This window comes from Sphaerodactylus townsendi, linkage group LG15, assembly GCF_021028975.2.
Source record: "Sphaerodactylus townsendi isolate TG3544 linkage group LG15, MPM_Stown_v2.3, whole genome shotgun sequence".
Lineage (NCBI taxonomy): Eukaryota > Metazoa > Chordata > Lepidosauria > Squamata > Sphaerodactylidae > Sphaerodactylus > Sphaerodactylus townsendi.
Genome location: NC_059439.1, coordinates 35,742,469 through 35,810,976, shown reverse-complemented (window position 1 = coordinate 35,810,976; position 68,508 = coordinate 35,742,469). Strand labels below are relative to the sequence as shown.

The 68,508-nt window shown below is 49.4% G+C and overlaps 5 protein-coding genes across 7 annotated transcripts in view; 2 read left to right on the top strand and 3 right to left on the bottom strand.

Moving 5' to 3' along the window:
* REM2 (RRAD and GEM like GTPase 2) overlaps nt 1–6,660 on the bottom strand; it is a 12,549-nt gene extending 5,889 nt beyond the window's left edge. Inside the window, exons 1-3 of one of the 2 annotated variants that reach the window (XM_048517525.1) lie at nt 6,548–6,660; nt 3,735–4,021; nt 1,564–1,637 (exon numbers count right to left, since the gene is read on the bottom strand). In XM_048517525.1, the coding sequence (XP_048373482.1) occupies nt 1,564–1,637; nt 3,735–4,008 (348 nt within the window). In that variant the 5' untranslated portion in view covers nt 4,009–4,021; nt 6,548–6,660. Of the gene's footprint in view, nt 1–1,563; nt 1,638–3,734; nt 4,022–6,313; nt 6,412–6,547 lie in introns of those variants that run through there. The other variant, XM_048517524.1, reaches the window with a different exon arrangement.
* A 4,439-nt stretch (nt 6,661–11,099) lies between these two features.
* On the bottom strand, nt 11,100–29,349 carry LRP10 (LDL receptor related protein 10). Of its 2 annotated transcripts, XM_048517501.1 has the most exons (9): nt 28,771–29,349; nt 28,323–28,517; nt 23,585–23,623; nt 20,512–20,644; nt 19,623–19,807; nt 18,405–18,626; nt 16,658–17,504; nt 15,617–15,746; nt 11,100–12,656 (listed from the first exon to the last, which is right to left on the bottom strand). In XM_048517501.1, exons 2-9 carry the CDS (start codon nt 28,423–28,425, stop codon nt 12,096–12,098), a joined length of 2,220 nt encoding a protein of 739 aa, XP_048373458.1. In that variant the 5' UTR covers nt 28,426–28,517; nt 28,771–29,349; the 3' UTR covers nt 11,100–12,095. The 2 variants fall into 2 exon arrangements, with proteins under 2 accessions (XP_048373458.1, XP_048373457.1); XM_048517500.1 differs by having other exon boundaries at nt 28,323–29,349.
* Nucleotides 29,350–36,896: 7,547 nt separating this feature from the next.
* Nucleotides 36,897–49,119, top strand: MMP14 (matrix metallopeptidase 14). The gene is made up of 5 exons (XM_048516823.1): nt 36,897–37,302; nt 41,013–41,161; nt 46,614–46,736; nt 48,170–48,530; nt 49,087–49,119. The coding sequence occupies exons 1-5, from the start codon at nt 37,204–37,206 to the stop codon at nt 49,117–49,119; spliced, it is 765 nt and encodes a 254-aa protein (XP_048372780.1). The 5' UTR covers nt 36,897–37,203.
* A 536-nt stretch (nt 49,120–49,655) lies between these two features.
* LOC125444818 (Y+L amino acid transporter 1-like) lies at nt 49,656–55,461 on the top strand. The gene is made up of 6 exons (XM_048517526.1): nt 49,656–49,775; nt 50,274–50,377; nt 51,488–51,584; nt 52,659–52,808; nt 53,835–54,018; nt 54,672–55,461. Exons 1-6 carry the CDS (start codon nt 49,680–49,682, stop codon nt 54,752–54,754), a joined length of 714 nt encoding a protein of 237 aa, XP_048373483.1. The 5' UTR covers nt 49,656–49,679; the 3' UTR covers nt 54,755–55,461.
* Nucleotides 55,462–55,588: 127 nt separating this feature from the next.
* On the bottom strand, nt 55,589–64,747 carry OXA1L (OXA1L mitochondrial inner membrane protein). Its single transcript, XM_048517518.1, has 10 exons — nt 64,625–64,747; nt 62,812–62,955; nt 61,550–61,739; nt 59,653–59,796; nt 58,722–58,807; nt 58,451–58,615; nt 57,994–58,098; nt 56,727–56,889; nt 56,550–56,630; nt 55,589–55,958 (listed from the first exon to the last, which is right to left on the bottom strand). The coding sequence occupies exons 1-10, from the start codon at nt 64,709–64,711 to the stop codon at nt 55,855–55,857; spliced, it is 1,269 nt and encodes a 422-aa protein (XP_048373475.1). The 5' UTR covers nt 64,712–64,747; the 3' UTR covers nt 55,589–55,854.
* Nucleotides 64,748–68,508: the final 3,761 nt, after the last annotated feature.

Genomic DNA, 68,508 nt, shown 5'->3' with positions numbered 1-68,508 from the left:
TGTGGGTTGCATCTGAAGGACCTGTCCTCCATATTATTTATTATTATTATTTATTTAATTAATTTAATATACCGCCCCATCCCCGGAGGGCTCTGGGCGGTGCACAACATAAAACCATATATATAAAATCATCATATACAACTTCCATAAATGCTATTAAAACAGCTATTGTTTCCCAAGATAGGCATCACACGAAAACCTCATTTAAACTTAAACTTAATCCTCCTAAAAAGGAGGGGGGGAGACAGTGGGTCTCGATGATATTAAGAGCCCATGGAACGGAGGAGGGGGGTGGTACACTCAGCGGCTGGTCTCTCCAAAGGCCCAGTGGAACAACTCAGTCTTACAGGCCCTGTGGAAATCACCAAGGTCCCGCAGGGCCTGGACAGCTGGAGGGAGAGTGTATGTACATCAGTGCCCACAAGTCACAACCACATAGCCCTCCGGGGATAGAGCGGTCTATTAAATCGAATAAATAATTATAATTATTATTATTATTCACAAGACATGATTTCTGGTGGATGTGTTGGTGGGGTAGAAGAGATACAATAGGAGTAGATCTTCTCTGTTGCTGATTGTGAAATAATAATAATAATAATAATTATTATTATTATTATTGTTGTTGTTGTTGTTGTTGTAGATTTCACAGCTGCCAGATCTTTAGAAGAAGAAGAAGAAGAAGAGTTTGGATTTATATCCCCCCCTTTCTCTCCTGCAGGAGACTCAAAGGGGCTGACAACCTCCTTGCCCTTCCCCCCTCACAACAAACACCCTGTGAGGTAGGTGAGGCTGAGAGAGCTCTGAGAAGCTGTGACTAGCCCAAGGTCACCCAGCTGGCATGTGTGGGAGTGTACAGGCTAATCTGAATTCCCCAGATAAGCCTCCACAGCTCAGGCAGCAGAGCTGGGAATCAAACCCGGTTCCTCCAGATTAGATACACGAGCTCTTAACCTCCTACGCCACTGCTGCTCCTAGCTGGTTGTTGGCCTTCATTACAATTCAAGCCTCACCCAGAGGCCTAGGAAGTTGTAATATATTATTGTTGTTGTTGTTGTTATTTTATTGATACAAAAACAGTTATACACAGCAAACAAGATCAATATGCTGGATTTTGTATTACATCACACGTCGGACACTTCCCAAGCATCTAGGACTGTGTGATGTATCGACGAATAATGCGTGCAGAGCCGAGTAGGGTGGCCTTTTGCAGCTGACATATGGTGAGCTGTCAGCACCAATTGTTTTTAAGTGCCGTCCAAGGTCTTTATTATTATTATTATTATTGTTATTATTGTTATTAATATCATTATCATTATTATTGTAACTCCAGCAAGGAGCTTTTAAGGCAAATGAGAAGTAGAGGCGGTTTGTCTTCGTCTGCAAGGTCTCCTACCCAAAGACCAGCCCAGCTGAGTTTCTGAGATCTCCCCTCCCACACGGCTGCCCAATTAAACAACAGACAACAACTTTAGTCAATTGTGTCTTTGGTCCCATTTGCCCTGTTCTTCGTAATCTTTTTCATTCACCCTTTCAGGAGGTGGGTAACGACCAACTCATGCCTACCTGGTCCCAAATGTCATACAATATCAGAGTGACCTCTTCGTCATCGACGTGGAACTTTCGCTCGTAAGAATCCTCTATGGGGACGAAAGAAAATTCGAAAGTGTTGGGAGGAGAATAGGCTGGAATTATTCACAAGGTGTGATTTCTGGCGGAGGCGTTGGTGGGGGAGAAGAGATACAACAGGAGTAGATCCTCCCTGTTGCTGATTGTGAAAGACCCCTAACTGCGTAGACAAGTCCCCTTCATTGACTTCTTACGGACAGCTCTAGGCTGCATCGGTTTATTCCAGTGGTGGCGAACCTATGGCACGGGTGCCAGAGGTGGCACTCAGAGCCCTCTCTGTGGGCACGCACAAACAGAGTGCCCCCCCCCCCCACATCTAGGCTGGCCTGGGCCGCTGGGCTCGATTATTAGCATTAAACCTAAGACCTAGTTTTGGGGAAGCAGTGTAGGTAACCCTGTTAAGCGCTGTTAAACCCCACTGATTTTCATGCAAAGAACTAAAACACGATCCTTTACCTGGGAGTAAGCTCGGTTGCTGGCAATGGGGCTTGCTTCTGAGTAAACCCTCTTAGGGCCGTGATTCACCCATTGGAAGAGATGCACGGTTACTTCAAAGCAAAGCCACCGACTACCACCAAGCTTACTCCTGAGTAATGCACGCTTTGGAGCCAACTGTTTTTTCTAAACTAAAACCTCAGTATTCAGGTTAAATTCCCGGGTTGGCACTTTGCAATAAATAAGTGGGTTTTGGGCTGCAGTTTGGGCACTCGGTCTCTAAAAGGTTCGCCATCACTGGCTTTATTCTGAAATAGCCCCAGTTTCGAAGCTATGAAAGTTACAGTTTCTTCAGAATGAGAAAAAAAAATGAAATTATCCTGCAACCTGTTTGCAGCAGCGGCAAGCTATGAAATGGCTGTGTGTTCCCTGAGAGATGCCTTTAGGTTTATGAGCATGTCTTGAATTGTGGGTTCTGCACATAGATATCTCCATTCCTTTCACTTCTAGAGACCTGAAACCCTGAAGAATGGCCACACCGAAAATTTACACTTACAACATTTTAGCAAGGCAAACCCCCCACCCACAATTGCAAAAATAGGGACAAGTCAGCCTCTGGGACAGTTGGTTGGTACTGGGGATTTTTAAAATTCTGCGCTTTTAGTAGTCTTGAATTGTTTAATTGCATTTTATTATTCAACATAAGCTGCCTTGGGGTTTTTTTTCTGGATAGCAGCTTGGGGTAGGGATGAAGTCAATAAATGAAAATGATTTTGACGGGAACGGCAGACAGCTCGACGTTCTAGCAAGACGTATCCCCTTTTTCATCCAGCCAGGATTCGAGGATATATCCTTCTCTTTATGGAGGAGACGGAACGGTGCTAAAATTTTAGACCCACAAAGAAACAGAGCCATTTCTCTGCCTTCGATCTGCTCTCATCTCCTGTTTGGTCTTGGATTTCGTAAGACAGTATTAAGGGCTCACTAGACTAAAGACGTGTAGAGTTGTGCGTCCTGGAGATCGCTCATAATAACAACTGATTTCTAGACTAGAGATATCAGTTCCCTTTGAGAAATGGCTGCTTCAGAGGGTGGATTCTGTGGCATTATAATCTACTGAAGTCTCTTTTCAGGGACCTCCAGAAATTTCGCAACCCAGAGTTGGCAATCTTAAATACCGTGTTTCCCCGAATATAAGACAGTGTATTATATAAATTTTTGCTCCCAAAGATGTGCTATGTCTTATTTTCAGGGGATGTCTTATTGTTCTGTTCGGCGGGCATGCTTCCAAACAAAAACTTTGCTACGTCTTACTTTCGGGGGATGCTTTCTTATTTAGCACTTCAACAAAACCTCTACTACATCTTATTTTCAGGGGATGTCTTATTTTGGGGGAAACAGGGTAGCCCCTGACCCTAACTACCCTTTGAAACTCTGGCCTAGCAACTTAAATGCACCATGACATGATGCACGATTAATCAATGGGAAAAGGCAGACAGGCAGAAATCCAACTGGTGATGCTTCCCTTTCTCCCCGTCCCTGTCTATATTTATACTAGGAAACCCCAACGGGGTTAAATGTCTGCACCCAGCGAAAACAATGTCCCCCGTCCACCCTGCGCCCATGCCACATGCGCCAGCCCTCCCGCTTCTTTTTAGGCCTGTGGTACTCACCCCCGTGCTCTTCTTCGTGATGAATTCCCCCCTTCATGCCTCCAAAGATGGCTGCCAGCGCACTCTTCCCCACTCCGGTCTCCCCGAGCAACATGACTTTGTAAGGGCCACGGCCTCCCGCTGGACTGGCGCCCCCTTTACTGCTCACCTCCGGGGAGCTAGGAGGGGAGTCCAGTTCCTCGACGGCGGACGCTCTCATCAGCTGGTGTTTAATGGGCAAGGGCATACTGCCCCGCCGGGGTCCGGCACCCCCTAGTGCCGGGGGCAGCGTCATGGTGGGTCACGCGCTGCAGGAACAAGGGAGAAGAAGAAGCAGTGGCGTAGGAGGTTAAGAGCTCGTGTATCTAATCTGGAGGAACCGGGTTTGATTCCCAGCTCTGCCGCCTGAGCTGTGGAGGCTTATCTGGGGTATTCAGATTAGCCTGTGCACTCCCACACACACCAGCTGGGTGACCTTGGGCTAGTCACAGCTTCTCGGAGCTCTCTCAGCCCCACCTATCTCACAGGGTGTTTGTTGTGAGTGGGGAAGGGCAAGGAGATTGTAAGCCCCTTTGAGTCTCCTGAAGGAGAGAAAGGGGGGGGATAGAAATCCAAACTCTTCTTCTTCTTCTTTTCATCCTGCCTTTCCTGTGAGGAGTCTCAAGGCATCTTACAGACTCCTTTCCCTTCCTCTCCCCACAACAGGCACCTTGTGAGACAGGTGCGGCTGGGAGAGTTCTGAGAGAACTGGGACCGGCCCACGGTCGCCCAGCAGGCTTCACGTGGAGGAGGGGGGAAACAAATCCAGCTCCCCAGATTAGAGTGGCGGAGTGGGGAATCGAACCCGGTTCTCCAGATTAGAATCCCTCTGCTCCTAACCACTACACCACTCTTGAGGGAGGAAAGCTCACGAGTGTTCTGGAAAGAAGGCCGCGTCCACACAGTGGGGGTTTTTTAATCCCTTCCCTATTGACACAAAACCCCCCAGAAATGCTGTTAAAGAGGGGTGCCAACCTTCGAGTCCATTTCCCGGAGATCAGTGCCTCTGGAAAAATGGCTGCTTTGAAGGGTAGACTCTTTGGCACTCTACGCCGTGCCGAGCCCCTCCCCACCCCAAACCCTGCCCTCCCCTTGCTTCACCCCCCAAAATCTCTCCAGGAATTTCCCTGCTATGGAGTTGGCAACCTTAGACTGCAAAGTACTTCAATCACTAACTGCACCACTGAACATAGCTTCCTTCTGGTACTTTGTAGCACAAATATGTGTGGGAAAAGGGTGTAGAAAATGTTTTTCTATTGCACACATAACCCTCTGTGGGTCTATTTTTATTATATAGCGGCCGAGATCTATATCTTTGGAGAATACACGGTATGCCATGTTTAATGCCTACTTCTTTCACTCGTGTGCCCTCCAATATCCAAGATGTGCAGCTGGGCTGGCACACCAATCCAGTAATTCGATGTGCGCACACACATGCCATTTCACCCGGCTTGTAAGACAACAATGCATGTGCCCGAAATCACAACTGTGCTCATCCCAACAGCTTTCTGGATATATAGGCACAGGGATCGAAGTCTGGGTAGACACAGCGTTATCCGCCAACGGCCCAAGAATGTGCACGCCACAACTCCTACATCTGTTGCACAGCTTAGTGACATGAAGCAGTGCATACAGACGGTCGTCGTCGGAGAGGCGCACAAATCCTTTTGTCTGATGTTCTCTCGCTGTCTCTCTCTCTCTCTCACGCACACACACAATAGACCTACACACAATGACAAGAATACACCACCCATCTACGCACCTTCCCCCATCTTCCAAACACTTATTCCCACACCATGCGGTACAAACAATGGCAAAATACACAAGCAGACCAAACTCAGACCGATGTCGGATGTCTGGACCATATTCTCGCTGGACCTTGGTGGTCTAAAGGTGTCCAGCCTGTGGCGGATTTGACACCCCTCTCTGTCCAGGTATGTCAAAAGATACCTTGCCCGAATTGTCCTGTCTGCTGAAAACTGGAACCTTTCAGAGAAATTCGCTTCCTCTGGACTGCCTTCCCAGCACTCTTGAGATTGGAAATATTATCGCATAACAGGAGGGGTGTAAAGTGCGGCGGCGATCACGACCCTTGGCCCTTGCCAAATCTTTCCAAAGCGGCCCCGCTGCTTGGCAGCAGCGTGAGGTCCTAGGAAACGCCAGCAAAGGTGCCCCCGGAAACCCATCGCCAGCTTGCGGCAGGGCTTTCGGGGTGCCAAAATGCAGGGTTGCCAAACGGGGGAGGCGAGTCCCATGCCCGTGCTTTCTCTCGCGGGCACCCCATCGCGTTGATCTCTGGCGCACAGTTTTGGAGACGGGCACCCATGCTTTGCCATGTTCTTGCCCGTGCCCACGCCGGCTGGCACGCTCGTTGCATGCGGCCCCGCTGACTTGGCACCTACCGTCTCTCACAAAGACATCTGCTGGAGAAGTCTGGAGGGAGACACAATAGCCTTGCTGGGGACCAGCTGCCCACCCCCTGGCACAGTGGAAACCCCCCTACCCTCTCCCGTGCCAGACCCCTTCAGTACCCACCCCCATCCACACACCCCTGGGCTCACCTCCCGTTTCCTAGGAGTAAAACAGGGAGTCTGCACCCCTTCCTTAGAAACCCTCTCTGCCTTCCAAACTGCCAGCCACTCCACTCCAAAAATGCCTGCCTCCCTCCCTCCCCAAATCTGGGGATGCCCCGCCCTAGCCAGGCCACACATGTTTGCAAACTGGGGGGGGCCCTCCTGCCCAGCCTCCACCCCCCCAGTCCCCACCCGCTTGCCAGACAGCGGAGTCCAACGCACCGGTGCCAAATTTGGAGGAGATCCCAGGAGATGCCCACGGCTCCCTTGCAGCCCAGATCTGGAGAGGAGGGGATGACAGCCAGGAGGGATGCGAGCGATGATGGACAGGTAGACCTAGGCAGGGGGTGTGTTCCTGCAAGGGCGGGGAGCCTGGGGGGAGATAGGGAAGTTGTCAGTGATTGGAGGAGGGCTGGGGAGAGAGGCAGCCGTGGGGAGGAGCGGATGGAGAGGTGGAGAGAGAAAGGGGGTTAGGGGACCAGTATGGGGGCTCAGCCGGGACTGATGCCCAGAGACAAAGGACAGATGGCCCTGAAGCGGAAGGGATCAATAGGCGTGGGGAACGAGACACCTGGACAGGTGGATCGGTTTTATGCGCTTCGCCTGCAGCCCAAAAGGCTAAGCGTGGCTTGCTCTAGATTTATTTCAGCTTACCAGCATCTACAAATACATAGCACCTGTTTGGTGTTAAAATACAGATATTGCGAAAAATCAGTGCTAGAAAAAAATAGTGCTCTATTGGTCTAAAATTCACAAATTGCAAGTTGCAGGTTAAATCGATGGTGTTGAAATACAAGCTAAATAGGATCTGTAAAAATTTAGCCCTTTTTGTAACTTTATTTTTCCCCCTTTTACAATACCTCCAAGCTACATTTGCCGTTATTAGTTTAAAATTCACAAATTGCAAGTTACAAGTTAAATCGATGGTGTTGAAATACAAACTAAATAGGATCTGTAAAAATTTAGCCCTTTTTGTAACTTTATTTTTTTCCCTTTTACAGTACCTCCAAGCTACATCTGCCGTTATTTCTTTGTCTGTTCCATTAACTTTGTCTGCTCCGTTTTCCTTTCTCTTCCAGGATATTTCATCAATGTTGCATTAATAAAATTATGCCTTCTTTCCGTATTAACAACTTGCCACCAAAAATAAGGCGTTCGATAGTTTCTAAGGAGCAGCAGTGGCATAGGAGGTTAAGAGCTCATGTATCTAATCTGGAGGAACCGGGTTTGATTCCCAGCTCTGCCGCCTGAGCTGTGGAGGCTTATCTGGGGAATTCAGATTAGCCTGCGCACTCCCACACACGGCAGCTGGGTGACCTTGGGCTAGTCACAGCTTCTCGGAGCTCTCTCAGCCCCACCTACATCACAGGGTGTTTGTTGTGAGGGGGGAAGGGCAAGGAGATTGTCAGCCCCTTTGAGTCTCCTGCAGGAGAGAAAGGGGGGATATAAATCCAAACTCCTCCTCCTCTTCCTCTTCCTCTTCCTCTTCCTCTTCTTCTTCTTCTTCTTCTTCTGAACCCTTATTGCAGAAGCATTTACAATCCTCCGTGGCTTTTTAAAGATATTTGCCAGTTAATACTAGCGTTGGTCAAGCTTTCTGTCTTATCCGCATAAACTGGGGGTTGTCGAGAAAATTAATATATGATGCCATTTTGGTTTGCTTGTCTCCTGCTAAGAGTGCACGGCGTACAATGGTCAAAGGGGATTTCAGAACTCCTGTTCGAAGCCTGCACTTTTAAGCCGACTCCAAACTCGAGGGCTGCAAAATGAGACACCACTCAACATTATTAAGAGGAAGCGTCAGCCCTGCTCTTGAGGGCCCTTCCTCGAAGGCTCTCCCACGGCCCTGTGCCTCCCTGGCAGGGCTGTTCTGCAGCGCGCTCCCTCGGGAGGCTCTCTTGGCAACCGCCAATTAGTTTCATTAACAGCCTCCCACTCGTGACTAATAGTATAATTCCCCCCCTCTCCCTAATTAGAGCGAGCAGCTAATTCAGCATCATTAGGAGGATGAGGGGAAGAGAGAGAGGATCTCTCCTCTGGGCCCACCCCCTTCCCAGACAAACTGCCCCCCAAGGGGAAACTCTCCACCGGCCTGCTTTCTGCCCCACTTCCTGGGGCAATTCAGTCCCCATATTTCGCCTGTGCCGCCTTCTGGGCTAGTGAGGCCAGTGGGACCTTGGGAACCGCTAGAATCGGGGGCCTAGCTGGTTCCAACAGTACCTGCGGCTCACCCTGGTTGCCCTGCCCTCTCCCCACAAATTCAGGGGAGGGTGCAGTTGAATACTGGCCAGTGGGACTCACCCTATCCCCAGACCTGGGGGAAGAGGAAGAAGTTTGTATATCCCCCTTTTCTCTTCTGCAAGGAGACTCAAAGGGGCTTACAATCTCCTCTCCCTTCTCCCCTCACAACAAACACCCTGTGAGGCAGGTGGGGCTGAGAGAGCTCCGAAGAACGGTGACTAGCCCAAGGTCACCCAGCTGGCATGTGTTGGAGTGCACAAGCTAACCTGGTTCACCAGATAAGCCTCCAAGTGGCAGAGCAGGGCATCAAGCCCGGTTCTCCAGATTAGAGCGCGTCTGCTCTTAACCACGACACCACGCTGACTCTCAGGATGGATCTGAATAAGTGAGTCGTGAGAATAGTTGAGGACACAGTTGCCAATCTCCAGGGAGAGCCTGCAGTTCTCCTAGGAGAACACAGAGCAGAGATCCCTTCCCCTGGAGTAAATAGCTGCTTTGGAGGGTAGACTTTATGGCATTATACCTAGTTGAGGCCCCTCCCCTCCCCCAAACCCACCTTTCCCTGGCTCCCCCCACCCCCCCGATCTCCTGGAAGTTCCCAAACAAACAAAGAACCCAAGTCCACCATCTGTCACCTGGTCCCCAAAGACAGGTTCAACCAGTGGTGGGATCCAAAAATTTTAATAACAGGTTCTGATGGTGGTGGGATTCAATCAGTGGCGCCGCTGTACACACGCGCCTCCAGTTCTATTGGGCAGGGAGGTTGCTTTAGTAACCCCTTCTCGGCACTCAGAAAAAATTAGTAACCACTTCCAGAGAAGTGGTGAGAACTGGTTGGATCCCACCTCTGGGTCCAACCAACCCTTCTGAAGCTCCCAGGATTGGCGCACCGTTGTGAAACAAGACTTACCTTGGGATAACTGATTGTTTTTGATACAACCTAAATCCAGGCCTGATTTTCCATCTCAGGTGTACAAGTGGCTGTTTGGGCAACCCCAATTGAGGAAGGCACGGGTCCCCAGACTAGCATTACTGGTTCAGAAGCTAAGAGGCACTACCGCCCATATCTGTACTACGGCACTGAGCAGAAGGCAGCAATGAATAAACCTTTCTGGGCACGACAAAATTATACTGCCCCTTCCCACAGCTAGCTTTCCCCAAGTCCACTCCAGGTGATCCTCCTAGCCAAGCTTACTGGAGAGAGTGTGTGTGTGTGGGGGGGGGGGGGTACATCTTCTTGAACTTTGTGGGATTCGTTTCCATGGAGAGAGAGACACACACAAATCTACTCATACCATTATTTTTCCTTTTATTTCTTAGCAAATCTTTTAAAAGGCAACAGAAAGTGACATAACGAACAGAACGGCATCAGTTAGAAACTCACTCCCCAAAGACCACAAACAGTGCAAATATTTGCTCATCTAACCCAATGCAATCGCTGCTATCCGTATTCGAACCTGTGGGGGAGAGCAGCACGGCCGGAAAACGTGAACGCGTGTCGGCAACAGTTTCCGAAGACGAATCTCAGCGAGAAATTACATCAGGAAGAGTCCCGTTTGGCGGACTAGGTCTCTTCCATTTCGTTTTGCAGGGGTAGGGAACCTGCGGCTCTCCAGATGTTCAGGAACTACAATTCCCATCAGCCTCTGTCAGCATGGCCAATTGGCCATGCTGGTAGGGGCTGATGGGAATTGTAGTTCCTGAACATCTGGAGAGCCGCAGGTTCCCTACCCCTGTACTAGGGGGAAGGGCTGCCCTTGAATCAGGCGTTAACATGCTTATTCTAAGGTTGTTTGGTTAATTTCGGTCAACTTTGAGGCACTGATGGAGCGGTTTGTTGAAGGAGGCTGTTTTGCCCATTTGGGTTGTGCCCAACATTTTGAGCGGTGTGCGTGGATTAGGAAAGCTAGTGTGAGTTTCTCAGCTGCCCGGTTAGAAAAGAATGTAGTGTCAAAACTTACTTGCAACGTTTTCCCACAAAAAGCTTTTAAGAATCTGCAAACAGAGTCTGCAAACAGAGTCTGCAAACAGAGTCATGTCGAGTTTCAACCGAAAAATCAGGTGGTTGGCATAAACAGCTTTCATCTGCAAACAAAATAAGCTATCCATATAATTTATGTGGGTCAGCCTGGCCATTATCTTTTACAAGAATGACTGGAGGATCAAAGTTGAAATCCGCCCATACCCTCAAAATGATCTAACGGTGGGTTCTTTTTTTAAAAAAAGAAGAAGTGTTTGGGCTGAGATTTAACAAAGATGTTATGTGTACCGTTTGTGAAACACCTAGCTAAGAAAATAAGCTTATATATTCATTTGTCAGTTTCAAATTGATCACAATGAAGATTTCAAAAGAACGTTTAGGAAAAAAAAAACATATTTTCACGTTTGTTACCTTGAATGAAGCAATAATTCACCCCATTTTAGGAACAACTGTGCAACATTTCTTTTAAAAGCAGAGATAGCTCTTGCCTTTGAAAATCAAATCAACGTTTTAAGCAGAATCAAGTTCACTGTGCATATTCATTTTCTTTCCTTTTGCCACTGAAATAATTTGCAACGATCGCTACTAAATCGCTTTTAATCCTTCATACAAAATTTTCCTCGTGTAGAGCTCATTAGATAGGTCTTTGTGCAAAACTCCCCTCGCTTATTCTATTTTTAAAAATAATTTACTTACAAAACATCAATAAAAGATCAAAATAGTTTCCATCTTTGCTCTTTGTCTTAAAACAGTATTTTCTGATCACCACACACACAAAAAATGCAAAGGGCGTCACCAACTTTAAATATCCTTTTTTGCTTTGCTACCTTCTTAGAAATCTTTCTGCAACTTCGGAAAAAATAGTTTTCTTGCCGAAGTACATTTTTGCTTTTTTTCTTTGTACTGCTTTGTTAAAAAATAACATTTATGGTTCAGCCCTATAGTCAATACCTTTAAGGGCCACCATTGATTGCTAACAAACCTCTCTGCTTCCTTCCCTCTTAGGCAGAGGAATATTGTCATGTCTCCCTGCAAGAACATATTTATTTTCTATACCCACCTCCTCACTTTCTAAGAACATTTTCTAAAATGTCAAGTGCATGCACTTCTACTGTTCTCCAGAAAAAGCCATATTTCGTTGCCAGCTGAACCGGCCTGTTGCTCACAGATCTGGAAAAAACAAAGAAAGAATATCAAGATGACTGGGTAGAGCCATCTTTCTTATGGCTTGTTACAAAGAACAGTAATCCCAGATGACCCAACAACGCCTCTAAGAAACGTTATTTAACTGGCTCGCGAATATAGCGTCCGTATTCAGCTGCGCGGACGTTTGCCTCTTCCGATAGGTCAGAAGAAAGAAGCTTTCTAGTGGCCTCAACCATCTACCCTGTTGGTCCCATGCCAAGAGCAGAAATAGAACCTTTAAGAACATTTATTTTTGATCTGCCAGCCAATTGTTTCATTCACTATTAATTGACTGCGAACGTCCAGTGTTAGACAAAGATAGAGAAGGTCACCGTGGCCGGGAGGGGGGAATCGGTGAGGTTGTCAGGTCAGAAGGGGCTCATCGTCCCAAGTTGCGTCTGTGTTCTGGAGCCGTGGCTCAGCGAGAGGGACCAGCAACACGTCGTCTTCGTCCTCAGGTGAGGGTGGCACACTGAAGGTATCACCTGCCTGGACAGAGGACAGAGGTGCAGGGGGAAAGAGCCGCACGCGGAGAATTTGCATCATTCCTGAAAGCCGTGGAGTGGGAGGAGGGGGAGGAGCCAGGGGCTCAGGTAGAGGTTCGGGAGTAGGCGGGACTTTCTGAGGAAGAGGCGGGGCCTGCTCCTCACGTTGGGCAGAAGTCGTATTTTCTTCCCCTGAAACTGGCGCGGGCTGGGTATCAAGAGCAGAAGGGGAAGACGAGGTGGTGGCGGCACTTGCGGGTGTCGTGGGGGAGGAAGATGGAGCGGGCCGAGGGAGGAGTCCCCAACGGCGCATACGCCTGACCAAGCGGCGCACGAAGCGACTGCGGTGTGGGTGGCGACCCCCGTTGGTGGCAGTGGTAGTGGCTGGGTCGCGGCGCAACAAATGCAGCAGGGACCGCAAATTCCCCAGCACTGAGTTCTGGAATGAGAAGGAAAGAAATTAGTTGAACAATAAGAACATAAGAACATAAGAACAAGCCAGCTGGGTCAGACCAGAGTCCATCTAGTCCAGCTCTCTGCTACTCGCAGTGGCCCACCAGGTGCCTTTGGGAGCTCACAGGCAGGAGGTGAAAGCAATGGCCTTAAGAACATAAGAACTAGCCTGCTGGATCAGACCAGAGTCCATCTAGTCCAGCTCTCTGCTACTCGCAGTGGCCCACCAGGTGCCTTTGGGAGCTCACGTGCAGGCTGTGAAAGCAATGGCCTTAAGAACATAAGAAAGAGCCAGCTGGGTCAGACCAGAGTCCATCTAGTCCAGCTCTCTGCTACTCGCAGTGGCCCACCAGGTGCCTTTGGGAGCTCACAGGCAGGAGGTGAAAGCAATGGCCTTAAGAACATAAGAACTAGCCTGCTGGATCAGACCAGAGTCCATCTAGTCCAGCTCTCTGCTACTCGCAGTGGCCCACCAGGTGCCTTTGGGAGCTCACGTGCAGGAGGTGAAAGCAATGGCCTTCTGCTGCTGCTGCTGCTCCCGAGCACCTGGTCTGCTAAGGCATTTGCAATCTGAGATCAAGGAGGATCAAGATTGGTAGCCATAGATCGACTTCTCCTCCATAAATCTGTCCAAGCCCTTTTTTAAAGATATCAAGCTCAGTGGCCATCACCACCTCCTGTGGCAGCATATTCCAAACACCAATCACACGTTGCGTGAAGAAGTGTTCCTTTTATTAGTCCTAATTCTTCCCCCCAGCATTTTCAATGAATGCCCCTGGTTCTAGTATTGTGAGAAAGAGAGAAAAATTTCTCTCTGTCAACATTTTCTACTGCGTGCATAATTTTATAGACTTCAATCATATCCCCCTTAGACGTCTCCTCTCCAAACTAAAGAGTCCCAAACGCTGCAGCCTCTCCTCATAAGGAAGGTGCTCCAGTCCCTCAATCATCCTCGTTGCCCTTCTCTGCACAAACAATGTTTGAATGCACTAGATAGCTGATCCTATGGATTGAGCTTCCTCTTACACTAGAGGTGCAAGATCTATGGTTTTCAGTGAGCCCTTGAACAAACAGAAGCCCTAGTGGCCCACTCGAGGGGAACTCATTCATAGGATCCAGGTCTGTGTCCCACAGTGATGGGGTAGCATGATGCTGGCAGGGGATGATGGGAATTGTAGTCCAATAAATCTGGAGGGCTGCGAGTTTGACACCTGTGGGGTAGGGCATCTAAACCAAGGTTGGTTTACAGCACTGAGAATTGTTTTAACTGGCTATCCAAAAGAATGAAATGAAACAGTGTTTTTTTTTTTAAATCGTGACCTCTATGAGCTTATCTCAGAACAGTGATATACAAATATTTTAAATAATACTGTTATTGGGAACGTGACCATAAAAGATTCTGGCAGGCCAATGAACTGCCCAGAAGGTAAGGATCCAGGTGATAATATGTGTATTATGTGTGCAGACTTTTGATCTACACATAGACATTTCTGAGACCATCTGGACAGAGCTTTAAGATTAGCCAGCCTGATAGGCCCTGAAACCCCATTGGCTAATATTTAGGGTGTCCTCAGAGAAGGTTCAAGCAGATGTTTCCATCATCTGTTGCTCCTCATAGCCCCCAACCTTTCTCTGAATAGAAAGGCCATTTCTCAGGTGCAGTTATAAAATATTCCAACCATATCTGTGGTTATTTGCTTAAGCAGGCAATGATACGGAGAGGGTTCTATGTGCCTAGGAATCTCTGTGCCAGCCATGTGGTGGGCATACTTGGCGAAGAAGAGGAGGAGGAGGAGTTTGGATTCATACGCCACCTTTCTGTCCTGTAAGTAGACTCAAGAAGAAGAAGAAGAAGAAGAGTTTGGATTTATATCCCCCCTTTCTCTCCTGCAGGAGACTCAAAGGGGCTTACAATCTCCTTGCCCTTCCCCCCTCACAACAAACACCCTGTGAGGTGGGTGAGACTGAGAGAGCTCCGAAAAGCTGTGACTAGCCCAAGGTCACCCAGCTGGCATGTGTGGGAGTGTACAGGCTAATCTGAATTCCCCAGATAAGCCTCCACAGCTCGGACAGCAGAGCTGGGAATCAAACCTGGTTACTCCAGACTAGATACATGAACTCTTAACCTCCTACGCCACTGCTGGTGGCTTACAGGCTCCTTCCCCCACAAACACGCTGTGAGGTGGGTGGGGCTGAGAGAGTTCTGAGAAAATTGTGACTAGCCCAAGGTCACCCAGTAGGAATGTAGGAGTGCAGAAACACATCTGGTTCACCAGATAAGCCTCTGCCACTCAGGTGGAGGAGTGGGGGAATTGAACCCGGTTCTCCAGATGATAATCGACCTGCTCTTAACCACTACACCACTTTGGCTCTCAGGCACATCCCACGGAGAGACTCTTCCCCCTCATCCTCAAAATCAACCTGACTGACCTGACGTGGATAACATAGGGAGGCAGAGGAGGAGGAGGAGGAGGAGGAGGAGGAGAAGAAGAAGGAGAAGGAGGAGGAGGAGGAGGAGGAGAAGGAGGAGTTTGGATTTATATCCCCCCTTTCTCTCCTGTCGGAGACTCAAAGGGGCTGACAATCTCCTTGCCCTTCCCCCCTCACAACAAACACCCTGTGAGGTAGGTGGGTGAGAGAGCTCCGAGAAGCTGTGACTAGCCCAAGGTCACCCAGCTGGCGTGTATGGGAGTGTACAGGCTAATCTGAATTCCCCAGATAAGCCTCCACATCTCAGGCAGCAGAGCTGGGAATCAAACCCGGTTCCTCCAGATTAGATACACGAGCTCTTAACCTCCTACGCCACTGCTGCTCCCTTATATCGGGTAGACAAAAGACAAAAAGGCGTGGGAAACCAATACAGGGACAGCCTGCCCTAAGCACTAGCTGAGGGCCACCCCAATACCTGGTGAAAACAAGGTGAGGAAGATAACAGGGCCATCTCACCTGGCTGGGATGCTCAGTAGGAAAGCCGTCAACTGGGGGGATGACGCCACGAGCAATGAGCTGCCCGTAGGAGGGGGGAGCTTGCCGCCGGACCATCTGGGCCTCCATCCGCGACATGGGGGCTACAGCACTGCAGTGGGAAAGAATAAAGATGTGAACTACAGCCTGCAGAAAGGTGGCTAATAAATATTTTAAATACATTCAGGTATCCCTTCCACATTGCTGGGGTTAGGGCAGGGCCCTCCACTTCTACCTTAACCCCACCCTCTACTTTTGGTCTACACATTGACATTTCTGGCACCACCTGGACAGAGTTACCTTTCCTAACTGCCAGTTCCAGTCCCTCCCTTGAACATCTGATTTCTATCATTATCTCGTTTGAGTCACCCCATGAAGAAGAAGAAGAAGAAGAAGATAAGTGTTTGGATTTACACCCCACCTTTCTCTCCGGTAAGGAGACTCAAGGTGGCTTGTAAGCTCCTTTCCCTTCCTCTCCCCACAACAGACATTTTGGGAGGCAGGTGGGGCTGAGAGAGTTCTGAGAGAACTGTGACTAGTCCAAGAAGAAGAAGAAGAGTTTGGATTTATATCCCCCCTTTCTCTCCTGTAGGAAACTCAACGGGGCTGACAATCTCCTTGCCCTTCCCCCCTCACAACAAACACCCTGTGAGGTAGGTGGGGCTGAGAGAGATCCGTGGAGTCACCCAGCTGGCGTGTGTGGGAGTGTACAGGCTAATCTGAATTCCCCAGATAAGCCTCCACAGCTCAGGCGGCAGAGCTGGGAATCAAACCCGGTTCCTCCAGATTAGATACATGAGCTCTTAACCTCCTACGCCACTGCTGCAAGGTCACCCAGCAGGAATGTAGGAGTGCGAAAACACACATCTGGCTCACCAGATAAGCCTCTGCCACTCAGGTGGAGGAGTGGGGAATCAAACCCGGTTCTCCAGATTAGAATCCACCTGCTCTTAACCACTACACCACGCTGGCATGCTGTTCAAAGTCTCATAGACCCCCTTATGATCCGGCTCTGCCCCTCACCCGAAGTCGTGGCTACGGAGCGCGTAGAGGCGACAAGTGCAGCCCAACGCGATCACCAGGAGGAGGCCGCACACCAGGCTGCCGATAACCGCCGCCGTCACCACTTTGCGCGGGAGGACATACGAGCAGTCGGCCTCGTCAGAGGCGTCCGTGCAGTCCGCCTGCCCGTCACACATCCAACTCTCGTAGATGCAGCGCCCGTCCTGGCACCGGAAATTGCCCGGCTGGCAGGTGTAGCAGCCCCGCTCGTCCGCGGCGTCTGCGCAGAAGGTCTGGTAATTGCAGCGGTCGGCAGGCCCGTAGCAGGCAGCCCCGACCATGCCCCGCCCTCCGCAAGGGAACTGTCCCAGCGGACAGCCGTTGCAACCATCCTCGTCGGCACCGTTGGCGCAGTCCCAGATGCCGTTGCAGCGCTCGGCGGCGCTGTAGCAGCTGGCGCCTTCGCCGTCTTCGCCGCCGCAGGGAAAATCCCATGGGACGCAATAACCCCGCACGTGGTAGGTAGCATTGAATCCCAGGCGATTAGTTCCCGGGACGGCCTGGTATAGGACCCACGCACGGCTGGAAGGGGAGTCCACGGAGACAACTTTGTCATTGCTGGTATAGTCCAAGTTGCGCAGCAAGCGAGGCCGTGGGGTGCTGCCGGGCTCCCCCTCGTACACCTGCAGAAAGTCCCGGACGTCCAAATCGATGACGGTGAAGCGGATGCTTAGGGGGCGGCTGTCGTGGGCATCTAGGGCCCACTGGCAATGGGCGGCCCCTGGGTGCGCGTCTGGGGCGAATGCTGGCGAAAAAATTACCCCATAGAAGTTGTCCAGGCTGACGTTGCACGGCGGAGCTTTGGACTCTGCAGCAAGGGGAGTGACAGAAGAGAACGGAAGGCAGCGTAAGAATTGTGCAAGGGGTGAGACGGGTCATAAAACAGGCGGGATTTTTATTTCACCAGTCAGGAAACCCTGAGAATGTGATCAGGGAAATGGCCATTAAATGATTGATTCCCTCACCTCTTCCCAAGTTCCTCTCAAATATATTTATACTCTAGTGTTGTGAATAAAGCCCTGCCCCTATTGCTCATATGCCTAGCACCTATTAGTTCCTCTCTGAATATTGCAAAATGAATAGTGTAAAACAAAACACCTCAAACTAAATGGAACGCGAAATTAACTGACTATCAGAAGCATACAGATATGTTTGCGAGCATAGTTCTGGACGGAGAGTTTTGAATTCCTCAGCACACAGTATTTACATCCTTAGAAAAAGAGTTTGGATTTATATCCCCCTTTCTCTCCTGCAGGACACTCAAAGGGGCTTACAATCTCCTTTCCCTCCCCACTCCCCACAACAAACACCCTGTAGGTGGGTGGGGCTGAGAGAGCTCCGAAGAACTGCAACTAGCCCAAGGTCACCCAGCTGGCGTGTGTTGCACAAGCTAATCTGGTTCCCCAGATAAGCCTCCACAACTCCAGTGGCAGAGCGGGGAATCAAACCCAGTTCTCCAGATTAGAGTACACCTGCTCTTAACCACTACACCACGCTGGCTCTAAGGCAGTGGTGGCGAACCTATGGCACTCCAGATGTTAATGGACTACAATTCCCATCAGCCACTGCCAGCAATGGCCATGCTGGCAGTGGCTGATGGGAATTGTAGTCCATGAACATCTGGAGTGCCATAGGTTCGCCACCACCGCTCTAAGGCATTTGAACTGTCCAATTTCCTCTTTCCTCTCTTTTGACTCTTGTTCATTACCTCCCCTCGGCCTGTCTGATGAATATCCTTGCGGCAGCTCCGAGCTCTCAGTTGCCGTTTTTTCACTTGTCACGTCCTCCTCCGGTAGCCAACGCATCCCTTTGCCAATAGCATGTCCCCACCCACTGGCCTGATTGGCTGGGAGGGTGCTGGAGGAGGCACTCAGGCACCTGCGGCCCTGGCCGCAAGAGGTGGTGATCCTTGACTTGGAAAACATCCATTCTGGGTAAGAGAAAACAAGAAGGGGGGGGATAGGTGAATAACCAACCACTCACCCACCTCTCAAAAAGGAAGAGAGAGACCAAATGTCAGCAGGAACAAAGTAATGTGGAGCAGAGCACCCAGTTCTAACCACAGATGATGATGATGATGATGATGATGATGATGATGATGATGATGATGATGATGATGATGATGATGATGATGATGATGATGATTATTATTATTAATAATAATAATAATAATAATAATAATAATAATAATAATAATAATAATAATAATAATAATAATAATTAAATTTAGTATACCACCCTATCCCCGAAGGGCTCAGGGTCGTGTGCAGATAAAACATCAGCTAAAAACATACATATAATTAAAACAACAGTCATATCTTAAAGCATGGCCAGCCCTTCTGAAACCCTCCTATTAAAATAATGGGTCCTGATGGTGGTGGGCCCATGGGGGGGTAAGAGGAGGGGGCAGGGGCACCCTCAATTAGCGGTCTCTCCAAAGGCCCGGTGGAACAACTCAGTCTTACAGGCCCTGCAGAAATCCCCAAGGTCCCGCAGGGCCCGGACAGCGGGAGGGAGAGTGTTCCACCGGGCCGGCGCCAGAGCCGTGAAGGCCCTGGCTCGAGTGGAGGCCAGCCGCATCATTGAGATGCATCAATGGGGTTGACAATTGACAATTGCTGTCTGCTTTTCGGATTATAACTTGTCAATTTTAAGTTGGATGGATCTGTTTTATATGTTGGAAGCCGCCCTGAGCCCATTAGGAGAAGGGTGGTGTACAAATATAATGCAGCAAATAAACAAAATAGAAGTTCTGCTTTAGAAATGGAAGAATGGGTGGGTGGGCGGAGGAAGGGGGAGAAATGGACCAGATGTGTAGATGTAACTGAAGTAGTAACTGAATCGTTTGGGGAGTGGGCTTCCACAGCTGTCCAGAGAAATTTTGCCCTGGGGACGTCCCAGCCGCAGACCGTAGCAATTCCCATACCTCTCTCATATTTCAACAGAAACCCGTCGCCTGCCATGAACCTCCAGCTGTAGCTCAAGGTCACGTTGCCTCCCTTTATCTGAAGGGGCTCCGGAATGTTGTAACCGCAGAATTTCTTGGTCAGCTGGGAGGACGAACGAATGGTCAGCACTTCCGAGCCACAGAGAAGGCGGAACCATTGGAACCTGCAGAAGACAGAGATAGAGACGAGGAAGAGGGTTGGTACATGTCACATTTTATTTCCTTATGACGATGCTACTGAAGAATCCCGGGGTGGGGGGGGGGGATTCATGCAGAGAAGTCACTGGGGGCTGAGAAACATCAGCTGGGTCCACAGACAGCCCATTTCGCTCAAGCCAATCTCTGCACAAATATTCATTTAGGGCAGGGGTCTGCAACCTGCGGCTCTCCAGATGTTCATGGACTACAATTCCCATCAGCCCCTGCAACCATAGGGGATCATCTCTGGTGGGGGTGGGGATCCAGAGATCAGGGGGAATGAGGAGGAAGAAGAAGAAGAGTTGGATTTATATCCCCCCTTTTCTCTCCAGTAAGGAGACTCAAAGGGGCTTACAAGCTCCTTTCCCTTCCTCTCCCCACAACAGACACCTCGGGAGGCAGGTGGGGCTGAGAGAGTTCAGGAGAACTGTGACTAGCCCAAGATCACCCAGCAGGAATGTTGGGAGTGAAGAAACATATTTGGTTCGCCAGATAAGCCTCCACAGCTCAAGTGGCAGAGCAGGGAATCAAACCCAGTTCTCCAGATTAGAGTGCACCTGCTCTTAACCACGACACCCTCGCTGGATGGGAGATGGAATCTTTGCCCAGCTGTGGTTGTCACTAGGTTTTGTATACACAATATGCTTGGTGTGCACATGCGCTTTCTCACTTGATGGAGATGACATCCTCGGCCCCACCGAGAATCACCCAGGTGCAGCTACGGAACGGCATTCCCTGCACGGAGGGGCTGCGGATCTGGCCGGGGAATTCCCTCCGGACGTCAGGGTAGCCCTGGCAGACACCTGCAGACAGGAAGGCAGACGACCAGGAAAACGATGAGTCCTCTCTTCCATCGGGCACGAAAGCAGCCCTGGGTTAACCATTCAGCAAAATACTGTGTTTCCCCGAAAATAAGACAGGGTCTTATATCAATTTTTGCTCCAAAAGATGCATGAGGGCTTATTTTCAGGGGATGCCTTATTTTTTCCCATGATTTTGCGCCCTCCTACGCAGTGGTGGGATCCAAAAATTTTAGTAACAGGTTCCGATGGTGGTGGGATTCAAACTGTGGCGTAGCGCCAGTGGGGCTGGGCAGGGCACGACGGGGGCGTGGCTGGGCATTCCGGGGGCAGGGCATTCCTGGGTGGGGCTGTGGCAGGGGCAGCCGCTCGCGTCCTTAGGCGGGAAGCGAATGCCGCGGCATGAGCACCCGCCGCGGTGCACCTCCTGCTAGTCTGCTTCAAGTTCTGCGCGCTACTGCTGAGAGGAGGGGCGTAACTAAGGCAAAAATCACGTGGCAAAATCACCCATTAGTAACCCCCTCTCGGCACACACCAACAATTAGTAACCTCCTCTCGGGAACCTGTGAGAACCTGCTGGATCCCACCTCTGCTCCTACGTGACCAGATCAGCTGCGCCGCAGAATCTGTAACTAGGGCTTATTTTTGGAGTAGGGCTTATATTTCAAGCAACCTCCCAAAATCCCCAAAAATCATGCTAGGTCTTCTTTTCGGGGAAACAGGGTAAGAACATAAGAACATAAGAACAAGCCAGCTGGATCAGACCAAAGTCCATCTAGTCCAGCTCTCTGCTACTCGCAGTGGCCCACCAGGTGCCTTTGGGAGCTCACATGTAGGATGTGAACACAATGGCCTTCTGCGGCTGTTGCTCCCGATCACCTGGTCTGTTAAGGCATTTGCAATCTCTGATCCAGGAGGATCAAGATTGGTAGCCATAAATCGACTTCTCCTCCATAAATCTGTCCAAGCCCCTTTTAAAGCTATCCAGGTTAATGGCCATCACCACCTCCTGTGGCAGCATATTCCAAACACACCAATCCTGCACGTTGGTGAAGAAGTGTTTCCCTTTGATTAGTTCTAATTCTTCCCCAGCATTTTCAATGAATGCCCCTGGTTCTAGTATTGTGAGAAAGAGAGAAAATTTCTCTCTGTCAACATTTCTACCCATGCATAATTTTGTAGACTTCAATCATATCCCCCCTTAGCCGCCTCTCCAAACTAAAGAGTCCCAAACGCTGCAGCCTCTCCTCATAAGGAAGGTGCTCCAGTCCCTCAATCATCCTTGTTGCCCTTCTCTGCACTTTTTCTATCTCCTCAATACTCTTTTTGAGATGCGGCGACCAGAACTGGACACAGTACTCCAAGTGCGGTCGCACCACTGCTTTATATAAGGGCATGACAATCTTTGCAGTTTTATTATCAATTCCTTTTCTAATGATCCCCAGCATAGAGTTTGCCTTTTTTTACAGCTGCCATGCATTGAGTTGACATTCCCATGGAACTATCAACTAAGACGCCTAAATCCCTTTCCTGGTCTGTGACTGATAGCACTGACCCCTGTAGCGTGTATGTGAAGTTTGGATTTTTTGCCCCTATGTGCATCACTTTACATTTTGCTACATTGAACTGCATTTGCCATTTCTGAGCCCACTCACCTAATTTATCCAGGTCCGCTTGGAGCTCTTCGCAATCCTTTGTGGTTCTCACCACCCTACATAATTTGGTATCATCTGCAAACTTGGCCACCACGCTACCCACCCCTACTTCCTGCACCTTCTTTTCGGGGAAGCAGGCTTCAAGAAAGGAGGATCCATAATGGTTAGTTTTCCCTCCTTACCTTTGCTAAGTAGTAAAGCAGATTAATTTTTGAGGACATGATCAAAGACTTTGCAATTGGAAAACTTTTTGTGGGTAAAGTTGCAAGTCAGCAACGGTCAGCATTATTTTACATCCTTGATTCGTGTAAATTAAAATGCTGTGTGTCTTCAAGGCAAGAAAGCAACGAAATAACAGGTGTTTTGTTTCATACAAATAATGACATTTATTCATTAGAATATAAATATATATATTCTGTTAGAATATATATATATATTACAGTTTATGATTGTTTTTATTTTGAATTGCATGCACAGTATTTGGAGGTGCCACAATTTTTCTGTGCTAAGGGCCTTTAAAGATCTTAATCTGCCCATACCAGAAAGGAGAGGGGTGGCATAGAAATTTAATAAATAATAATAATAATATTTGGGTGCTGTGTGGTTTCCGGGCTGTACGGCCGTGTTCCAGCAGCGTTCTCTCCTGACGTTTCGCCTGCATCTGTGGCCGGCATCTTCAGAGGATCTAGCCATGGCGGTTTGCTTTTCCCGAGATCCTCTGAAGATGCCAGCCACAGATGCAGGCGAAACGTCAGGAGAGAATGCTGCTGGAACACGGCCAGACAGCCCGGAAACCACACAGATCCTCTGAAGATGCCAGCCACAGATGCAAGTAGCGTCAGGAGAGAATGCTGCTGGAACACGGCCATACAGCCCGGAAACCACACAGATCCTCTGAAGATGCCAGCCACAGATGCAGGTGAAACGTCAGGAGAGAATGCTGCTAGAACATGGCCATACAGCCCGGAAACCACAGATCCTCTGAAGATGCCAGCCACAGATGCAGGCGAAACGTCAGGAGAGAATGCTGCTAGAACACGGCCATACAGCCCGGAAACCACACAGCACCAAGTGATTCTGGCCGTGAAAGCCTTCGACAATACAATAATAATAATAATCCACACCATCTCCCAATTCCCCCTGATGATCTGCACCCCCCCCCCTTAATAACATATCCCAAATGTTTCTTTCTATCCTCTAGAGAGGTTCAGAATTCTATGACCATTTCAGAGCGTCTTCCAGCTACTCCGATACATTTTTCTTATCAGAACTGTAGCTCCCAACTCACCCATATAGGAAGGACTACTCTCCACTGTCTGAAGGACACCTAAGGAAGGGAAAACGCAGAGAATCAGAGCCAAATGTTAATCTACTGCACACAACAATGACCTAGTATAATGTGTCTTGTTAAAGAATAACACATTCTAAACTTTATCGAGCCACAACCCGTTTTTATCGGAGGCATGAAGTTTTGCTCCAACTGGCAAACACACCCGTGGGTGTTCCGTGAACAAGGAAGTATTATAAACAGTGTACCCAAAAGATCTCAAACTGAAAGCCAGCTGCCTTTCTAAGCCAAGCTTGGAAGCACGCAACAGAAGAACACGACACTCTTCCTTGACAGCGTGCCTGTGTGACTAACAGAGTATCCAAAACAGTGCTGTGTTATATGGGGACTCCAGTTCTAATTCGAGGCATTTTTCTACAGTGAGAAAGTCACAAGTTCACAACGGTGACCACATTAAAAATAACTCAAATCTGAAACTGCAAGTCAGAAGTTTCAGCCTGAGGCCTCCCTTCTGTTGAAATAAGAACATAAGGGCCCTGCTGAATCAGGTCAGAGGTCTCTGTTCTGCATTGGTTAGACCTCACCTGGAATATTGTGTACAGTTGTGGGCACCACAATTCAAGAAGGATGTTGACAAACTGGAATGAGTCCAGAGGAGGGCGACCAAAATGGTAAAAGATCTGGAATCCATGCCCTACGAGGAGAGACTGAAGAAGAAGAAGAAGAAGAAGAAGAAGAAGAAGAAGAAGAAGAAGAAGAAGAAGAAGAAGAAGAAGAAGAAGAAGAAGAAGAGGGGGAGGGGGAGGAGTTTGGATTTATATCCCCCCTTTCTTTCCTGCAGGAGACTCAAAGGGGCTGACAATCTCCTTGCCCTTCCCCCCTCACAACAAACACCCTATGAGGTGGGTGGGGCTGAGAGAGCTCCGAGAAGCTGTGACTAGCCCAAGGTCACCCAGCTGGCGTGTGTGGGAGTGCACAAGCTAATCTGAATCCCCCAGATAAGCCTCCACAGATCAGAACGCACCTGCTCTTAACCACTACACCACTGCTGCTTAGGGAGCTGGGGATGTTTAGTTCAATGAAGAGAAGTGTAATGGAATTATGCTATTGCTAGAGCAGAGGGAAATCACATTTGACTGTGAAAAGCATCTTTGCCTTTTGATCTCCTGGAGGGAGGCCAGGAAACTATGCAGAGGTGCTAGGATGCAACTTGAAAAGGCCTAAATTACCTCGTGGCTTGAACAGAGTTTTCCTGAGAGGGAAAAAAGAATTCCATCTCAGGGGTTTATCCAGAAAGGATCTCTCTACCAGGGGCTCCTGGTGAGAGAGGACAATGAACCTCCAAAAGGAACTTTCTGCTAAGACAGGGGTCTGCAACCTGCGGCTCTCCAGATGTTCATGGACTACAATTCCCATCAGCCCCTGCCAGCATGGCCAATTGGCTATGGGGCAGGGGCTGATGGGATTTGTAGTCCATGAACATCTGGAGAGCCGCAGGTTGCAGACCCCTGTGCTAAGGGAACTGCACTAAGATTTTGTTATTTTTGCTTGAAATTAAAAAAACCTTATGAAACTTAGCAGGTTGCAGTGCTGGATGGGAAAAAGGACTCACAAGCGATTGCAAGATTGCACCCCACAATCTAGGTCGCGACAAGAAGGTTAAATGATAGCCATGTTTAGATATTTGAAGGGATGTCATGTTGGTGAGGGAGCAAGCTTGTTTTCTGCAGTTCCAGAGACTACGACCAGGAGTAATGGGTTCAAGGTGCAGGAAAAGAGATTCCACCTAAACATCAGGAAAAACCTCCTGACCGTCAGGTCTGTTCGACAGTGGAATTCGCACTACCTTGGAGAGTGGTGGAGTCTCCTTCTTTGGAGGTTTTTCAACAGAGGCTGGATGGCCATCTGTTAGGAGTGCTTTGATTGTGTGTTCCTGCATTGCAAGGGGCTAGACTTGATGGCCCTTGGGGTCTCTTCCAACTCTATGAGTCTATGATCCATCTGGTCCAGCATCCTGTCTCACAAAGTGACACTGGAATTCAGAGACCGACTGTGTGGAGATGCTGTTTTGTCACCATGGCTCACAACCACTGATAAATCTCTCCTCCATGAATCTATCCAATCCCATTTTAACAACAATGAAAATAGAAACAATACTATACCAAAGCTACATAAATTGCGGAATGTGCAGATTTATTGCAAACAGTGAACAAAAGAATGTATATAAAAGTAAACAAAAGTAAACGTTGTTCCTAACGTTGTGTGTAACAGATACAGTGTGTAACAGACTTCCCTCTGGGATACATCTCTGAAGATGCTAGCCACAGATGCAGGCGAAATGTTAGGAACAAGATCCACCAGACCACGGCCCGGAAAACCCACCAGAACCTGTTGAATATTTATTTATTATATTTCTTAATTGCTCTCCCCATCAAATGGGTTCAGAGTGGTTCACAAACATATATTATACAATAAAACAACTGCAAACCTTTCCTATTCGACCTCAGGGTGCCCTTCTCTTACGCATTAACCCAGTGAGGGAGGGAGTTCAATTCAGAACTTAAGTAAACAAAAGGGAAAAGGGAAAAAAATGCAAAGGAAAACAGAAACCAAGAAACCAAGGAAATAAAAGAAAGAAATATTTTCTTTTCTCCACGCTGAAACTACCACACATCTACTTCACTAGCTGTTCTCCAGTTCTAGTATTTTCGGAACGGGGGGAAGGGTTTCTCTGTCTACTCTTTTTACCCTGTGCATAATTTTTTATAAATCTCTACAACCCTTTGTTAGCCAGCATGATGTAGTGGTTAAGAGCAAGTGGACTCTAATCTGGAGAATTGGGTTGGATTTTCCACTCCTCCACATGAGTAGAAGACTCTTATCCAGATTTGTTTTGCAGCTCCTACACATGAAGCCGGCTGGGCGACCATGGGCCAGTCACAGTTCTCTCCAAACTCTCTCAGCCCCAGCTACCTCACAAAATGTCTGTTGTGGGGAGAGGAGGGAAAGGAGTTTGTAAGTTTCTTTGAGTCTCCCTACAGGAGAGAAAGGTGGGGTATGAATCCAAACTTTTCTTCTTCTGCTATGTCCCCATTTAGTGGTCTTTTCTGAATTGTAAAGTTCTAGATCAGTGATGGCGAACCTTTTCGAGACTGAGTGCCCAAATTGCAACCCGAACCCCACTTATTTATCGCAAAGTGCCAACACGGCATTTTAACCTGAATGCTGAGGTTTTAGTTTAGAAAAGCGGTTGGCTCTGAGGCATGCGTTACTCGGGAGTAAGCTTGGTGGTAGTCGGTGGCTTTGCTTTGAAGCAACCGTGCAACTCTTCCAACGGTGAATCACAACCCTAGGAGAGTTTACTCAGAAGCAAGCCCCATTGCCAGCAACTGAGCTTACTCCCAGGTAAAGGATTGCGCTTTAGTTCTTCGCATGAAAATCAGTGAGGTTTAACAGCGCTTAACAGGATTACCTACACTGCTACCCCAAAACTAGGTCTTAGGCTTAATGCTAATAATCGAACCCAGTGGCCCAGGCCAGTCTAGATTGGGGGGGGGGGGGGGCTCTGTTTGCGCGTGCCCACAGAGAGGGCTCTGAGTGCCACCTCTGGCACCTGTGCCATAGGTTCGCCATCACTGTTCTAGATTCTTCCGTCTTTCCTTATAGACCAGCTGTTCTGAGGTCAGACTCCCACCCAGTGAAGACAAGAAGGGACCTCATATGGAATCAGATAATTGGCCCAGCAAGCATTGCATCCACTGAAAGGCATTGACATATTGCTGCGCTATAACCATCATTCACAAATGTACCGACAATTATGCAACCACAGCACAGTATCCAGCAATGTGTGAACACAATCAGGATTGGGTTTGCCTGCTTGGACTGGCAGAGTTGTACTTCAGAGACCTTTTACACTTCTTACTTCCTGATCCAGGAGAGCCTTGGCTACTGCAAGATGTAATGTGCTGCCATCAGCTCTGCCGGAGGGAAGATTTAAGAACATGGAACGTTCTAATAAAAGAGTTTGTTCATGTGATCTGATTACGGTTGAAACACTTGACCATTCTCTGTTTGTATGCTCTAAATACAATAAGATACGCATGAAATACATGAATTCCATTTTCTTGCATTGTTCTCAGTGGCATGAGTGTTATAAGAGACCCAATCTCCTGAACAGCTCTGATGTGCTCTTTTGTGAAACTGTGGCAAATTTTATACTGGAAATTAGTAATTTTGACTGCAATTCTTAACCTTGTTTTGTTTTAAAATGTTGTCCTGTTTTATATGCCAATAAAGGCTTGCGTTGTTGTACTTCCTGATCCTTTAAACTAGAGATGCCAGGCATTGAACCGGGCACCTTCCGCAGGGGTTTTTTCCACTTCATCTCTCAAAGTGACCCCAAGGGGCAAAATGGGTGCCCTTGATAAACATTCGCTGCCCAGTGTGGCGTGGTGGTCAGTGTCAGGCTCGGATCTGGGCGGCTCGGGTTCAAATCCCGCTTCCGCCACGGAAGCCTCAGACCAGTCACATATTCTCAGCCTAACCTACTTCACAGGGCTGTTGTGCAGGTAAAAATAAAAAAACAACAACAAAGGAGAGGATAAAGATACCAGCCAGTTGGGCACAAAGACAGGGTGCAAATAAAGCCAATAGGAAACTGTAAGAATAAGGCATTATCTCCACCCCACCCCCCCCCCACGCTCAAGGGGGCGGCCCCTTCCCCATTTTTGTCTCTTACCCCAGAGGAGTCCAAGGACGAACCATCGCACCAGCAGCTTGGGGGACCCCCTGCGGGGAGGGCGCGGCGCTGGAGACCCGGGATCGCCGGCTTCTGACTCCATCGCCTGCCGGGCCTGCAGCTCCCCTCCTCGGCCAAGCAGGTTGGAGGTCAGCGCAGGTTGTCTTCCTCTTGGTCCCAAAGGGAGGCAGGACTCTAGGCGGCAGGTGCCCTCCATCAGGGAAAGGAGGGAGAGAGGGGGGGGGCGGCCAAAGGGGGCCGAGGAGCTTCCCAAGCGAGCAGGGCCTCTCCAGCCTGCTGCCCCCCCAGCCCTGCCCGCTCTTCCGCGCCCCTCCGCCTTTCCTCCCTCCTGCCTTGGAAACTTTGTTTTCCTCCTCCGCTTCCTGCCTGTGCAACTTTCTCAGCCGGGGGAGCCCCACGTGACCCCGCCCGCTTCCTTCCTTCCTACCTCGCCGGGCCTCATTCCTGCGCGTTCACACGCCCAGGCGCCACGCGTAACCCCTTCGGGTCCAGCGGCCGGCAGAGTTCCAGGCCGGCGATTCTTGGAGAGGGTCTAAGGGCAGCTCAGCGCGCCTGCGCCATTGGACGGGAGGGATTCTCGGAGAGGGTCTAAGAGCAGCTCAGCGCGTTAGATGGGGGATTCTCTGGGAGAGTCTAAGGGCAGCTCAGCGCGCCTGCGCCATTGGGCCGGAGAGATTCTTGGAGAGGGTCTAAGGGCAGCTCAGCGCGCCTGCGCCGTTGGGCCGGAGGGATTCTCGGAGAGGGTCTAAGGGCAGCTCAACGCGAGCGATTCTTGGGGAGGGTCTAAGAACAGCTCAGCGCATTAGATGGGGGATTCTCTGGAAGAGTCTAAGGGCAGCTCAACGCGCCTGCGCCATTGGGCCGGAGGGATTCTTGGAGAGGGTCTAAGGGCAGCTCAGCGCGCCTGCGCCATTGGACGGGAGGGATTCTCGGAGTGGGTCTAAGAGCAGCTCAGCGCGTTAGATGGGGGATTCTCTGGGAGAGTCTAAGGGCAGCTCAGCGCGCCTGCGCCATTGGGTCGGAGGGATTCTTGGAGAGGGTCTAAGGACAGCTCAGCGCGCCTGCGCCATTGGGCAGAAGGGATTCTTGGAGAGGGTCTAAGGGAAGCTCAAAGCAAGCGATTCTTGGGGAGGGTCTAAGAACAGCTCAGCGCATTAGATGGGGGATTCTCTGGAAGAGTCTAAGGGCAGCTCAACGCGCCTGCGCCATTGGGCCGGAGGGATTCTTGGAGAGGGTCTAAGAACAGCTCAGTGCATTAGGTGGGGATTCTCTGGGAGAGTCTAAGAACAGCTCAACGCGCCTGCGCCATTCTTGGAGAGGGTCTAAGGGCAGTTCAAAGCGAGCGATTCTCGGAGGGGGTCTAAGAACAGCTCAGCACGCCTGCGCCATTGGACCGGAGGGATTCTCTGGGAGAGCCTAAGAGCAGCTCAACGCGAGCGATTCTTGGGGAGGGTCTAAGAACAGCTCCGGGCGGTCTTCCGCCCTTCCGAGGAGCGCGCCCGGATCACCACTGCTCCGTGGAACCGGAGTGACTCCGGTGCAGAGGCGTAGCTAGGTAAAATGGAGCCCGGTGCAAAATCTGAGGGGGCCCCATGTTCGTTTGTGGGTTTTTTTTGTATTTTTAGTGTTTTTCAGTTTTTGGCCTGCAGGGGGCGCAGATTTAAGGCTAGCAGCATCAAAATTTCAGGGTATCTTTAGGAGACTATCCTGATGATACCAGCCAGGTTTGGTGAATTTTGGTTCAGGGGGTCCAAAGTTATGGACTCTCAAAGGTGTAGCCCCCATCTCCTATTAGCTCCCATTGGAAACAATGGGGGACGGGGACACCCCTTTTGGGAGTCCATAACTTTGGACCCCCTGAACCAAACCTCACCTAACTTGGGTGGAATCATCAGGAGAGTCTCCCGAAAACTCCCTGAAATGTTGGTGCTCCTAGCCTAAAAATTGCGCCCCCTGCAGGCCAAAAACGGAAAAAAACTAAAAAAAAACCTGCAATGTTTGCTGCCCCCCAGGTGCGTGCCCAGTGCAACGTGCACCCCCTGCCCTCTTGTAGCTCTGCCTCTGCTCCGGTGTCCCCCCAAGATTCCCAATCTGGCCTGAAAGCCTCTCCCTCAAGCGCCTGATCGAAAGTTCAAGGGACCTGGAGAGAAATATGTCCCATCCCTGGCCTCCCCACGTGGGCTTGGCCTTTTAAGAAGAGGGGCTCCTTCCCTCGCAGGGGCCGGGGGACTCTGGGGTCCACCTACTGGCTCCAGAGCAGCCCTGCTGGTCGGCCGCCAGCAGGCCTCCAGTTGCCAAGGAGGAGCAGGCTTGGTGGGGCTGGGGAGGGCCCAGCGGGAGCCGCTCTTTGCCCAAGAGTGTGGGCAAAGCGTGGTGCCTGTTGGAACCTTTCCTGCTGTCTGCCAACTGCTTTTAGACAGTGATTGAGGCTAAGGGGTGCTTTTGGCCGGGCAGCTTCAAAGGCATCTTTTCCCACCGAGACCCCTTCCGCACATGCACAATAATGCACTTTCAATCCACTTGTTTGCAAGTGGATGTTGCTATTCCGCTCAGCTGCAAAGTGCATTGAAAGTGGATTATTCTGCATGTGCGGAAGGGGCTGAGTTTCTGCCTGAAATGCTGAAGTTCTGCTAACGCAGCTGGGTCTCATTCCACTCCCTGACATTTTGTGGCCGACTCTGCCTCCAGCATTTTGTTTTCGTGCCCTGTGTCAGAAGTCCAAGGGTGCTACAGGCTCAGAAAGTTTAGGGATCCCCAGTGCAGTGGTTAGATTGTTAGATCTCAGAGACCCCTTGAAGGTCCATTCTCGGGGTGACTTTGAGTTACACACAGTGGTGGGATCCAAAAATTTTAGTAACAGGTTCCCATGGTGGTGGGATTCAAACTGTGGTGTAGCGCCAATGGGGCTGGGCGGGGCATGACAGGGGCGTGGCCGGGGCATTCTGGGGCGGGGCATTTCTGGGCGGGGCTGTGGCAAGGACGCAGCCGCTGCGCCAGTCCTTGGGTGGGAAACGAATGCACACAGGTGCAGGCTGCCACACACGCCGGTGCACCTCCTGCTAGACTGCTTCAAGTTCTGCACGCTACTGCTGAGAGGAGGGGCGTAACTAAGGCAAAAATCACTTGGCAAAATCACCAATTAGCAACCCCCTCTCGGCACACGCAAATAATTAGTAACCTGCTCTCGGGAACCTGTGAGAACCTGCTGGATCCCACCTCTGGTTACACACTCTCGTCCCAATGTACCTCACAAGGTTGTTGTGAGAAGAAAACAGAGGAGGAGAGAACAACTAGCCCTCTTCAAATATCGGAAGGAGAAAGAGTAAAAGCATTGAGGAGAAGAGTGGAAAATGTATGAATTTGTATTCGGCCTTTCTCATGAAAGGCATGTTAAGTCAGCGTCATCAATCTGACAAGACATCTAATAAATAGCTTAATGAGATTAGGATTGGAGAAATCTGAAAAAAGCACAACTATTCATTTATTTGGACTGTTTTGGGTTTCATGGCCTGAAAGGCCGCAGTCTGGTCGTTTTTGCTCCGAAGGTTTCGCCTGCATCTACGGTTGGAGATACGCTGTGAATAAGAGAGAGAGAGAGAGAGAGAGAGAGAGAGAGAGAGAGAGAGTATTCAGAGTATTTTGAATTCAGGCCTATTCAGAGTATTTTGAGCAATTGACATAGGTCAGTGATGGCGAACCTTTTCGGGACCGAGTGCCCAAATTGCAAACCAAAACCCACTTCTTTATCGCAAAGTGCCAACCCGGCAATTTAACCTGAATACTGAGGTTTTAGTTTAGAAAAAATGGTTGGCTCCAAGGCGCGCATTACTCAGGAGTAGGCTTGGTAAAGCAACGTGCAATGCTTCAAATGGGTGAATCACAACCCTAGGAGGGTTTATTCAGAAGCAAGCCCTATTGCCAGCAACCAAGCTTACTCCCAGGTAAAGGATCGTGCCCAGGCCAGCCTAGATGTGTGTGCTGGGGGGGGGGGTGATTTTCCACCCTCTCACATGACGAACTCTGTGCTCGCGTGCCCACAGAAAGGGCTCTGAGTGCCACCTCTGGCATCCGTGCCATAGGTTCGACACCACTGACGTAGGTGCTCTTTTCCCGCACAACTTCTGTTAGTAAAGTACATATTCTGTTGATAAAGCAGATACAAAGCCAGAAATGAGAGGAAAGGGGTAAAGAAGGAAGAAAAAAATAAGTGTGGGGTGCATGAGCCTGAACTGGTAAGATCTCAGCCCAAAGTTGTTATATGCCAAGTTGTTATAAAGGCAAGAGAGGTTCTGAACATGCGCAGAGTGTGTTGCCCTTGGCGAGACTGTGACCCCCACCTGACCTTTCCCAAACATCTGGGCTAATGGGTGAGCCTTAAAAAAAATGAAAAAGAATTTAAGCTCCCTCACCTTGCAAGTTAAAAATTAGCCTCTACTGATGGGGAATCGGGAGCAGAGATCTCCCCCCCCCCCTCCAATCCTCACAATCTGGCAGCTCCATCTAAGGAATTTGACCTACTCTTTCCTGAACATGTCAGGGTGTTTAGAGAGAGGTCAACAGCCAGGAAGTGCCTGCAAAGAATCCTTATCCATGTCAGTAAATACAGAATCTGGGCATGGCAGGACGTTCAGATTAATTAATCTGGAGCAAAAAAAAAAAGTATCGTTTTGTCTGTGATGCAAGAAAACCCTTCCCCTTTTTCTCCGTCCTCTCCTCCCCCACCCTCCTTTCCTTGGAATTTGGATCTCTCCATGTTGGTCTCCAGACGCGGTTTGCATTTTGCTGGCGTTTACATTTTACCGATCCCAGATATATTTCTTTTTTTAAAAAAAACCCAACAGTTTCCCACTTCCTCTTTCCCCCTTCCCTGCCTTTTATTTTCACTCCTTTTCTTGTGGTGGCCAGAGAGGGGGGGTGGGGGGATTTGAACTTATGGACACAACAGCTTCTTGCTTCTGCTACCTGGGGTGGAGGGGGGAGAGGTAGGTATGCGGAGGAGGTGGGTGTAAGGAGTTAGCAAAGAGAGGTCATCAGAAGGATTCCTCAGATCAACAAAGGGACGTGGGAGTCAGGCAGAAGTGTGTTGTTTCAAAATGGGGTGGGGTGGGGGGGAAGCTGGGCTGTGAGATTCCTGAGTTCTGACAAGGAGGCGGCTCTTGAATTCGAGCCTCTCTCCCCAGGTTGGGAAGGAGCCAAAGCAGAGTCGAAAAGAGAAGCTCCCGATCTCCCAGGCCTGGTTCCAGAGGCAGTGGCTGGGCTTAGCCTTACTCAGCAAAACCAAACCGTGCTGAGTCAACGGCAGAAGGCCCTTCACCCCCAGCAGGGGAGCAGGCCGGGGCCAAACAGAGACCTGGGGATGGGGGAGGAAATTCTGCTGAGGACCGCCGTGGCGGGAGAAGAAAGAGAAACCCACATCCTGCTTCAAACCGACATCGGATTTTCTTCCCCCCACCTCTTGTGTTCCTTCCTGCAAGATGGCAGGAGCCCCTCCAGAGTGTACCGGTTTGCTCAGCCATAAGTGGTCTTCTTCCGCCAGGGGTGTCCGAAGTGGGGTGGGGCTGGGGGCTGGATTTAGGGGTCCTCTCGCTGCCTGCCTTCAGGCTGGAGAGGAATAGAAGGTCATCCCAGGTGTCTGTAGAACATAGAATCATAAATTCGTAGAGTTGGAAGAGACCCTCGAGGGCTATCCAGTCCAACCCCCTGCAATGCAGGAACACACAATCAAAGCACTCCTGACAGGTGGCCATCCAGCCTCTCTTTACAAACCTCCAAAGAAGGAGACTCCACCACCCTCCGAGGGAGTGCATCCCACTGTCGAACAGCCCTGACTGTCAGGAAGTTTTTCCTGATGTTTAGGTGGAATCTCTTTTCCTTCCCCTTGAACCTGGTCCTAGTCTCTGGAGACGCAGAAAACAAGCTTGCTCCCTCGCCAACATGACATCCCTTTAAATATCTAAACAGGGCTATCATGTCACCTCTTAACCTTCTCTTCACCAAACTAAACATCCCCAGCTCTCTAAGTCTCTCCTCGTAGGGTATGGATTCCAGACCTTTTACCATTTGGTTGCCCTCCTCTGGACCTGTTCCAGCTTGTCAATATCCTTCTTGAATTGTGGTGCCCAGAGCTGAGCACAGTACCCTGGATGAGGTCTGACCAATGCAGAGTAGAGTGGTACAATTACTTCCCTCGATGTAGACACTATACTCTGATGCCTAACAGAATTGCATTGGCTTTCTTGGCTGCCGTATCACACTGTTGAGTCAAACACTGGCCAATCTGATTTGTGAGGAAAGGAACCGGGTTTGATTCCCCGCTCTGCTGCCTGAGCTGTGGAGGCTTATCTGGGGAATTCAGATTAGCCTGGGCACTCCCACACACGCCAGCTGGGTGACCTTGGGCTAGTCACAGCTTCTCAGAGCTCTCTGAGCCCCACCTACCTCACAGGGTGTTTGTTGTGAGGGGGGAAGGGCAAGGAGATTGTCAGCCCCTTTGAGTCTCCTGCAGGAGAGAAAGGGGGGATATAGATCCAAACTCCTCCTCCTCCTCCTCTTCTTCCTCTTCCTCCTCTTCTTCCTCTTCCTCCTCTTCTTCCTCTTCTTCTTCTTCTTCTTCTTCTTCTTCTTCTTCTTCTTCTTCTTCTTCTTCTTCTTCTTCTTCTTCTTCTTCTTCTTCAAGTCCTGCACCCCTGCTAACCATGGTGAAGTCAAGCGAATCCTATCATCTTGCTTGTTTCATAGATCTCTTTATTTACCTATTTCTATGTACTGCTCTCCTACCCTATACTTGAAGGCTACCGCATAAGACTCCTAAAAGCTGTAAAATCCAATAGAACCTAAACACAGTTACAAATTGTAATAACACCTATTTAAAATTCACAAAAGTTATAACATTTATTGGAAAAAAGGTATAAAAGATGGGGAAACCATCTCTTCAGCCCAAGGCCTGGGAAAATAGGTGCATCTTTACCAGTTTTCTAAATGCATGTAAAAATGGGGAGGAGATTGTTCCACAATCTTGGGGCCACCACTAAGAAAGCCCTGTGTTGGGGAGTTGGCCTTTTCCCCCCACTGAGGGCGTGGTATCGCCGGAAGGGCTTCTAAAGTTGCTGTCTGTCCTGTAAAGAAGAGATTGCTTAGCAAATGCAAATGAATTTTTCCTGAAATTGGTTCCCAGTACAAACATCTGCCCACGAGGTAGAGATCAGAACCCAGGACTATGTGCAAACAAACCACTTGTTTATTTGACTCGTCCTACCTCCAGGGTAGATCTGACCACCCAAATGCCTCCTTGGAGAGAAGGGGTGTTTTTTTGGGTGCTGCTATGGAAATCTATGCTCAGGCCAGGGCTTTGGCGAACCTCCAGGGGAAAGCAGCTGCCTGCAAGCGGAGCCATCCAACTTTCCCGGGGCTGCTGGCCAAGAAACCCCGCTCAGGAAAGCTGGCAGGACTCAGCAGCACGCGGTAATCCTCGCATTGTTTCGACCGGCTTCCAAGAAGAATCCGGGAGGACACGGCCCGCGAGCGAGGTCTGGCGCCCGGCCCGGCTTCTTCGCAGCCCGGCCCGCCTCTTGCCTAGCCCAGGCCCAGGAGAACCCAGCAGGCCCGGATCCCGACCCCCCACCCCACCCCACCCCCCGGACGCCCGCCCGCAGCCCACAGCCAGGGGCTCCGACAGACTCCTCCGAGCATCCCGGCTCCGCGCTCCCTCCTGGGGAGGCCTGGCAGAAGGGAGCCCCCGGCCCGACCCCCACGACAGCAAAGGGGGGAGGGAGAGGCCTGGGAAGTGGGGCGACCACTCTTGAGAGGGGGGACTCCAGAGAGATCTGGGAGCAGCTCCGTCCCCCCTTCCTTCCTTCCTTCCTTCCTAATCTTTTTTCATCTTTCTTCCTTTTTATCCTTTTCCCCTTTTTCATTCCTCTTTGATTCTTTCTTTCCCATCCTTCCACTCTTTCATTCATTCTTTTCATCCTTTTCTTTCTCTCTTATCCTTCCTTCCCCTTTTCTTTCTTTCTTTCTTTCTTTCTTTCTTTCTTTCTTTCTTTCTTTCTTTCTTTCTTTCTTTCTTTCTTTCTTTCTTTCTTTCTTTCTTTCTTTATCTTTTCTTCCTTTTTATCCTTTCCCCCCCTTTCATTCTTCTTTGATTCTTTCTTTCCCATCCTTCCACTCTTTCATTCATTCTTTTCATCCTTTTCTTCTCTGATTCTTTCTCTCTCTCAGCACTCTTTCATTCATTTTTGCATCCTTTTCTTTCTCTCTTTCTCTCTCATCCTTCCTTCCACTCTTCCTTCCTTCCACTCTTCCTTCCTTCCTTCCACTCTTTCTTTCTTTCTTTCTTTCTTTCTTTCTTTCTTTCTTTCTTTCTTTCTTTCTTTCTTTCTTTCTTTCTTTCTTTCTTTCTTTCTTTCTTTCTTTCTTTCTTTCTTTCTTTCTTTCTTTCTTTCTTTCTTTCTTTCCCCCCTTTCCCCAACCCCTCTCCCCCGGTCCATTCCCCTCCCTGGGCCAGGAGGAGCCGAGCCTTCCTCCTGCTCCTCCTCCCCGGCGGCGGCGGCGGCGGGGCGCGGGGCGGGGGGCGGTCGCTGGGCTGGGCTGGGCTGGGCTGGCTGGGGCGGCTTCCCTTCCCTTCCCTTCCCTTCCTCGCTTGGCCTCCTTCCTCGCTGCAACCCTCTAATTGGAGCCAGACCCCGCGCCGACCACGTCTCCTCTCCGGGCAAAGGGGCCGACGCGCCGGAGCAGCAGCCGCCGACCCAGCCCGCCCGCCCGCCCGCCCGGCCCCGATCCCGGCCCCTGCAGCCGCTTTCCTGCACCGCCAGCCAGCCAGCCAGCCAGCCAGCCTTGCAGCGCGGGGTGCCGCGGAGGCGCGATGGGTGGGTGGGCGGCCGTCCTGCGCCTGCTGCCCGTGGGCCTGGCCTTGGGCGCCCTCCTGCAGCCCGGCTCGTCCAGCCCCCGCTTCAGCCCGGAGGTGAGTGGCCGCCCCCCCGCCCCGGCACCCCCGCCTGGCCCGTGCCCAGTTGCCCTACCCAGCCCCCCCTCCTTGGGACCCGGCCCGGCCTGCCCTGATGCCCCCTTGGATTGCACAGCTCTTCCCCTCTGCTGAAATGGGGGGCTGGGAAACTTCCAGCCCAGCCAAACTCAGCTCCCCCTCCCCCCGTTCCCTCTTTCTCCTTGGCCGGGTGGCGGCATTTTCAGCTCCCCAAACCTGGGAATTCCCCCTTTGCCTTTCGTGCATGCCCTGCCCTGACGTGCTTCCGCCTGCTTGCCCGCCAATACTGGCACCGGCTTCCCTTGCACCGTGCCCCTAATGCCCGGGCACTTCTTTGGTCCCAAACCTTCCCCTGGAGTGGTTTTTTGTTCCCCTAGATCCCTTTCCATCCAGTTTGTTCAGTCCTTTGTATCCTGTAGCCCTCCCACACTCTCCCTCTCCCTCTGGGGCTGGAAACGGTTCCTCTTTAGGGGGTGTTGAGAAGAGGGGTGGCTGCCCCCTGTCCCATTCTGGGGGTGTCCCCCAAAAGCGTGGAAACCCGGTTTGGCCAGAGGTTCCAAAAGAGGAGCCTTCGAAACCTCTCTTGCAACGCTTTCCAGCTCTTTTACAAAGGGCGGCCTGTATCCATCCTGGCCGGGCATCCTTCTGCCCTCATTTGGCAGCCAGATCCCCTGACCCCTTTCTCAGCTGCATCTCACCCCATCCGTCCAAACCTCAGACTGTCCCACCCCCCAATCCTTTCTGATCACGCTGCTGCTCCCCTTGCGCAATCTGTTCCTTGAAAGAAGAAAACAAACCCTTTCCCCCCTCTCAAACCCTGTCTTGGCTCTGAGCTGTGGTGTGTGTGTGTGTGTGTGTCTATTATGGCTTCGCCTGCCCGCTTTTGTTCCCTGGTCCAAGAATGTCACCTTTTGCTACTGTGGAAACTACGGCCGCAGCATAGGAGGGCAGGGTGGCGGGAGGGGCTCGGATATTTTATTCAGGGGGGAAAATTTGAATCCATATCAAAAAGGCTCGGAGGAACAAAGAAATCTGAGTTGTTGGAAGGCTGGACCCAAAGGTTCTGAGAAAAAGGAGGCCGAGACGAATATCCCCCACTTTCTGTGGAAGAATGCATGTGCCAATGTTGGTAGTCGTTGCAGTGTCAGATAACCACCAGAGAGACCCAGGTTCGAATTCGCATGGTGCTGCTGGGTGAACTTGGGCCAGTCAGTGGCGTATGAGGCTAAGGAGCAGCAGTGGCGTCGGAGGTTAAGAGCTCATGTATCTAATCTGGAGGAACCGGGTTTGATTCCCGGCTCTGCCGCCTGAGCTGTGGAGGCTGATCTGGGGAATTCAGATTAGCCTGGGCACTCCCACACACGCCAGCTGGGTGACCTTGGGCTAGTCACAGTTCTTCAGAGCTCTCTCAGCCCCACCCACCTCACAGGGTGTTTGTTGTGAGGGGGGAAGGGCGAGGAGATTGTCAGCCCCTTTGAGTCTCCTGCAGGAGAGAAAGGGGGGATAGAAATCCAAACTCTTCTCCTTCTTCTTCATGCTCTCCACCTAGCCTACCTTGCAGGGTTCTTATGAAGATAAAAGGGAGGAAAAGAGAACAATGTTTTTTTTTTGTTTTAAATGGAAAAGAGAACAATGTAAACCGCTTTGGGTCTCCAGTGGGGGAGAGAAATAGGCAAATAAGTGGATAGTTTCCGAAACAGCATTTTTTCATGCGAGCGTTCCCAACAAATTGGGCGGAAAAAGAAAGAAGGAAATGGTTCAAAGTGGAAGGGGAGAGTGAGCGACAGCTGGAGGGAAATGGCCGCTGCTGGTGTTGAGGACAATTCCTGCCCCCTTAGTCAACGGAGGTGCCCGAATGAGCAAGGGTTAAACGAATGCTCGGAATGAGGATGTGGGAGACAGACAAAAGCGAGCCTTGTGCGAGCCCTTCCTTCGGGCTGGCCTGTCGGACAAGAGGGTGCCTGGGAGCGCACTCGAGAAAGGCTTTGGCCTAGGATGAAAGGCCAGAGAAGGGCAGGATGGTTCCTGTCCCCGGGCTGCGTGGGCGGTGGGTTTGTTTGTGTCTCTTCCAAGGGATATTTTTGGGACCTCAAGGATATGGATGACACACGGCGACGCGGACTGTTTTTAAGGCACGCTATGAGTGGGAGAACGGGCGAGGAGTGGAAAAAACAGGGGCTCTGGGGGCCTTGTTGAAAATCCCGACGTTGGCGGAATGGCAAGGAAGGAGGGAAGAAAAGAGAGACGGGGATAATTGGCAGGGCCGGAGGGCTGCAGAAACTCGAGAAGTTTTCTTGTCTTTGCAAAGTAGTCTGTCGTGCGCTCCTTTTTCTTCTACCCTGGGGTTGTGTGTTCTTCAAGGAGGAAGCGAGATGTTCATCTGCACAGTCTAAACTTATTTATCTTAACGATGGCGTTCCTGCCAACTTTTCAAAACGAAAACACAAAGAGATTTAAGATCGCTGCCTTCTTGCCCTTGATTTATTTCTCAGAAGTAAGGCCAAATCAGGGCACAGTTAAAGACATTTAAGGGCACGCACTGATTTAAAAAACTGCGGAGTATTGCTTTTAATATAGAGTGAGATGGGAACATCTAATAAGCATAAGCATTTTATTGTCACTGTGCACGCACAACGAAATTTACAGCAGCATTCCTCGATGCACACAATTTCAGACTTAAAGATTGCTTTTCCTTCTAACAATGACTGGTGGTTTGGGATGGTAAAACTGTAAGTTTTCTCACTCTTCTTTCATAGAAGCATAGAGTTGGAAGAGACCCACAAAGGCCATCCAGTCCAACCCCCTGCAATGCAGGAACACATAGTTAAAGCACTCCTGACAGATGGCCATCCAGCCTCTCTTTAAAAACCTCCAAAGAAGGAGACTTCTGTGTTGTGTTGTTTGCCCCCTGGTAACTGCTATTTAGAGATACAGTGCATCTAAACCTGGAGGCTTCATTTAGCTATTGCAGTCAAGAGACATAGTTAGACCACTCCTCCAAAAATTTGTCGCAAGCCACTGTTTGTCTTGTTTCCATAAGTTAATTCTGTACTAGGCAAAGAAATATATTATGTTGTGATTTATTTGTTAGCCTGTTATATGGAAGATCCCGGGTTGAGACTAAGAGCTGGTCCCATTAGTGTTGGGTCCTTCAAAACCCTTGATTCTATGTCAGGGGTCTGCAACCTGCCGTTCTCCAGATGTTCATGGACTACAAATCCCATCAGCCCCTGCCAGCATGGCCAATTGGAGGTGTGGTCTAACATAGACCCCTGTTCTATGTCATAGTATTATATCTGGACTGTACTACCGGCTGCTCCCATGATTGAATGTGCCAAGAAAATCCCCTATCAAAAGGAAACCATCCTATCAAGGAGAAAGTTAGCCTAGCAGTCTTTGCCCTGAGATACTAGTTTTCTGCACTGCAGTTGTTGTTTTTTCTGGTGAAGAGCAGCATTCAGTTGTGGGAGCCCACACAATCTGAAGTGGTACAGTCTGGTTTACCACCTCAGTAATAAAAAGAACATAAAAGAAAAAACAAAGTTGTATAATTCAGGGTTGTTTCTCTTGATGCTCAAGCGTCCGGACTCTCTGGTGCTTCCTGGTGTCTGACCACGGGTCTGGGACAGCCATTTCCCTTCATCCAACAGCTTCCATTTCTCACACCCTTGTTCTGACTCTCCTTTTAGGCCTGGCTGCAGCAATATGGCTACCTGCCGCCCGGAGACCTGCGCACGCACACCCAACGCTCCCCACAATCGCTTTCGGCCGCCATTGCCGCGATGCAGCGGTTCTACGGGCTCCAGGTGACGGGCAAGGCCGACTCCGAGACCATGACGTGAGTGTGACGGCTTCTTCCTGCTCACATCCTAGCGATGGTTGAGCACTATTCATCAAAAAAAAAAAAAAAAGACCGCAAGAAGAAAAGGTTGTCTAAAGTTTCTTGCAAGGGGTTAAAATCAGCTATTGTTTAGATGTGATTGAAATTGGCACGATCTTGTAGTAAGGAGCAGTAGCAGCCATGTAGGTTATGCGTTTGGCTGGAGCATGTGGTGCGCTGTTAATGCACAACTGGATGGAACTCTGGCCAATTCGTGACTGAATCTCTCTTGTGGATTTGCTGGTAAACAGAAGTCTTGATGGATCTCTCTTTGAGTTCGGGACGACAGCCCAGCATGTGTGTATGAAATTCCTCTTTCTCATAGCACCATTTTTCCACCTCTTGTGTTGTCCAAAATGGGGCACTCAGCACCTTCGGAGGGAAATTGTGAGGTTTGGGGAAATAGGGCGGATGTGGGAGGAAGAAGAAGTTTAGATTTATACCCCCCCCCTTTCTCTCCTGTAAGGAGTCTCAAACCCCCTTTTCCTTCTTCTCCCTACCACAGACATCTTGTGAGGTAGGTGGGAGTGAGAGAGTTCCGAGAGGACTGTGACTAGCCCAAGGTCACCCAGCAGGCTTCATTTGGAGGAGCAGGGAAACAAACCCCGTTCACCAAATAAGAGTCCGCCACTCATCGGGAACAACGGGGAATCAAACTTGATTCTCCAAATTAGAGTCCAGCACTCTTCATGTGTTTACCACGCTGGCTCTCCTCAGCAGGGTAACTCCAGTCTGAATTGGGGCTCTTCACAACTTGTTCTTACCAACACAGCAACCCTTTCATGGTCTCCTAGTTGGGCCTGTAACAATATTTATTTACATAAAAGGTTTATTAGCTCCCTTTCTGCCTTATAGGAACTGAAGATGGCTCACAGTGTAAATAGTAACAAATCACACAAAAACCGCTATTAAAAACCAATAGTTTAAAAAAACTGCTGGTAAGCCGAAGAGCCAACGAACCACTGCCGCAAATAAAACTTTCTTCAGCTGCTCCCTATAAATCTACCGTGTTTCCCCGAAAATAAGACAGTGTCTTATATTAATTTTTGCCCCCAAAGATGCACTATGTCTTATTTTCAGGGGATGACTTATTTTTCCTAGTGTTGTTTGCCGGGCATGCTTCCAAACAAAAACTTTGCTATGTGGCCAGCAGTGGCGTAGGAGGTTAAGAGCTCGTGTATCTAATCTGGAAGAACCGGGTTTGATTCCCCGCTCTGCCGCCTGAGCTGTGGAGGCTTATCTGGGGAATTCAGATTAGCCTGTGCACTCCCACACACGCCAGCTGGGTGACCTTGGGCTAGTCACAGCTTCTCGGAGCTCTCTCAGCCCCACCCACCACACAGGGTGTTTATTGTGAGGGGGTAAAGGCAAGGAGATTGTCAGCCCCTTTGAGTCTCCTGCAGGAGAGAAAAGGGGATATAAATCCAAACTCCTCCTCCTCCTCCTCCTCCTCCTCCTCCTCCTCCTCCTCCTCCTCCTCCTTCTTCTTCTTCTTCTTCTTCTTCTTCTTCTTCTTCTTCTTCTTCTTCTTCTTCTTCTTCTTCTATGTCTTACTTTCGGGGGAGGCCTTATATTTAGCACTTCAGCAAAACCTCTACTATGTCTTATTTTCGGGGAAACAGGGTAGACTGAGGTAGCTGGGCACATCTCTCTGGGGAGGTTGTTCCATAACTGTGGGGCCGCCACTGAAAACACCCTGTTTTGTGTAACCATGAAATGAGGTCCTTCGGTCAATGGGACTGTCAGGTAGGCCTCTCCCTGTGATTTTATTTCCCCGGGCAAGAACATAAGGGAGAAGACGGTCCTTCAGAAATTCCATTCCCAAGCCAGGTAAATATCTGTGGTCAAGAGTGTTGATAGTTGGTGGTTACAGAGAGCAGAAGTGGCGTAGGAGGTTAAGAGCTCGTGTATCTAATCTGGAGGAACCGGGTTTGATTCCCAGCTCTGCCGCCTGAGCTGTGGAGGCTTCTCTGGGGAATTCAGATTAGCCTGGGCACTCCCACACACGCCAGCTGGGTGACCTTGGGCTAGTCACAGCTTCTCGGAGCTCTCTCAGCCCCACCTACCTCACAGGGTGTTTGTTGTGAGGGGGGAAGGGCAAGGAGATTGTAAGCCCCTTTGAGTCTCCTGCAGGAGAGAAAGGGGGGGATATAAATCCAAACTCCTCCTCCTCTTCTTCTTCTTCTTCTTCCTCTTCCTCCTCCTCCTCCAAGCTGGGTGCTTGTTTTATTTGAAACTTGACAATAAATCCGATCCCCTGTTGTTATTTTACTGCCTTTGGTGGCAGAGCTCCGGCATCAGACCCACAACGGGCAGCTATTTTGAGGGACATACGGAATGGGGGAAAGCTTGTCATGTGATTGATTTGTGGTTAATTTTGGTGAAGGGGACAGAGTTGTGACGTGGGTGTCTGTAGGCAGGCTTCGTTCTAGGCCAGTGGTGGCGAACCTATGGCACGGGTGCCAGAGGTGGCACTCAGAGCCCTCACTGTGGGCACGCGCAAACAGAGTCGCCCCCCACACATACATCTAGGCTGGCCTGGGCTTCTGGGCTCAATTATTAGCATTAAACCTAAGACCTAGTTTTGGGGAAGCAGTGTAGGTAACCCTGTTAAGCGCTGTTAAACCCCACTGATTTTTCTGCAAAGAACTAAGGCGCTATCCTTTATCTGGGAGTAAGCTCGGTTGCTGGCAATGGGGCTTGCTTCTGAGTAAACCCTCCTAGGGTCGTGATTCATCCGTTGGAAGAGTTGCACGGTTGCTTCAAAGCAAAGCCACCGACTGCCACCAAGCTTACTCGCAAGTAACGCACGCCTCGGGGCCAACTGTTTTTCTAAACTAAAACCTCAGTATTCAGGTTAAATTGCTGTGTTGGCACTTTGCGATAAATAAGTGGGTTTTGGGTTGCAATTTGGGCACTCGGTCTTGAAAAGGTTCGCCATCACTGTTCTAGGCGTTTTGTTGGCTAGCGCTGTCATTGACAAAGCGACCTGAGGTAAAAACGGCTTTCCCAAGCACAAAAGACAGATCTTGGCCTCCGGGCACGTCTTCCAGGAAATGAAGAAGGACTTCGGCGGGACGAAGCTCTACGGGCAACTGCTCTCGATTGACCCCGAAAATCCCTCAAAGATCCTCAAAAAAACTGGTGACAAGACATTCTGAAACCATCTAAAAGGCCTGATGTAACCGAGAGCAAGGCTGGGTTTGTGGTTGTGGCTGGGCGGATGGGCACCTGCATCCAATTCCCAAAGTTGGCACGCTGACATCACGGCTGGGCAACATCCTGTCCTTGGGGGTGGCCTTCGTATTCAGGCAAGGCGAGCGGTGTCTGGCATAGCAACGATTGACCAGTGGAACTCCACACCACAAGATGTTGGCAAGCGTTCAGAAAGAGGAGGATTTGAAATAGGTCCGAGGAGCAGTTCCTGGAGGGGGTGGCTCTTCTGAGTCAGCCAGGAGTCAGTTGGAGAAGTCAAAAAGGCTGACTTTATTTGGTGTGAAACGCTTGAAGCAAATCGGTATCCCTTGGCCAGTGTGAACGTATGGAGCTTCCTTGATTATCTAGCTCAGCATTGTCTGTTCTGAGAGGCACCCCTGCTTTGGGGTCCTATGAAGAGGGCATGTAATTGGAACCCTAAACTTTGAGGCTGGAGTCTTTGTGAGTCACGTTGTTGAAACCGAGCGCACAGACACATGTGGGTGCCTTAAACGAATCAGCCCCTTGGTCCTGCAAAGTTAATACAACAACAACAACCACCACCTTTATTTGGCATTTGAAAATAGGTTCTAGAGCATTGGCAGACATTTTTGAAATACAAATCAAGAGTACATTCAAAGCGCGGACAGGAAGACTATATAGCAAGATACATTACTTAGAAAGTTCTGTCACTTGTAAAAGAAATTTTGCTACTTTTCCCAAGAGCATGACATCTGTGTTGTTTAACAGAAGCTCCAACAACAACAACAACCTTTATTTGGCAATTAAAAATAGGTTCTAGAGCATTGGCAGACATTTTTGAAATACAAATCAAGAGTACATTCAAAGCGCGGACAGGAAGACTGTATAGCAATATACATTACTTAGAAAGTTCTGTCACTTGTAAAAGAAATTTTGCTACTTTTTCCAAGAGCATGACATCTGTGTTGTTTAACAGAAGCTCCACAACAGAACAGTCAGAGTCACTTTCAGATTTGTCTAGGGCCAGCCTGGGAGAGAAATTCCTAATGCCCACATATCTCGGACAGTCCTGCAAAGTTAATACTGTCTTCTACATTGAACCTCATATTAATTCGTGTCCTGCCACCCAAGACAAGCCACGTCTGCTTTTGAATGACCGCTGCACTAAAAGAACTGCAGTTATAGCAAAGTTTTTGGCACCAGTTTTATCAACAACTGCGCACTCCTGTTGATCACCTAATAACCTTTTATTGTTGTTATTGTTAGTCTGATTGTTGTTTTATCCTATGCCTAATAAAGGTAATGAATGAATGAATACTGTCTACTCCAACGAGTAGCATCCTTCCAGGGTTTCCACGACCTACTGCTTTGCCCATTAAATTGGAGATGCTAGGAATCGAACTCGAGCCCATGCCCTGCTGCTGAGCCGCAACCCCTCCCCTGAAGAAAGAATAAGCCCTTTATTAAAACTAGACAGTGTTTTACATACTAAGCACAGGCTTGTGAGACACAGGCCTCTTTGTTCTGCTGTACAAAACTATCTGTCTATCTTCCTGTCTCACTTCCCCCCCTTGACAAAACCCCCATCTGTCTGTTTACCATAAAGCAGGACTATCTGGGGTCTGCCCTTAAAGAATTTTAGAAATGTTTAACCTCATCCCACCTCCCCACCCCCAACCTGGTCATGATTTCTTGGTATCCATGTTGCGAGAAAGGTGACTGTGTCTATCGACTCTCGCCTTACGCAGAGAATGTTGAATGCTATACTCGGTTTCACGTAAAGATGTTAATTTGGTCAGTTGAAGAGCAGCTGTTGAAAAAATTGTATGTTTCTGCAGTAGAAGATAGTCCCGAACGAATGTGAAAATTATCGCTCATTTTTACGCAGCGCCTTTGTCAAAACCGTTATTTTGTGCATTCCTGAACGTGGTACTTTGATACAAGAGCATTTATATCAACGTGTATTTTTGTTTTCAAATGTTGTGAATCATTTGCCGATTTCTCTCTTCCCCCGTTTAAAGAAAATGTCCTAACAGCCGGTCATGTTAAAACTCTGTCCAGAACTCCGGCCAGTGTGAGAATCTTTGAGAGTTTGTCAACATTCGTGCCAGATGCATGTGGACTAGTAACTTTGGCAGACGTTTTGTGGAACCCAGGGAGCCGGGAAAGGTAGCGTAAAAGCCCTGCAGGCCTAGGGGTAGTTGAAACCTGAAATGCTTTCCTTTTCTTTCAGAGCTATGAAGAAACCTCGCTGTGGTGTACCAGATAAATTCGGGGCAGAGATTAAGGCCAATGTACGGCGCAGACGCTATGCCATCCAGGGACTGAAATGGTCGCACTATGACATCAGTTTTTGGTGAGATTTGGAAGAGGGTGAGGGGCTGAACTGGGGGAGGAAGTTGGGGGGGGTGGGGAGAGAGAGAGGGGGGATGATTTTTGAGACTATATCCTGAAAAGGGGGAACCTAATCAGTCGCCGAAAGCAGAAGAACAATATGTCAGGCCCATTTTTGTAGATACTTCATTTGCATCTTTCAGATGATGAAATCTTAGTGGGGGGTATTTGATATTGTGAAATTTTGTGATCTAAGACAAGAAAAACAGCATGTCAGTTTTAGGAAAGAAGCGGGGGGGGGGGGTTACAGCATTTGGTGGAGGGGCTGATGCCAAGCCCCTCCCCCCCAGCCAATTCATATTTTATTTATTTACTTACGTTATTTATTGTCCACCTTTCTCACTTGGGCTCAAGGCGGATTAAACAGAGTGAGAATACTGTTGACCTATGGGATATTCAGTAAACAGTGCAGTAGGATTAGGGTTCTAGAACCAACCAGAAATCTCAAAACACAATAGACGCAAAGCATGCGTATTAAATGAGGCAAGATTCCATGGTAGGATCCTAGTTTTATCAAGCTACACACAATAGAATAGACTACAGTCCCTAATAATTTTGTACAATGCAAGTCTATTGCCTATGTAAAAAAACCCCTCTTGAATAACACAGTTTTGATAGGAACCCTCCACCCCTGATCATTTGTCCTCTGCAGCCATCTGAGCATACAGCATGCATGCTTTCAAACATTTCTCTGCAAAATTTCAGGACTAGGTACTTTGAAAGATTCCAAGGCGCCAAATAAGCCTCCAGGTTTTGCACTGTTGAAGCCAGATTTCTGAGAATGGGGAAAGTTCTCAGGTCTCCTGCCCTATCACTCAATGGTTTTCTTAATTTCTGAGAACGGGAAAAGTCCTCAGGTCTCCTGACCTGTCACTCAATGGTTTTTTTAATTTCTGAGAATGGGAAAAGTCCTCAGGTCTCATGCCCTGTCACTCAATGGTTTTTTCATTTCTGAGAACGGGAAAAGTCCTCAGGTCTCCTGCCCTGTCTTTCAATGGTTTTTTTAATTTCTGAGAATGGGAAAAGTCCTCAGGTCTCATGCCCTGTCTTTCAATAGTTTTTAAATTATTCTAAACAGCAGACAAAGGAAGAAAAGGAGTCATAGCCCTTCCAGCTGTTCTCTCTAGCTTATAGTCTGCCTTGCCCAAATGAAAGAAGTAGTAAGTGGAGCTTGTGGTTGAGAAAGGGGGAAAGTTTGGGGGGCAAGGAAGATTTGAGGGCGAGGGGCAATGCTTTGGAGTAGGCGAGGTTGGGTGAAGACGTGGATGGTTGGTTATGTCGGGGAAGCTTTGTGGCACCACAAACCCATACATCTGGGATTGAGATGACTGCCAGTGTTTGTGTCAAGGTGAGCCTATTGGAGGGCTGAGCTCTCAACATCTGTCTCTGCCGCAGCATCCAGAATTACACGCCCAAAGTGGGGGAGCAGGCGACATTCAGCGCCATCCGGCGTGCCTTCACCGTGTGGCAGTCGGTGACGCCGCTGCGCTTCCGCGAGGTGCCCTACTCGGCTGTGCGCGAAGGCCGAGAGCCGCAGGCCGACATCATGGTCTTCTTTGCCGAGGGTTTCCACGGCGACAGCACTCCCTTTGATGGCGAAGGAGGCTTCTTGGCTCACGCCTTTTTCCCGGGGCCCCACATAGGCGGTGACACCCACTTCGATGCCGCGGAACCCTGGACGTCCCGCAACGACGACTTTACTGGTGAGCCGCTGTTACGGAAATCCCTGGGGATTTGGGGGCAGGCAGATTTTGGGGTTTGGAGGGAGATCAACCAGGCTAGGATTCTGTACAGCCTACCCTCCAAAGCGGCTGTTTCATCTTGTGGCCCTCCAGATGTTATGGACTACAGTTCCCATCATCCCCTACCAGCATCAGGGGATGGACTCTGTGGTGGACTCTGATCTGGTGAACTGGATTTGTTTCCCTGCTCCTACACATGAAGCCTGCCAGTCACTGTTCTCTCTGGACTCTCCCAGCCCCTCCTCCCTCACAAGGTGTCTGAGGTGGGGAGAGGAAGGGAAAGGAGTTTGTAAGGAGTTTCAAACTCCTTACAGCAAAGGTGTCAAACTCGCGACCCTCCAGACGTTTTGGACTACAGTTCCCACCAACTGTAGTCCATAACGTCTGGAGGGCCGCGAGTTTGACACGTATGCCTTACAGGAAAGAAAGATGGGGTATAAATCCAAACTTCTTTGGCCAGTTGTGTTTGTGTGAAGAGAGGTTGCCACCCAGTGGCTGAAATCAGGCAGTGCAGCTTGGAGAGATGTAAAATTGTGTGAGCCCCGGGGGATATTGAGTTTCTGTTCCAAGCTTGATTGTGGAGGCCGGCTGGGAGAAAACTAATTGGCTTTTTGTCGTAGATTTAATAGATATACTAAGAGATTCTTAATACGCCAAATTGCCCAGTGGCACTTTTGCACCAAAGGTACCTTATCAGTGGAAATCTAACGGTGGTTTGGGGGTACTTATGGGGTTTCCAAGTAGACGAAGAAGAGCTGGATTTATATCCCCCCTTTCTCTCCTGCAAGGAGACTCAAAGGGGCTTACAATCTCCTTGCCCTTCCCCCCTCACAACAAAAACCCTGTGAGGAAGATGGGGCTGAGAGAGCTCCGAAGAACTGTGACTAGCCCAAGGTCACCCAGCTGGCGTGTGTGGGAGTGCACAGGCTAATCTGAATTCCCCAGATAAGCCCCCACAGCTCAAGCGGCAGAGCGGGGAATCAAACCCGGTTCCTCCAGATTAGAGTACACCTGCTCTTAACCACTACGCCACTGCTGCTAGTATTCTGCTCGTTCTGTCTGAGGTGTGGCAGTAATGCCTAGTGAGTTGTGCTGAGCAGGACGGAACGGCTTTACTGTTTCTCTTTGCTCTCAGGAACCTGCCTCTCTCCATTGGCATCTCCATGCCCATTGTCACAGTGATATACATCATGACCAACGTGGCCTATTACTCCGTGCTGGGCAAAACAGACATACTCAACAGCGAAGCTGTGGCCGTGGTAAGTAACCTCCTCTCTTCTGGGTTATGACGGAGTCTGGTCGGCTCTTCCCTTGAGGGGCTGATTGTTTTGCTCAATTTGGGCCCTCCCAGACTCAACGGAGCCACTTCAAACCTACCGTGTTTCCCTGAAAACAAGACAGTGTCTTATTTTTGCTCCCAAAGATGCGCTATGTCTTGTTTTCAGGGGATGTCTTATTTTTCTGTGTTCTGTTCATCGGGCATGCTTCCAAACAAAAACTTTGCTACGTCTTACTTTCGGGGGATTATTTTGCACTTCAGCAAAACCTCTACTACGTCTTATTTTCAGGGGATGTCTTATATTCGGGGAAACAGGGTATTTGTTTCACTGGGTGCCTCTGGAATTGGCCACCTGTCAACCATTGTACCATGGATTCCTGGCCGGCTGCCCTAGCATTGTATCTGGGGATTTATACTCAAAGCCTGCGGCCAAACAGTTTTGTTTTTTGGATGCATGCTCACAGGGTTTCCTTTGCAGACTTTTGCTGACCAAGTGTTTGGAGTGATGAACTGGACTATCCCGCTGGCCGTAGCCCTGTCCTGTTTTGGAGGCCTCAACGCGTCCATTTTAGCCGCTTCCAGGTAGTCGATCAACTGACCTTTCCCTGTTTCTGTGCCCCCTGCGTGAGGATTTAATTGAAAAGGAATTTTGGGAGATCCTCTCACACAGCTCCTTTACTTGCCCTGTTTCGCTCAAGGGACTGCTAGTGCGAGCAGTCACCAAGAAGGGGGGGGGGGGCTTTCTTGAAACCATTTATTTGTTTACTTCAGTGATGGCGAACCTTTTTGAGACCGAGTGCCCAAATTGCAACCCAAACCCCACTTATTTATTGCAAAGTGCCAACCCGGCAATTTAACCTGAATGCTGAGGTTTTAGTTTAGAAAAAACTGGTTGGCTCCCTCTTCCTCTGCCCCATCCTCTTGAGCAGAGGCCAGCCTGCTCTAGCCTCCAGCAAGTCCCACTTGCACCGCTCTGTGCCTTTCTACATCTCTGTCTCCTCTGCCCCCCCCCCCCTCTGGCAGCAGCCACCCGGAGCACAGGCACCAGGCCTGCCAGCCGAGTCCTCCCTGCTCACCGCGGTGCACGCACGTCGTGCTCAGTGGCTCAGGCCAGCCTAGATGTGTGTGTGGGGGTGATTTTCCACCCCCCACATGATGAACTCTTTGCGCATGTGCCCACAGAGCGGGCTCCGAGTGCCACCCCTGGCACCCGTGCCATAGGTTCGCCATCACTGGTTTACTTCATTTATACCCCATGTGTACAGTGCATAGTATATTGTCAAAGGCTTTCATGACCGGAATTAACTAGTTGTGAGTTTTCCGGGCTGCATGGCCGTGGTCTGTAGGCGTGGGCAAAAGGTTAGGAGCGAAAACTACCAGACCACGGCCATGCAGCCTGTAGTTTGAGCAGCTACAGTTCCCACTGATCTAAGTGGGAGAACTGAGAAGCTACAGTCTGATGCTCAGCATTGCATGGTGGGTACAGACGAATAGACTTGATATTATTGCAAGGGTCCCGGATGATGCAAGCCTTTGGAGAGCTCTGAGAAGACAGGAAGGGTTTTGGCGCGCAGTTGCTGCCCCCCTGGGACACTTCTGCTTGTACGGTTGCTCCCCTTCCTTCCCAATCCGGGCCAGGCTGATGCTGCTCCGTTTCACCCCACGGCTTTCTCGCGCCCCCTCTCTTTTCAGGCTGTTCTTTGTCGGTTCTCGTGAGGGACACCTGCCCGACGCCATCTGCATGATCCACGTCAAGCGCTTCACGCCTGTCCCAGCCCTGCTCTTTAACGTAAGTCCTTGTGATGGGGGTGGAGTGGAAATCCCCCCCTCTGTTGCATGGTGGTGTAGGGATAAGGAGGGACAGCCAAGAAAACCCGCGTTCTCTGATAGGCCCCTTCCGCACATGCAGAATAATGCACTTTCAATCCACTTTCACAATTGTTTGCAAGTGGATTGTGCTATTCCGCACAGTGAAATCCAGCTGCAGTGGATTGAAAGTACATTAATCTGTATGTGCGGAAGGGGCCAGAGTCCTGAATGGGCTGTCCGAGCAAAGTAAATCCTGTTGTGCAAAAGGAGGCGTTTCCAAAGTGAAAAAGAGAGTTTTCGCAACAGTGCTGATTGACAATTTATTTATGTATTAAAAGTATTTACACCCTGTTTTCTAGAGGCAGCTTACAAAATGCAATAGGCAGCTTACAAAATGCAATAGAATACACCCGGGGGGGGGGGGGGGTTGGCCCCGGAGGTGGAACCAATCACAAAATGCCAGGGAGAGAGGATATATAGAACCTCTTCAATGTTTCAGGCGGAAACTCTGGTTAACGAGAAGCCAATCAGAAATCCTGCTGGGCAAAAGTCCCACCCCCTTTCTAAAAGAGCAGCAGTGGCGTAGGAGGTTAAGAGCTCGTGTATCTAATCTGGAGGAACCGAGTTTGATTCCCTGCTCTGCCGCCTGAGCTGTGGAGGCTTATCTGGGGAATTCAGATTAGCCTGTACACTCCCACACATGCCAGCTGGGTGACCTTGGGCTAGTCACAGCTTCTCGGCGCTCTCTCAGCCCCACCTACCTCACAGGGTGTTTGTTGTGAGGGGGGAAGGGCAAGGAGATTGTAAGCCCCTTTGAGTCTCCTGCAGGAGAGAAAGGGGGGATATAAATCCAAACTCTTCTCTTCTTCTTCTTCTAAAAGAACTTGGTGAGCACCAGGAAAGGGGTTGATGGGTACATACACCACGCTGGGGACTCCTGCATGGGGTTTGAAAACAGCAACGCCTGTCCAGAATAGGCCAACCGTAGGCAGGGAAAGTGGACTCCGCACCCCCACGGTAGACCATGTTTTCATGCTTTTTATGTCTGTCCCAGGGAGCCATGGCTTTGGTCTACCTCTGCGTGGAGGACATCTTCAAGCTGATCAACTACTACAGTTTCAGCTACTGGTTCTTCGTGGGTCTCTCGATCGCAGGGCAGCTCTACTTGCGGTGGAAGGAGCCGTCCAAGGAACGGCCTCTCAAAGTAAGGGCCGGGAGAAATCTTCTCAAGTGGGGGAGGGCGTGTGCACGCGGGAAAAGCCTTAGTGTAGGACGGGAGTCCTTTCCTCAAAATATGAAAATTTAAGTGGAGGTACATATGAGAGCAACTAATAGAGTTGGCTCAAAACAGGCAAAAGAGCACAAGAATTAAAAACTCCCTTACTGTCCCAGGATAAGATGGCTTTAAAAAAAGAAACAGACACATTCACAGGATTTGTCTGCTACCCACAGTTCCACAAACCTGGAGCCTCCATGTTTGGAAGCTGTAACTCCTTTTCTAGAAGCAAACTGCCATCGCTTCCCCCATCTTAAGTGAGGGCTGCCGAAGACGTCCAATTGATTTCTCTCAGGAGCAGAAAACCAGATTGAATAAACCAGTGATGGCGAACCTTTTCGAGACCGAGTGCCCAAATTGCAACCCAAAAACCACTTATTTATCACAAAGTGCCAACACGGCAATTTAATCTGAATACTGAGGTTTTAGTTTAGAAAAAAAGTTCTGCCTCCTCGAGTAGCGCATGCTACTCGAGTAATCTTTGGTGATAGTCGTGGTTTTGCTTTGAAGCAACTGCGCAGTAAACTCTTTTGAACGTGGGTGAATCAACTTACCCTAGAGGATTTTACTCTTTAGAAGCAAGCCCCATTGCCAGCAACTGAGCTTACTCCCAGGTAAAGGATCGTGCTTTAGTTCTTTGCATGAAAATCAGTGGGGTTTAGCAGCTCTTAACAGGGTTACCTACACTGCTTCCCCATAACTTGGTCTTAGGTTTAATGCTAATAATCAAGGCCAGCGGCCCAGGCCAGCATAGAAGTATGTGTGACGAACTCTGTTTGCGCGTGCCCACAGAGAGGGCTCTGAGTGCCACCTCTGGCACCCGTGCCATAGGTTCGCCACCACTGGAATAAACCCATTTCTTTTCTCCTTCGGAGACCAGCGTGAAGGGATGGGATACGTAGGCAGGAGGAGACTTCTGTCCCCTGTATGATGTTGCGTTCTGTCCCCCACCAGCTCAGCATCGTTTTCCCAGTGGTCTTCTGCCTCTGCACCATCTTCTTGGTCGCCGTCCCCCTCTACACCGACATTGTCAATTCTGCCATCGGCATCGCCATCGCTGCTTCTGGACTGCCCGTCTACTACCTGCTGGTGAAAGTTCCTGAAAATAAGAAGCCAGGGTGTTTCCGTCGGGCTGTTGGTGAGTAGGATATGCTTCATTTTTCTGATCCCATAAGAAGAAGAGTTGAATTTATTTCTCTCCTGCAAGCAGACTCAAAGGAGCTTACAAACTTCTTTTCCCTCCCCCCCACAACAAACACCCTGTGAGGTGGATAGGGCTGAGAGAGTTCCAAAGAACTGTGACTAGCCCAAGCTCACCCGGTTGGAGTGTACAAGCTAACCTGGTTCCCCAGATAAGCCTCCACAGCTCAAGTGGCAGAGCCGGGAAACAAACCCAATTCTCTAGATTAGAGTGCACCTGCTCTTAACCACTACACCACATAAGAACATAAGAACTAGCCTGCTGGATCAGACCAGAGTCCATCTAGTCCAGCACTCTGCTACTCGCAGTGGCCCACCAGGTGCCTTTGGGAGCTCACGTGCAGGGTGTGAAAGCAATGGCCTTCTGCTGCTGCTGCTCCTGAGCACCTGGTCTGCTAAGGCATTTGCAATCTGAGATCAAGGAGGATCAAGATTGGTAGCCATAGACCACGCTGGCTCTCCTTCCTTGCTAGAGCAGCCACAGTTAGAAACGGAGACAGAAAGCAGTAATTCTTTTTTGTCCCTATCGAAGAACTTTCTTGTGTCTCCCCTTTTCAACTCCTGGACTGATTCAACCCGTTCTCTCCACAGCCTCCATAACACGGCTGATCCAAATCCTGTCCTTGTCGGTCCTAACGGAGATGGATCCCGTCATGGAAGCCAAGTCTCAGTGATGGAGAGGCTACCGGTGGGGGGCTGGATTCTCCCCTCTGCCTTGACGACGGACACTTTCCTGCCCTCTAATTTATTGTTTGCTACATCAACGAACTGGGGGTTGCTTGCTGGTGGAACTGAGGGGCTTTCTCTGTGGCGGGCGGAGGACCCCACCCCGGCCTCTGCATCCCCGATAAACTCTCAGCACTCCACAAATCGGACTGGGATTTTTATCCGTGCCGTCTTACGCCCAGGGCAACGATGATTCTTCGAGCTTTCTCGGTTTGCCGTTGTCTGCGAGATCCACCGCTTCCTTCGCCCTAACGGCGCTCCTCCGCAAAAAGGCCTTCTTCCTCGTCTTCCCAGTTTCCGCTGGCATTAAACTTCCACCCAATATTTCCTCCCCCCCTTTCTGCACACTGTTGGGAGACCGCTGAAGAACACAGTCAGGGAAATGTCATGCCTGTGTTGATGGACTGCCCGTAGCCACGTATCGGACGAACAGCAGAAGGCTGCGGACGCGATCCTGTTTGGAAGTTTCACAGAGGCATGGGATTAGCCATTGTTGAAAACAGGACGCTACATTAGATGGTTGTTGGTTTGATCCCTGGGCACTCCCCGGGTCTTGATTAGATATGGGGAGGGGCTCCGTTGTAGAGCTCCGTTCAATCTCTGGTATCTTGAGTGTAAAGCATGAAGTGGAAGGTGACGTAAAAGATCTCTGAGACCCTGGAGAACGGCTGCTAATTTCGGTAGATAGTACTAACTTTGATGGTCAATATCAGGTAGCTTCATGGGTCCCTGCTTGTCACAGTTCACCGACCCCTGCTGTAGAAGGAACTCCACTCCCCCGATACCCACATCACTCCAGTCTTTAATTGACATTTTGTACATAATATTACACTGCATTTAGAAGGATTGGGAGGATAGGTGGTTACACATTTATCTCCACACCGGCCCCTGTGCCTGTTGGTCCCACACAAAAGAGGGAAAAGGAAATTTCATGTCCTTTATTGTCAAAGATCACAAACTGGGTGGGTGGGTGGAGACAGATTCAATTCTGCTGTCCCTGTACCGAGTCTTTGCTTTGCATGGGGCTCTGAAGCATTGGCGTGATCGCTCAGCCTAACGTATCCTCCCAGGGTCTCTTTGGGGGTGGGGGTTTTGTTTTGGGAGGCTCCTGCACTTCCAAAGGGTTATGGGCAAAGGTCTGGCGTAGTGCCCCTGGAAGCAGAAGAGAAGAAAAATAGGGTTAGCTTCCTATGTTTTTTAAAAAAGAAACGTGAAATGAGCATATAAAGGCAAACCGACCTTGTTCCGTTCTCAAAACCGTCATGAAAACAATACATCGTGCACAGAAAAGCTGTACTCTGTTCCACATAAAGATGTTAGCAGATTATATATTCCTCCACCACAGAACAAAGCATGGCGAACCTTCTTTGTGGTAGAATGCTCCAGCTGGGTCCTAATGCCAACCTATCCCTGCTCTCCCTTTCCCCATCCGTTTGAAAATAAAAAAAATATGCATTTTGGCTTAACTGCTCTTGTATCAAAGTACCATGTTCAATAATGCACAAAATAATGGTTTTGACAAAGGCAGTGTGTAAAAGTGGATAATTCTCATGTATGTTCGGGACTATGTTCAAACGTGGACGCATACTATTTTCTCCACTGTTACATCTCAACTGACCGAACTAACATCTTTATGTGGAACAGAGTACAGCCTGCTTTATTTGCATCGTTTCAGGCTGAAAGCATAGCTTTTCTCAAAGATACCAAACACACAGAGGTCCCAGGTCAGGCCTGCAGGCTCACCCTTAGCCGCCAAATCCAAGTGGTTCTTCATGCGCCGTTCTCTCTCTTCTATCTGCTGAACCGTCTGCGCGTTCTTCCATCCTGCAGGGGTAGGACCAGGCCCGGAGGGAATTAGCTCCAGGAGAGCCGGAGTCGTAAGTCCTCGCCCCCTTTCCTCAGCCTCCCCTCCCGGCTCACCTTTCTTGAGACTCTTCAAAAAGCCTTCCTGTGCGGGCAGGACCGAGGGGTCGTGTTGCACCCGCTCCGGGATGCGGAGGCGATCCCGGACAGCGGGTATGCGCAAAACAGCCACCTGAACCAGTGAGAACAGGTTGGAGGTCATCCAGTAGGTGAAGATCGCCTGTGTGGAGGGAGGGAGAGAAAATTCAGTGATCTCCTCCCTAGCAGTCTGTTGTGGCACAAAAGAGAAAACCAGAATTTCTCACCTCTGCATACAAAAAAGCGATACACGACACTGTGGCTCCTTCCGCACATGCAGAACAATGCACTTTCAAACCACTTTGCCACTGTGCGGAACAGCAAAATCCACTCGCAAACAATTGTGGAAGTGGACGGAAAGTGCATTATTTTGCACATGTGGCAGGGGCCTGTGTGTAACCACAAGGCGAGGGGTATACACTTAAGTGTGGGGTGGAGGTGCGGAGGAAGCTGATACGGCAGAACCACAGCAAGAGGAATTTAGGCTCATTCCGCACATGCAGAATAATGCACTTTCAAACTGCTTTCAGTGCTCTTTGAAGCTGTGCGGAATAGCAAAATCCACTTGCAAACAGTTGTGAAAGTGGTTTGAAAACACATTATTTTGCGTGTGCGGAAGGGGCCTTTGATTCCATGTGGTTGTAGATTCGAGACGGTCCCCTTCACGCTCACACATCGACGGCACCCCACCACGGTTAGAATCATCAACAGATCTAATTCTCAGCCTGTCCAAAACTGAGCATGCTTGAATCTGGTGACTGGAGCCCTCCTTAATGGGCAAGACAGATCTTTCTGCAAACCTGAAAAATGCCTCAAGGTTGCAGAAAAATCTGAGATTGAACCACAATGATGAGAATGAGGCAGGAAAAAAAAGAAGTGGCTATAGAGGCTTTCAAAGAAAGAAGAAGAAATAGTATACGTGAGGGGGAAGAAGAGGCTCTTGCAAGTCCTTGTGGGTTCCCGCCAGTTTTATATAATGCTGAGGTAAGGCTGGTGAATGTCTTTCCACTAGACCAGGATGGGATTTATTTTAAATCAATAAGGAAATGAATGCACATTTCAATGCAAAGCAGAGCAGATTAGTGAGGCGAGTGGATGAGGTTTGGGCCGAGTGTTTTTGCAAGCTTTGCCAGTTCAGACTGGCCTTGGGGTACCTCCCCCCCTTTTTTATTTACAAATATGTACATGCAGTTCCATCAGAGAAAGCTTTGCAGTACAAACTGCGTAAGAAACGCAAATCTCTCACCGTCGGGAAGGATATTGTGAGAGGCAGGATAACGACTGGCATCACCCGGAAAACCGTTTTCATGACCCTCAGGTTTGGGTTCGAGACCCCAGACTCTGCCCCCAGCTGCAATCAAGAAAAATGCAGGCTGTTACCTTCCACGGGTGGCAGCTTGTCTGCACCCCACCCATCCTCACGGTGCGATTTCCCCTACAGTACTGATTTCAGAACCAAGGTGGTAGGACGGCATTCCAGGAAAGGAAAGAATGCTAAGATAGGTGATACGTCCGCTGAAGCGTGTTACGTATCACTGGCCCGAAAGAGGTCCAGCCAGCCTCCACCAGGGCTATGCCCAGCTCAAAGATCTCTCTTTCCTTTCTCCAAGGCTTGTAGCAAATTCACAGGGGCAAGGTTCCTTGGCTCAGGAGAATCCAGCTTTATCCGCTTCCAGGTTTCCCCTTTACCTCCCCCGGCCTACCTCCAAGATGGCCCACATGGTGACCGTCACTGTCAAGGGCAGGATGTACAAAGGGTCAGCGGCTGAAAGATCCGTGAACCACCACAATCCCCCCGTCTGTAGGCTGGGGACGGGCAGCTCGGCCATCTTGCGCAGGGCGATGAAGAACGAAATGAAAATGGGCGCCTGAGAAGAGAAGAGGCCAGAGCCGTGATTCGTAGGTGTGAGGCTCCAGCAGGAGAGGGGTCTTGGGCCGCTGTTGTACTAGGGTGGGGGGAAGGTGCAGACTTACCTGGACGAGGGGCACCAGGAAGCCACGCAGTGGGTTAATGTCATGGGCTTTTTGGTACACAGCCAGATCAGAGTACGCCTTTGCGACTGAGGAAGAAATGAATGATTTCAGGGGTGGGGACAATATGGGGAAGGCTACTGCAACTCTCCCTCTATCCAAACCCTTTCCGCTCCGTCCTGCCGGCGTGGTGTAGCGGTTAAGAGTGGTGGACTCTAATCTGGTGAACCGGGTTTTGGTTCCCCACTCCTCCACGTGAGTGGCAGACTCTTATCGGGCGCACTGGATTTGTTTCCCCGCTCCTACGCATGTTGGGTGACCTTGGGCCAGTCACAGTTCTCTCAGAACTCTCTCAGGCCCTCCTACCTCACAAGGGGTCTGCTATGGGGAGAGGGAGTAGGCCACTTTGTAAGCTTTGGCCACTTTGAGAGCCTTTGCAGGGCAGGATATAAGGCAGGATATAAATCATTTCTCAAACTCATTCAAAAATCACCCCCTCTCGCACAAATCATTCTAAAATACTCTTGGCATGAATGTGGGAGAGAAACTTTTTGGGATCTGCTGTGGGGAGAGAAAGGGAAAGGGGTTTGTAAGCCGCCTTGAGTCTCCTTACAGGAGAGAATGGCAGGATATAAATCCAAACTCTTCTTCTTCTTCTGCCTGCTGTCAGCCCCACCTTAACAGGTTCTGCCATCCTCCGGTTTGGCCAAGAATTAAGAGCCGTCTTTCCTCCTAGCCCCAGCCTTTTTGCCACTTTCCACCCAAGGCTCCGCCTCCCCATTCTCTATGCCCCGCCCCATTCTCGGCTCCTCCCCACAGCTCCACCCTAGCCCCGCCTTTCCCAGTAAGAATTCCGGCTCATCTCGAGAGTTGCCGAATTCCACACCGCGCCGGTCTTCACCGCGCCCCGACTCGCCCGTCCCCAGCAACTCACAATCGAACTTGTTTCCGGAGCGCTTGGCCTCGTTCATGCGGGCCGTCAGTTCGTTAATTTGTGGCAGGTGGTTGTTGAGCTTCACAGCCTCCCGTTGGCCCTTCACGATGAGCGGGAACACCAGGCACCGCGCTGCCACCGTCCCTGCAGCGTGGTGGGGAAGGGAGAGGTGAGTCCTTCCAAGGAAGTTTGCAACCATGCCGATAGCCGTTATGTAGCTCCGGGGTCTACCCTGTTTCCCCGAATATCAGACATCCCCAGAAAATAAGACGTAGTAGAGGTTTTGCTGAAGTGCGAAATATAAGGCATCCCCCGAAAGTAAGACGTAGCAAAGTTTTTGTTTGGAAGCATGCCCGACGAACAGAACACAGAAAAATAAGACATCCCCTGAAAATAAGACATAGCACATCTTTGGGAGCAAAAATTAATATAAGACACTGTCTTATTTTCGGGGAAACACGGTACTGTGCATGGGCAGACCTCTAAGTTTAAGGTGGTGCAATGCAACATGAACGGTCGACAACCTACGCTGGATGACACTACAGCTCTTCCACTGGTTACCCTGAGTCAACCAGAACTAATTCTCTCCCTATTGCTGAATTCCTGCAAACCACCAAGCTACTGGCCCAGTTCCTCGTAACAATGTACAGATTTCGCAGCATCGAGCAGAACTGGCTCAAAGTAGTGAAGATCGCTGGGAATTTTAATTTTTTTTTTTAGTACTTTAATCAACTTTATGCGTTTAGTTTTATTAATCTGATAACAAGTTCGGTAGGTTTGCATTTTATTCTTTTTAGCACAGGTGTCGTCATTATCTGTTATTAATGGCCCACTGAACAACATAAAGTATTTATTTGTTATACAATATTATTGATTGCCGTAAGGTCCCTCAATGGTCTTTTGATCTGGAAACACGTTAGAATAAATATACAAGAAGCTTGTGATCAAAGGAAGAATTGTTTGAGGGATATAAGGAAAGCATGTGCTAGAACAGTGATGGCGAACCTATGGCACGGGTGCCAGAGGTGGCACTCAGAGCCCTCTCTGTGGGCACGCACAAACAGTGTTCATCATGTGTGTGTGTGTGTGGGGGAAATCGCCCCCCCCCCCCCACATCTAGGCTGGCCTGGGCCGCTGGACTTGATTATTAGCATTAAATCTAAGACCTAGTTTTGGAGAAGCAGTATAGGTAACCCTGTTAAGTGCTGTTAAACCCCACTGATTTTCATGCAAAGAACTAAAGCGCGATCCTTTACCTGAGAGTAAGCTCGGTTGCTGGCAATGGGGCTTGCTTCTGAGTAAACCCTCCTAGGGTGGTGATTCACCTGTTTGAAGAGTTTCATGGCTGCTTCAAAGCAAAGCCAACAACTACCACCAAGCTTACTCCCGAGTAACGCACGCCTCAGAGCCAACCACTTTTCCTAAACTAAAACCTCAGTATTCAGGTTAAATTGCCGTGTTGGCACTTTGAGGTAAATGAGTGGGTTTTGGGTTGCAGTTTGGGCACTGGGTCTCGAAAAAGTTCGCCATCACTGTGCTAGAAAGTCTAGTCATGCCTCTTTGTAAATGTTATGATTTTAAGATTCGAATCAACTGTATTCATTCATTGTGACTACGTTTATAATGATATATGTACAATTATTAATATTTTATCCTTTTTCTCATCAATTGTCAAAATGACTTGTTATTATTGTTCACTGACTGAAAAATAAAGAATCTGTCTATTTACTCCACTGTCACAGTCACTGGGAAGTGACTTTATTTCTTTTTCGTACATCATCTCTTTAAAAAATGCACAGCCACTCAGTTTATGGGGGTGTTATCCATAATGCCACAGGCTTCTCTGCGCTCATTCTGCCTGTGAAAAGGCAGATCCATGCTCCTGTGGTTCCTTTACCTGCTACGATGGCTCCCCACCAGGGTAACCCCATGTCCACATGGAGGAACTCCAACAAATTCTGGATTAGGCCCACTGGTGTATAGCAGCCCAGGCCCAATTCTTGAAAGCTCAGCTCCTGAACAGCTTGGCCCAGATCTCCGACAGACAGAACGTTCTCGACAGGTGCGGAGGCAGCAGGCGGGACAATCTAAAGACAGAAAACGACACAGAAGGCAAATTAATCCCAACAGTGTGATGCGGCGGCCAAGAAAGCCAATGCGATTCTGGGCTGTATCAACAGGAGTATAGTGTCAGATTGAGGGATGTAATTGTACCTCTCTATTCTGCACTGGTTAGACCTCACCTGGAATACTGGGTACAGTTCTGGGCATCGCAATTCAAGAAGCATATTGACAAGCTGGAACAGGTCCAGAGGAGGGCAACCAAAATGGTCAAAGGTCTGGAATCCATGCCCTACTAGGAGAGACTCAGGGAGCTGGGGATGTTTAGTTTGGTGAAGAGAGGGTGAAGAGGTGACATGATAGATATTTGAAGGGATGTCATGTTGGTGAGGGAGCAAGCTTGTTTCCTGCTGCTCCAGAGACCAGGACCAGGAGTCAGGGGTTCAAAGTGAAGGAAAAGAGATTCCACTTAAACATCAGGAAAAGCTTCCTGACAGTCAGGGCTGTTTGACAGTGGAATGCACTACCTTGAAGTGTGGTGGAGTCTCCTTTTTTGGAGGTTTTTAAAGAAGAAGAAGAGGAAGAAGAAGAGTTTGGATTTATATCCCCCTTTTCTCTCCTGTAGGAGACTCAAAGAGGCTTACAATCTCCTTGCCCTTCCCCCCTCACAACAAACACCCTGTGATGTAGGTGGGGCTGAGAGAGCTCCGAAAAGCTGTGACTAGCCCAAGGTCACCCAGCTGGCGTGTGTGGGAGTGTACAGGCTAATCTGAATTCCCCAGATAAGCCTCCACAACTCAAGCAGCAGAGCTGGGAATCAAACCCGGTTCCTCCAGATCAGAGTGCACCTGCTCTTAGCCACTGCTTGTAGCCACTACGCCACTGCTGGATAGCCATCTGATAGGAGTGCTCTGATTGTATGTTCCTGCATGGCAGGGGGTTGGACTTGATGGCCCTTGGGGGGGTCTCTTCCAACTCTATGATTTTATGATTCTACGAAATCCGCCCAGGTATCCTAATTGACAGGTTCTCCGGATGCCCCTTCCTAGGTGATTCTTAGCCCTTCGTGTCCCAACACTTAAAAAGGGCTCTCCTTACCTGAGCACCTGCCACAACAGCTGTGCTCTGACACCGGATTGCTGGCCTCGATAACAGAGTGTGACAGGCGCCTTGGGAACGCAGTCGAGGGACCGAGGGGGCTTTCAGTCGCAGCCACGTTAGTGGGACGGGTGTCCAGTGGATCTGGAAAGAACGTGAGAATTAGCATACAAATATGCCAACCGCTGGAAAGACAGCCATTGCTAACAAAGCATGTGGAATTCATTACGTTCAATGTGTTACAAGCCCCTCTAATATGAACAGTACAGTCGATCCCAGTATAAAATATAGTTTTAAGTGACTAAAATGCAGACACAAATAATTTTGCAGAGCTCAACGTCCAAGTAGGCGATTTCCAGTAAGCATGTCTATACTTATAAGTAAGAATTAGCTGTTACATAATGCAATATTTTGGGTTGCTAGGACACTCCTACTACTATTCTGCTTATCGAAATCTATGGGTACATTTTTTTCTTTAAACACCAGGCGAGTGGAAATGCTTAATGCAAAAATACGAAAGCAAAAGATTGAAGCAAACAATGACATCGTCTGAAAATTGTGTTGGATGCTTGAGGGATCCAAGAAAAGCGTACCTGGGTCAGAAAGGTGTCCTGCTACAGTCTTAACATTTTGTTCTTCTGATTCCCTTATAGGGCCCAGAGGGACCAAATCCTTCCTGCCCCCGAAACTATCATATTCGGATTTTCTGCTAGTGCATGAGCAAGATTATTAGATTGTATTTTAGAAATTTCCACCACAATCAACCCCCACTTGCTATTTGATGAACTGCCGCTGTTGTGGATGCTTCCTCCTTGAAGAGTGTTGTTGAACAGATTTATTTTTCTTTATTTTTTCTCTTTGCTTTATAAAACTGTCTTGTAATATGCACACACACACACACAACCACAATAGTGGCTGTGACAAGTGCCAGGGGGCTGGCCAGAGCCCTGAATGATGTTGGCGACAGAGGGAATGCATCTCTTCAAACACGGACACAAGTGGCAGGCAATCCTCTCAGTGGAGAGCAATCCTGAACATCACGGTTCCTTTCCTGACTGCATTTCCTGGAGCTTTAACAGCGGGGGAGTTTGACAGGGAAGGCAGGGATCCAATAGGTGAAGCTTTTCTCCTGCCAAGCAATGCAATGGAAAGAAAACGTTTGGTTGAAGGGGGGAAGGAATCCAACAGGTAAAACTTTTCCCTTGCAAAGTGATGCAACAGAAAGGAAAGCATTGCCTGCAGCAGAGGGGGCAGGAATCCAACAGGTAAAACTTTTCCCTTGCAAAGTGATGCAACAGAAAGGAAAGCATTGCCTGCAGCAAAGGGGGCAGGAATCCAACAGGTAAAACTTTTCCCTTGCAAAGTGATGCAACAGAAAGGAAAGCATTGCCTGCAGCAGAGGGGGCAGGAATCCAACAGGTAAAACTTTTCCCTTGCAAAGTGATGCAACAGAAAGGAAAGCATTGCCTGCAGCAAAGGGGGCAGGAATCCAACAGGTGAAACTTTTCCCTTGCAAAGTGATGCAACAGAAAGGAAAGCATTGCCTGCAGCAAGGGGGGGCAACAATCCAACAGGTAAAACTTTTCCCTTGCAAAGTGATGCAACAGAAAGGAAAGCATTGCCTGCAGCAAAGGGGGCAGGAATCCAACAGGTGAAACTTTTCTCCTGGTAACTGATGCATTGGAAGGGAAAGCTCGGGGGCGGGGGGAGAACTGCAAGGCCCCCCCCCCCCCGTTTCTATTCGCAAGGTCGTGACCTCTGGGTTAGAAGAAAAGCCCGCAGGACCCCCCCCCCCCCCGCTTTAAGCACGAACCTGCCTGACATGCCCAGCGGCGAGGGGGACCGCCCCTGCGACCCCGGCCCGGCTCCACGCCCGGCAAGCTGCAGCGGAGGCCGCCATCGTCCCCGCACAGGACCCGCCTCCATCCGCATGGCTCCCGTGAACCTTCGCGCAGGCGCGCAGAGACAAAGCGAAGCCTCCGCCGCCATGTCTTCTGAGGGCACAGCCCCCTTGGTCTCTGCAGAGAATGTAGCCGTCCCCCCACACCGCCCCAGATGTTCTGCGTGCAATAACTTAGCAAGCGAGATTTTATGACAGGGGCGTCCCACGCTGGCCCTCCAGATGTTTAGGGACTACTATTCCCATCAGGCCCCGCCAGCATCATGTTGGCAGCCCCCCCCCTCCCCCCCCTAACATCCACCTGCGGTCTTGTCATTCACTATGGGTTGCAAAGTCATTCACATCTCCCCTCTGCAAACACGGAGATAAGCGCTTGTAGTTTAGGACTTTGGCCACCAGAGTACACGTTATAATGATAGCAATGGCTGTTATAACTTTCCCAGGAGATGGGGAGATAAAGGAGTCCCTGTCATCTCTCCTGGAGAAGCAAGATGCACCATGGCAGAGGTCTTCAAACTATGGCCCTCCAGTTGTTCAGGAACTACAATTCCTATCAGCCTCTGCCAGCATGGCCAAGTAGCAGGGCTGATGGGAATTGTAGTTCCTGAACATCTGGAGGGCCATAGTTTGAAGACCCCTGCACCATGGGAAGGGACTTCCACTGATCAATGATTGGCGTGTTGTTGGGTTGTCTTGCGCAGTTTTATATTGTTGCTGTTTTACTTAGTTCTCTGCTGGTTTAAATTTTTTTTAGCTAAATAAACCATTCTTGTTTGATTTCTTGGCGTTATAGTTGCCGAATCAGTCTGTCCCATAGGTCAATGTTCTAATCTGTATTTTCTGCTGGGTGAGACCTGGGGCAGGAAGAGTCCAGCTGGGTCAAAAACAGCTGTGATCCAAGTAGGTGAGGTTTAGGACGCTGCAATGCTGAATATAACCACATGAGGGCAGCAGTGGATTACTAAAGAATTAACTTTGATTGGCCTATTGGGGAGAAATTAGTGAAATAGGTGAATAGGATCCACCTGAAACCTGAAGTAGGCAGGCTGAGGTGGCAGGCAGGCAGGTAGGCAGGCAGGCAGGTGGCAGGCAGGTAGGTAAGTAAGTAAGTAAGTAAATCCACCTGAAAATAAATAAAGTCTGAGTTTTCACCTTTTGGAGAGGATGATGGAAAGGGGACGGCATATTGCCACTAAATGGCAGCTTTGATAAAATCATGGTCAACTCAGCCATCCATCCATTCCTTGGTTGGAAAATGAGTACCTAGCTCATAGCTAGGGGGTAAAGAATAGCTGGGGAAAGCAAATACAAACTACCATGATGACTGAGAGCATAGCCATTGTCCCTCCCAAGTTTCTTTATGACATCAGAGGGAGCATAGAGATACATGAAACTGGCATGTTTCGAGCCAGACCATTGGACGAAAGGAGGACACTTTTTTGTCTACCGAGAGCGCTCTCCATCACCTGCTGCTTAACTGAGGTGCTGAGGATGGAACCAGGGACATTCCATCAAGCTACCGGGAGCCACAGCCTGTCACAACTTAAAAGGACTGAGTTGCAGGCTGGCAGCTGTAGCCCCTTTCTCTTTGGATTAATCTTCCATCATTCTATTAGAACCTCAAGCTTCAAAGGTTTTTCTCGGCTGTGAGTTCCCTGATGGTTCTTTGCGATTGTTTGTAAAGACTCCCAGAGAAAAAGCAGAATGCACACGAAAGTGCTGTTTAGGATCTTAGCAGGTTTATCTTCTGCTTCATGCTTTAGCCAGTTGGATGCTGAGCAAAAGCACCTGAAATGGCTCCTCCAGCTGCTTCACAGCTCCCACAGTGAGGGGAAAACGGTGTCCAAAGTTACGAGGAAGCCGTATTTCCAGATTAGGATTTTCAAAAACTTTTAAAAGTATCTAAGCATAAGCATAAGCATAAGCATTTTATTGTCATTGTGCACGCATAAATCTAAAATTTATGCAGCATTCTATGCACACAATTTCAGACTCATACAATTTCAGACTCATGCAATTTCAGACTCATACATCATCATCCTCCACCCATCCCTACATAGCCCCAAATATACCAGCAAGAGCCATGTCAAGCCTGGCAGCCGCCCCTAAGTTTCCTTTGTCCCAGTTCTGAGGGCCTGTATCGCCTGCCAGATGGTAGCAGTTTAAAAGAGAGGTGCTGGATGAGACGGTCCCTTAGAATATTTTGGCCTATTGTGACTTCGGCATTATAGATTTCTTCCAAGGAGGGGAGAGGGCAGCCGATAATCCTTTGTGCAGTATTGATCACCCTTTGGAGCGCCTTCCTATTCGCCACTGTGCAACTGGAGAACCATGTTCTAGCTGGTGAAGGGCGCTATCATGCAAGCAAGCCTGGGAGAGCCACGCTTGTTTCAGTAAAACCTGGGTTCTTTTCTCCAATAACTCCAACCGGCTGAGGTCTCAACGATTTTTTTTATTGAAAAACAGAAATCAAAGAAATAAAACATAGATGCAGTTAAGGGATTGCTTAGCTGGTTCCATTCCTTTTGGTTCTTTGTCCCCATTCCGGGAACCCATGGCCCAGAGATGCTTCTCTGACCACGTCTCAAGATGGTATTCAAAAACCTTTGTTTTCCCCTTCTCAAGAAAACTCTGTTCAGGCCACGAGGTAACTTAGGCCTTTGAAGTTTCATCCTGGCACCTTTGCATAGTTTCCTGTCCTCCTGGAGCAGCAGTGGCGTAGGAGGTTAAGAATAGAATAGAATAGAATAGAATCTTTATTGGCCAAGTGTGATTGGACACACAAGGAATTTGTCTCCGGTGCATATGCTCTCAGTGTACATAAAAGCTCGTGTATCTAATCTGGAGGAACCGGGTTTGATTCCCAGCTCTGCCGCCTGAGCTGTGGAGGCTTATCTGGGGAATTCAGATTAGCCTGTGCACTCCCACACACACCAGCTGGGTGACCTTGGGCTAGTCACAGCTTCTCGGAGCTCTCTCAGCCCCACCTACCTCACAGGGTGTTTGTTGTGAGGGGGGAAGGGCAAGGAGATTGTAAGCCCCTTTGAGTCTCTTGCAGGAGAGAAAGGGGGGATATAAATCCAAACTCTTCTTCTTCTTCTTCTCCCTCCAGGAGATCAAAAGGCAAAGATGTTTTTCACAGTCATATGTGACTTTGCTAGTTTTACAGTACTATTCCATCATAGGAACTGTCTTGGACAATGGCAGGTGTCCATATTGCGTAATGTTAAAACATTTGGGCTTGAATCAGTGATGCTGATGAATCATGCAGACTTAGAGAGAGCCGACGGCAGAAATCTGGAAAATAAGTCTCAGATTGGAACCTTTTCTGGCTATGGCCTCATTTCATAAAGAGCTGACCCGGGACATGTGGGGCTGTGGCCCTATTTGAAAGGGGCAATACTGTCTTTTGACTTTAGCAATACGATAAAGGGTTCAGTTTGCCAGCTGTGCTTTTTCTCGCTCTATATTATCTGCTGCCCTTTCCCCTCCTTGGAAGAACTCTATAATTCCCGAAGCCTAAAGAAAGCCCAAAATATCCTGAAAGATCCGTCTCATCCGGCACACTCTCTTTTTGAACTGTTACCATCTGGCAGACGATACAGGTCTATCAAAATTAGGACAAAGAGGCTCAGAGACAGCTTCTACTCTAGAGCTGTGGCTATGCTGAACTCCGTGGCTTCGTGTTGATGTGTTTGGGGCTGTGGAGGGATGGGCGGAGGAAGGGGAAAGTGAGGATGGGGTATGAGTCTGAAATTGTGTGCATCGAGGAATGCTGCTGTAAATTTCGTTGTGCG

Excerpts from the sequence above, each read along its gene's own strand:
- LRP10 (XM_048517500.1), bottom strand. The coding sequence starts at position 28,539 with ATGGAGGGCACCTGCCGCCTAGAGTCCTGCCTCCCTTTGGGACCAAGA. Across the intron at positions 19,808-20,511 it reads GAGGATGTCATCTCCATCAA|GTTCCAATGGTTCCGCCTTC; the intron begins GTGAGAAAGCGC and ends TGTCTTCTGCAG. Across the intron at positions 18,627-19,622 it reads TCTGTTGAAATATGAGAGAG|AATGGATGTTTTCCAAGTCA; the intron begins GTATGGGAATTG and ends TCTCTTACCCAG.
- MMP14 (XM_048516823.1), top strand. The coding sequence starts at position 37,204 with ATGGGTGGGTGGGCGGCCGTCCTGCGCCTGCTGCCCGTGGGCCTGGCC. Across the intron at positions 41,162-46,613 it reads GCCGACTCCGAGACCATGAC|AGCTATGAAGAAACCTCGCT; the intron begins GTGAGTGTGACG and ends CTTTTCTTTCAG. Across the intron at positions 46,737-48,169 it reads CACTATGACATCAGTTTTTG|CATCCAGAATTACACGCCCA; the intron begins GTGAGATTTGGA and ends TCTCTGCCGCAG.
- LOC125444818 (XM_048517526.1), top strand. The coding sequence starts at position 49,680 with ATGCCCATTGTCACAGTGATATACATCATGACCAACGTGGCCTATTAC. Across the intron at positions 49,776-50,273 it reads ACAGCGAAGCTGTGGCCGTG|ACTTTTGCTGACCAAGTGTT; the intron begins GTAAGTAACCTC and ends TTTCCTTTGCAG. Across the intron at positions 50,378-51,487 it reads TCCATTTTAGCCGCTTCCAG|GCTGTTCTTTGTCGGTTCTC; the intron begins GTAGTCGATCAA and ends CTCTCTTTTCAG.
- OXA1L (XM_048517518.1), bottom strand. The coding sequence starts at position 64,711 with ATGGCGGCCTCCGCTGCAGCTTGCCGGGCGTGGAGCCGGGCCGGGGTC. Across the intron at positions 56,631-56,726 it reads TTTGAAGAGTCTCAAGAAAG|GATGGAAGAACGCGCAGACG; the intron begins GTGAGCCGGGAG and ends CTACCCCTGCAG. Across the intron at positions 55,959-56,549 it reads CTTGGATTTGGCGGCTAAGG|GGGCACTACGCCAGACCTTT; the intron begins GTGAGCCTGCAG and ends TTCTGCTTCCAG.